Source organism: Pongo pygmaeus, chromosome 11 (genome assembly GCF_028885625.2).
Source record: "Pongo pygmaeus isolate AG05252 chromosome 11, NHGRI_mPonPyg2-v2.0_pri, whole genome shotgun sequence".
NCBI lineage: Eukaryota > Metazoa > Chordata > Mammalia > Primates > Hominidae > Pongo > Pongo pygmaeus.
The window spans coordinates 92734590-92806678 of record NC_072384.2 but is presented as its reverse complement, the minus strand read 5'-3'; the positions used below and the strand labels follow the sequence as shown (position 1 = coordinate 92806678).

Here is a 72089-nt window from a genome sequence, read left to right as displayed (position 1 = left end):
CTTTGATGAAAGTTGTTATGGTAGGAGAGTAGATGCTGAGGTAAGGATGTTTTATGTTAGAAAAAAAGCACATCTTTCTTTCTACATCTTGGGTGTAAAGGTTTGTACTAACCTCATCAGAAATCGGGCTACGACTGAAGCCTGCTGTTGTTGCAGCTATCTTTATTGTAACTAGAGATTTCAAATTCTAGTGAAACTTTGTTTATTTCTCCCCAGTTGGATTTTGGCCTTACCATTTTCCTATTCCCTAGAAAAAACCCAACTCTTAACTTGTCTCAGAGCTATATTCTACTGCTCAATTTGAGATCTGGTAGCATGGTTAAGGATAGTTCTCTGGTGCCATGTTTGAACCTCAGTCGTAAGCAGGCACAGTTCATTTGGATCTCAGGCGCATGGTCTTCAAAAGTGTTTATTCGCTTCTTTGAGTGGTGATGCTAGGCCTAGTATATTAGCACATATTCCTGCCCCTTTTCTATGTGTAGAGTCCACCCCTGAGCCCCCACTCTCCTGCAATGGTTTCTAATGGCATTCTCAATATACACCTTTGCTACCCTTGCCCCTGAAAATTAAGTCATTTTTCCCATGGGAGAGAGGAAAGGAATCATGGCTAGCACCATGGGGAGATTTTTCAGGGAGTTTTTTTCTCCCTAGGTAGCTGGTGGGGTTCTACAGGAAATTCTGCAAGAAACTGGAAATATCTCAATGTCTGTAGCCACATCAGCTTCAAAATCTCTTTCTAATCCACATGTGGCCTCCGGCAGATTGTTAAAAATGTATGGTTTAGTCTTCCTGGCTTATATAGCATTCAGCAATATTTGTTCCATGAGAGCCAATGCTTGAGTCTTGCTTATTTCTGCATGGTTTTGTTTTTCTCTAGATTTCAGGTTAGTTGTTTGCCCTAAATTTCATTTCTCTGATTAGTTCAAAATAAAGTCATTAACATGAAATCTATCTTTTTTTATAGGTATATGTGATTATAGTCTCATCTCTGTACATGTCTAAGCCAAGATATGAGTGCTACAACACTAAAATTTTGTTTTCTTCTAGTTACATCCTCTCTATCATTTTTACTCTGTGTCCATTAACTCCTTTTTATGTTGGTTATGGAACTATGTTTATGCTTCTTGCCATGCTTACTGATTTTTATTGTTACTTTGTTGAATGTTTGAAATTTGTTGTTTTTTAATAATTGGCTTATGTTTGTCTGTCGTGCAATTAAATTATTATTAGTTTGATCACTGCGAGGCCTATTTGAAAGCTTTGCTTTTCTGGATCTAAAGAAGTTTTCAATCTAGTTCACTAAGGTGTGCCTTTCCTCTCCACTCTCTATTAAATGTCCTGGAAGAATAGAGTTTTTTTTTTTTTTTTTTTTTTCTGTCTGCAAAGTAATCCCAAAATTTCCTCAGGAAGCAAAGGTGATGTGATTATAAAACTCACTTCATTTGTCTACCTTCTCCAAGGGATCAGTTATACACTGACTGAATCCAAACTCTGAAAGCATTTTGTATGTTTTATTCAGCTTTGTAGTTGTTTATGGTAGGAGGTCAGGTGTGGTCTTTGTCACTCTGTCATGGCTAAATACAGAAGTGCAAAGGACTTTTAAAAGTGAAGTTTAATATTTTATCTCTCCCTGCTTCACCCTATATTGCTATTTGTGATCTAGAATCTAGTAAAACATTAAATGTAAGTATTATTAAATTTTATATTTAGTCATTTTTATCAATTAACATTTTACATTATCTTGCAAAGAACATAATGAATTCTAGGTCTCCTGTGGCCTGAGTAAGCATAGAAATCTTTGCCTACAGCCTAATGAAATGAATGTTAGACTTGATAATTTTAGGAATATTCTGGGGGGAAAGAAAGTAAATTTGAAATACAAGCATAATGTCTATGCAACTTTATAAAAACTTACTATTCTGAGTGTTTATAAACTTTCTAAAAATATATTAATTTCTTACTAGTTTATTGGCTCTATTGTAAATGTTTTAAAAATCTTGAAAACTCATACACTTACCTTCCATAGTAATAATAAATATTAAAATATCGATAATTTTTAAACTGTTCATGTGTTGATATTTGTTAATCTTATATTTCAAGTGTCACTCAGTGAAATGTATCTTTTGTAGATAAAGTAATTAATATCAGTTTTTCTAGGTTTTAATAAAATAATTCAAAAATTTAAAAATAAACTCTGTAACAGTTTTTGCAGTAATGATGTCTTACATTTATAAAGTAACTATATTTAAAATGAAAAAATAATATTTATTTTAAATCCATCTCAGTCTTTTAAAAATGTACTGAATAAGCACAGGAGGATATGCAGGCCATGTATTTGTGAAAAATAGCATCATTTTGTGCTGAATCTTCTTGTCTAAGAAAATTACTAACAAACCACAGGTGTGCTTTGCATGTGTTGATGAAAAGCGTGTGGGTTCTGATAATAACTTGACTTTTAAATGCTGGGTGGTTTCTCTTAAGCTTGCCAATATCTAATTGCTGTATGTTTAGGCACACTATTATTATGCTTGATTGTACAGTCCTCTGATCAGAACTGGTGCATGATTTAGACATATTTTATAATTCTCAGGTTTATAGTGTTTGAAGAATGTTGAGCAAAAGGGCCAGGAAAACAACAACCACCACCACCACCACAACAATAACAACAACAACAAAAAAAAACATAAACACCGCTAACAGGAATAGTAGATAAGCTGCAAGAGAGTTTTCTCCTAATGGAGTTTTGGTGGTGGCCTTATTCGGGTTGTAAGATTTCAGTTTAGTTAAAAGTATTAGCAATAATATTATTGATACAGCACCCTTCAGTCTATAGATATCACAAACACTCACACAACCATTACCTTCTGTTTAATAAAATACTAAAAACTGGTAAGAGCCTTAAAAGCCAATGCTAAATCAGTTGCCATATTAGCTATAAAACTTAGTGTTGAGAAATAATTATATCTTGACCAACTGAGTCACAAACAGGTAGACAATTCATATCAAGATTATAACTTAAACTGGAAAATAAAGTAAGCCTCATATTTGAGGCTTACTTATATATATATATATATATAACTTTGTAAATAAGAATGTAAACAGTGTGTGGTTTTTCTTAGGAGTAAACAAATATCTGATATTCTTATATTTCTGGGATAGCCTGTGCTCCAATGTTATTAGCTATATGGTAAGGCTATAAATATTTTCTGAAAACAAGATATACTTAGAAATATTATTTCTTATAATATCATATGGCAATAAAAACCAGTTAAATTTTTCTAAGTGATTATTAGTAAAACAGAAATTGATTTTATATCTGAAACTTAGACCAAAACTTTAATTTTTCCAAAGTCACTGTGACTAGTATATCAGTTTATCTTTCTAGGCTGTAGAATGAAGAAACTGATACATACTTAAATTGTTTTGTGAGTAAAGTTCAATATGAACATGCTCTTTAAAATATCTAGGACAGAACCTGGCAGATAAGATATACTTAATAAATGTTTATTAATTAATAATTCATATTAATTAACATGAAATATTACTAATTATAATTTGACATAATAATGTATAAATAAATTATGGCCTTTGACCTCCAGGAGCTCATTAACTTACAGTTATTTGTGAAGAAAACTATATCTAATGCAATGTTTAATGCATTCTACCTATTTTTTCTATGAAGTGATATGAAACCATTTCATCATTCTGTCTGAAAGTGGCGGCTCTATTAGAAATGGTCCAAATACATTACTACATTTGTAGAAAGTAGTCACTTTACCTGCAAATAAAAGGTGTTACTGAACTAGTTATTGTAATCTACTAAGAAAAATAAAGCTTGTATATAGCAGGTTTTCATTACAATACTCATAATTTCCCTCTCTATGATGGTACGATATTTATACATCTGTTGCCTGGAATCTACATTTTCATTAAAACCGTCTCTGTTGTTCTACAGACCACAAAATTCTCCTATGAAAATGCAATTCTGCATTTTCTGTGCAATAAAGATTGATTATATATCTAGAATAATTGATTTTGTCTCTAATGTAGATAAACTAGGAATAACCCTAAATTCTGAAAACTACTGGTGAAGTAGTTTTACAATAGGCCAAGTATTTATGGTGTCTTCCCCTATATTATAGGATTATAGGTAGACAAATGAAGATCAAATTGACAATAAATGTGCTTTGCACTTCATAAAATAGGCATGATAAGTCAAAGAATAAGACTCATTATGTAATTCAAAAGTCTTGAAATAATATATATGTATATATAAAATATATATTTATACAGACATAAGATAAATGTTGACATGCAAACATACACATATCTTATTAGAAAAGTAAATAAGATGGGAAGTCATAATGCTACTTAATAGAGACTTTTATCTGGGACTGCCTTGTCAAATACAAAAGACACGCACATGGCCTAATGAGAAAAGTATACCATATCCCCAAACAAATACATATAATATTCCTTTATAGTAGAAATTCAAATGAAATTATGAGAATATGAATTTATTCCAGAAATATTTATTATCTTACAGTAGCTGATTTCCATCTAAACTAGAGTGCAATATATTTGTACATTTGCATGAAATATGGGTTAATTTTAATGCTTATAGATAAAGCAGTAAATAAAAGTATTTAAAATTAATGTATTTATAATCTACCCTGTTGTGGTGGGCTATAAACCAGAGATTCTCCAGAATGCTTACTTAGTATATGAGTTTTACAACCTAATATATTTGAGTTCAAATCTGGGACCCATTTTTTATTCACTACATAATTTTGGACAAGTTCCAAAACTTCTCTGAATGTACTTCAATATCTGGAATAAACGTTAATACCTCATACAAACATAGTTTTGATAATTAAGTGGTAGTTTGAGTGGTGTTTGAACAACCATCCCAAAGAACAACCAGAAATGCCCAAGAATACACAGACACATGCACACACGGGTACATTTCAAGGAATTAGAGAAATATTAAAGCAGTGAAGAACTGTGGGACCAAGATCTGGGAGAGGGCAGTATCTCAGAGAGAGAAGTAAGACTCAGAGGTTGCTTATGCCTAAAGATATTTGCCTCTTTCAATATCAGAGATGAGAGTTTAGAACATTCTTTCACAATAAACTCACAAGTTCCAAAGGATACATTTTGGAGCTCAAGGCTGGAAGAGGATTCAGGACCAATAATCCACCAGGTTTTGAATTGGAACCTGAAAAATTTACACTGTAGTAGTGAGAATAAGCTGGAAATAATATAAGCTAATAAGGGGCTAAAGCCCATTTCTAGAATCATTCCAATTTATTTAAAGGTGATTTTAGATTGCAGATGGTTCTAGCCTGGCAAATTTGCAGGGATTAAAATAAATGATCTCTCATCAAAAAATTATAAAATAAATTTTATTTACCACAGCAGTTTTTCATATAAAATATATGGAATAAAATTTTAAAACATAGTTAGTCATGCAAAAATAAGACAACACAACCTAAAACAACTTCACGAAAATAGGTTAATAGAAGCAGAATCAGGAACACAAGAGACTTAAAAGGAGTTATCATAATTGAACTTTAAGATAGCTATGTTTTTTACACTATCAAATAATAAACATCGTAAAAAATGATTGGCAATATGTATTTTCAGGAAACAAAAATATATTTTAAAATCTGGTGATTTTAGAGCTGAATGGATACATTTAAAAGCAGCACAAAAGGGAGTTAATGAATTGAAAAAATGAAATGACTCTCCACATCTGCAGGTGAGAATTATATATGTCAAAAGTTGAAAATAATATCCACAAAGACAGTAAAATTCAAAAGTAAATTTATCAAGCTAGCTGAATAAATTCAATATATTCAAAATCAAGTGCAGTTCTATATCCTACAGGAAATATATAGTGAAAAAGTATATACCATTCAAGTGTCAACCAAAAACATAAAATACTAAAGAAGACACAACGACTTACAGAAAACTAACATTATTAAGAAAAGTTTTTGGGGCAGCCAAGATGGCCGAATAGGAAAAGCTCGGGTCTACAGCTCCCAGCGTGAGCGACACAGAAGATGGGTGATTTCTGCATTTCCATCTGAGGTACTGGGTTCATCTCACTAGGGAGTGCCAGACAGTGGGCACAGGACAGTGGGTGCAGCGCACCATGCGCGAACCAAAGCAGGGCGAGGCATTGCCTCACTCGGGAAGCACAAGGGGTCAGGGAGTTCCCTTTCTTAGTTAAAGAAAGGGGTGACAGATGGCACCTGGAAAATCAGGTCACTCCCACCCTAATACTGCGTGTTTCCAACGGGCTTAAAAAACAGCGCACCAGGAGATTATTTCCCGCACCTGGCTCGGAGGGTCCTACGCCCACGGAGTCTCACTGATTGCTAGCACAGCAGTCTGAGATCAAACTGCAAGGCAGCAGCGAGTCTGGGGGAGGGGAGCCTGCCATTGCCCAGGCTTGCTTAGGTAAACAAAGCAGCCAGGAAGCTCGAACTGGGTGGAGCCCCACCACAGCTCAAGGAGGCCTGCCTGCCTCTGTAGGCTCCACCTCTGGGGGCAGGGCACAGACAAACAAAAAGACAGCAGTAACCTCTGCAGACTTAAATGTCCCTGTCTGACAGCTTCGAAGAGAGCAGTGGTTCTCCCAGCACACAGCTGGAGATCTGAGAAGGGGCAGACTGCCTCCTCAAGTGGGTCCCTGCCCCCTGACCCCCGAGCAGCCTAACTGGGAGGCACCCCCCAGTAGGGGCAGACTGACACCTCACACAGCCAGGTACTCCTCTGAGACAAAAGTTCCAGAGGAACGATCAGACAGCAGCATTCGTAGTTCACGAAAATCCGCTGTTCTGCAGCCACCGCTGCTGATACCCAGGCAAACAGGGTCTGGAGTGGATCTCTAGCAAACTCCAACAGACCTGCAGCTGACAGTCCTGTCTGTTAGAAGGAAAACTAACAAACAGAAAGGACAACCACACCCAAAACCCATCTGTACATCACTATCATCAAAGACCAAAAGTAGATAAAAGCACAAAGATGGGGAAAAAACAGAGCAGAAAAACTGGAAACTCTAAAAAGCAGAACGCCTCTCCTCCTCCAAAGGAATGCAGTTCCTCACCAGCAACAGAACAAAGCTGGACAGAGAATGACTTTGACAAGTTGACAGAAGAAGGCTTCAGACGATCAAAGTACTCCAAGCTACAGGAGGAAATTCAAACCAAAGGCAAAGGAGTTGAAAACTTTGAAAAAACTTTAGACGAATGTATAACTAGAATAACCAATACAGAGAAGTGCTTAAAGGAGCTGATGGAGCTGAAAGCCAAGGCTCGAGAACTATGTGAAGAATGCAGAAGCCTCAGGAGCCGATGCGATCAACTGGAAGAAAGGGTATCAGTGATGGAAGATGAAATTAATGAAATGAAGCAAGAAGGGAAGTTTAGAGAAAAAAGAACAAAAAGAAATGAACAAAGCCTCCAAGAAATACGGGACTATGTGAAAAAACCAAATCTACGTCTGATTGGTGTACCTGAAAGTGATGGGGAGAATGGAACCAAGTTGGAAAACACTCTGCAGGATATTATCCAGGAGAACTTCCCCCAATCTAGCAAGGCAGGCCAACATTCAGATTCAGGAAATACAGAGAACGCCACAAAGATACTCCTCGAGAAGAGCAACTCCAAGACACATAATTTCAGATTCACCAAAGTTGAAATGAAGGAAAAAATGTTAAGGGCAGCCAGAGAGAAAGGTCGGGTTACCCACAAAGGGAAGCCCATCAGACTAACAGCGGATCTCTCGGCAGAAACTCTACAAGCCAGAAGAGAGTGGGGGCCAATATTCAACATTCTTAAAGAAAAGAATTTTCAACCCAGAATTTCATATCCAGCCAAACTAAGCTTCATAAGTGAAAGAGAAATAAAATACTTTACAGACAAGCAAATGCTGAGAGATTTTGTCACCACCAGGCCTGCCCTAAAAGAGCTCCTGAAGGAAGCGCTAAACATGGAAAGGAACAACTGATACCAGCCGCTGCAAAATCATGCCAAATTATAAAGACCATCGAGGCTAGGAAGAAACTGCATCAACTAACAAGCAAAATAACCGGCTAACATGATAATGACAGGATCAAATTCACACATAACAATATTAACTTTAAATGTAAATGGACTAAATGCTCCAATTAAAAGACACAGACTGGCAAATTGGATAAAGAGTCAAGACCCATCAGTGTGCTGTATTCTGGAAACCCATCTCATGTGCAGAGACACACATAGGCTCAAAATAAAAGGATGGAGGAAGATCTACCAAGCAAATGGAAAACAAAAAAAGGCAGGGGTTGCAATCCTAGTCTCTGATAAAACAGACTTTAAACCAACAAAGATCAAAAGAGACAAAGAAGGCCATTACATAATGGTAAAGGGATCAATTCAACAAGAAGAGCTAACTATCCTAAATATGTATGCACCCAATACACGAGCACCCAGATTCATAAAGCAAGTCCTGAGTGACCTACAAAGAGACTTAGACTCCCACACAATAATAATGGGAGACTTTAACACCCCACTGTCAACATTAGACAGATCAACAAGACAGAAAGTTAACAAGGATACCCAGGAATTGAACTCATCTCTGCACCAAGCGGACCTAATAGACATCTACAGAACTCTCCACCCCAAATCAACAGAATACACATTTTTTTCAGCACCACACCACACCTATTCCAAAATTGACCACATAGTTGGAAGTAAAGCCCTCCTCAGCAAATGTAAAAGAACAGAAATTATAACAAACTGTCTCTCAGACTACAGTGCAATCAAACTAGAACTCAGGATTAAGAAACTCCCTCAAAACCGCTCAACTACATGGAAACTGAACAACCTGCTCCTGAATGACTACTGGGTACATAACGAAATGAAGGCAGAAATAAAGATGTTCTTTGAAACCAATGAGAACAAAGACACAACATACCAGAATCTCTGGGATGCATTCAAAGCAGTGTGTAGAAGGAAATTTATAGCACTAAATGCCCACAAGAGAAAGCAGGAAAGATCCAAAATTGACACCCTAACATCACAATTAAAAGAACTAGAAAAGCAAGAGCAAACACATTCAAAAGCTAGCAGAAGGCAAGAAATAACTAAAATCAGAGCAGAACTGAAGGAAATAGAGACACAAAAAATCCTTCAAAAAATTAATGAATCCAGGAGCTGGTTTTTTGAAAGGATCAACAAAATTGACAGACCGCTAGCAAGACTAACAAAGAAAAAAAGAGAGAAGAATCAAATAGACACAATAAAAAATGATAAAGGGGATATCACCACTGATCCCACAGAAATACAAAATACCATCACAGAATACTACAAACACCTCTGTGCAAATAAACTAGAAAATCTAGAAGAAATGGATAAATTCCTCGACACATACACCCTCCCAAGACTAAACCAGGAAGAAGTTGAATCTCTGAACAGACCAATAACAGGCTCTGAAATTGTGGCAATAATCAATAGCTTACCAACCAAAAAGAGTCCAGGACCAGATGGATTCACAGCTGAATTCTACCAGAGGTACAAGGAGGAACTGGTACCATTCCTTCTGAAACTATTCCAATCAATAGAAAAAGAGGGCATCCTCCCTAACTCATTTTATGAGGTCAGCATCATCCTCATACCAAAGCCGAGACACAACCAAAAAAGAGAATTTTAGACCAATATCCTTGATGAACATTGATGCAAAAATCCTCAATAAAATACTGGCAAACAGAATCCAGCAGCACATCAAAAAGCTTATCCACCATGATCAAGTGGGCTTCATCCCTGGGATGCAAGGCTGGTTCAATATACGCAAATCAATAAATGTAATCCAGCATATAAACAGAACCAAAGACAAAAACCACATGATTATCTCAATAGATGCAGAAAAGGCCTTTGACAAAATTCAACAACGCTTCATGCTAAAAACTCTCAATAAATTAGGTATTGATGGTATGTGTCTCAAAATAATAAGAGCTATCTATGACAAACCCACAGCCAATATCATACTGAATGGGCAAAAACTGGAAGCATTCCCTTTGAAAACTGGCACAAGACAGGGATGCCCTCTCTCACCACTCCTATTCAACATAGTGTTGGAAGTTCTGGCCAGGGCAATTAGGCAGGAGAAGGAAATAAAGGGTATTCAATTAGGAAAAGAGGAAGTCAAATTGTCCCTGTGTGCAGATGACATGATTGTATATCTAGAAAACCCCACTGTCTCAACCCAAAATCTCCTTAAGCAGATAAGCAATTTCAGCAAAGTCTCAGGATACAAAATCAATGTACAAAAATCTCACCAATAACAGACAAACAGAGAGCCAAACCATGAGTGAACTCCCATTCACAATTGCTTCAAAGAGAATAAAATACCTAGGAATCCAACTTACAAGAGACATGAAGGACCTCTTCAAGGAGAACTACAAACCACTGCTCAATGAAATAAAAGAGGATACAAACAAATGGAAGAACATTCCATGCTCATGGGTAGGAAGAATCGATATCGTGAAAATGGCCATACTGCCCAAGGTAATTTATAGATTCAATGCCATCCCCATCAAGCTACCAATGACCTTCTTCACAGAATTGGAAAAAACTACTTTAAAGTTCATATGGAACCCAAAAGGAGCCCGCATTGCCAAGTCAATCCTAAGCCAAAAGAACAAAGCTGGAGGCATCACGCTACCTGACTTCAAACTATACTACAAGCCTACAGTAACCAAAAGAGCATGGTACTGGAACCAAAACAGAGATATAGATCAATGGAACAGAACAGAGCCCTCAGAAATAACGCCACATATCTACAACTATCTGATCTTTGACAAACCTGAGAAAAACAAGCAATGGGGAAAGGATTCCCTATTTAATAAATGGTGCTGGGAAAACTGGCTAGCCATATGTGGAAAGCTGAAACTGGATCCCTTCCTTACACCTTATACAAAAATTAATTCAAGATGGATTAAAGACTTAAACATTAGACCGAAAACCATAAAAACCCTAGAAGAAAACCTAGGCATTACCATTCAGGACATAGGCATGGGCAAGGACTTCATGGCTAAAACACCAAAAGCAATGGCAACAAAAGCCAAAATTGACAAATGGGATCTAATTAAACTAAAGAGCTTCTGCATAGCAAAAGAAACTACCATCAGAGTTAAAAGGCAACCTACAAAATGGGAGAAAATTTTCGCAATCTACTCATCTGACAAAGGGCTAATATCCAGAATCTACAATGAACTCCAACAAATTTACAAGAAAAAAACAAACAACCCCATCAAAAAGTGGGCAAAGGACATGAACAGACACTTCTCAAAAGAAGACATTTATGCAGCCAAAAAACACATGAAAAAATGCTCACCATCACTGGCCATCAGAGAAATGCAAATCAAAACCACAATGAGATACCATCTCACACCAGTTAGAATGGCAATCATTAAAAAGTCAGGAAACAATAGGTGCTGGAGAGGATGTGGAGAAATAGAAACACTTTTACACTGTTGGTGGGACTGTAAACTAGTTCAACCATTGTGGAAGTCAGTGTGGCGATTCCTCAGGGATCTAGAACTAGAAATACCATTTGACCCAGCCATCCCATTACTGGGTGTATACCCAAAGGACTATAAATCATGCTGCTATAAAGACACATGCACACGTATGTTTATTGCAGCACTATTCACAATAGCAAAGACTTGGAACCAACCCAAATGTCCAGCAATGATAGAATGGATTAAGAAAATGTGGCAAATATACACCATGGAATACTATGCAGCCATAAAAAATGATGAGTTCATGTCCTTTGTAGGGACATGGATGATATTGGAAATCATCATTCTCAGTGAATTATCATAAGGACAAAAAACCAAACAGCGCATGTTCTCACTCATAGATGGGAATTAAACAATGAGAACACATGGACACAGGAAGGGAAACATCACACTCTGGGGACTGTTGTGGGGTGGGGGGAGGGGGGAGGGTAGCATTAGGAGATATACCTAATGCTAAATGAGGAGTTAATGGGTGCAGCACACCAGCATAGCACATGTATACATATGTAACTAACCTGCACGTTGTGCACATGTACCCTAAAACTTAAAGTATAATAATAAGAAAATAAAAAAATAAAAATAATTAAAAATAATAAAAAATGAAAAAACAAAAAGTTTTTGTAAAAAGCTAAGTAAATAGACTAAATTTGTAGAAGAAAGTCTGGAAAAACTAAGAAAAAACATTGTTTTGAAATTGTTCTCTAGTTTGGATGCAATCTGAATTAAAATTTCAAGAAACTATTTTTCTGGCAATTAAAAAAGCCAAGTCTAAAATTTATGCATGAAAGCAAAATACAAGAATAACAAAAATTGTTGAAGAAATAATATAAGGCAAATAAAGAGAATGAAAAAATGAGGGAGGACTTGCTACTTTGGGTAACAAATATATTGCTATGTTAAAGTAATGGAGACAGTGTAGTCTTGCCATAGAAAAGACATAGATATCAATGGAACTCCATAAATAATCCAAAAGGGGCCTATGTAATATCAACATTTGATTTATGACAAATATTGACTTTCATAGCGGTGTCTAAATAAAGCCAAACAGAGGTATTTTCATTAAAATATTGAGTCAATTGCAATATCACTATAAAAAATTTTTAAGCAAACTATACCACTATTTTACATCATGTATAGAATTACTTCTGGGTGAATTTTATATTTTATTGTTGAATTGAAGATAAAACTTGGGCCTATGATAAGAAATTTTTTATTTAAATAGAAAGAGAAAAAATTCTACCTCAAAATGAAAATATTGGTACATTTTAATGTTAAAATTTAGCACTACTAGAAAGAAAAAAATATATATGTCAAAATTAGAGAATAATAGATTCATATTATTATCTGAAAATAAAGGAAATTTTTATACGTCAAAGAAAAGACAGGTAATCTGATTCAAAATGGTTAAGAGATTTGAACAGGCATTTCATAAAGGGATTATTCAGAGGCCTATAAAAATATGAAAAGTTGTTCAACTGTTATGCACAAGGGAAACGCAAAGTAAAGCTAGTTAGATAAAGGTACTATTGTAGGCTGTTTGTAAAGTTAGTTGTAACTATTTTCATTTTTATATTCGTGCTACTTTACAATGATATTTTTTAAAGCCCCCCATCAAAAACTAGAGTTCATTTCCCCAGACTTGAATTTGGTCTGTGACTGTCGCAGCTGAGGGGATCCCAGATCAACCAGCTCAAACTGACAGCTAGCTGCAAAAGCATTAGTGAGCCTAGCTGAGACCAGAATCAATAAGACTGACCTGATGAGACTCATAGTTTGTAGTCAAATAATTCGTTGTAGTTTAAGGCCAATAAATGTTGGGGTAGCTTTCTATGTATTAAGAGCTAACTAATATTAAATACTCATCAAGCTAGTTTTTTAAATAGTCCAATTTTAAGATATAAAAAACAGTACCTCTCATTCACTGTTGCTAGCAATATAAATTGGTAGAAGCACTTTGGAATATGTTTGGACATTTTCTACTAAAAATGTAGATATTCATATACTCTAAATTTGTATATGCACATGCACACTTGTATAACCAAACAATATCACTCTTAAAATTAGACCCCTGAAATGTACATATGTTCATCAAATAACATGCATCCAAATGTTCAGATCAACAAGCAAAATATTCATAATAAATGGTATATTACTGTATTGTAGTACTGTACAGCAAGAAAAATGAATGAACTACTGCCACTTAAAACACAATATATGCCACTTACACACTATTTCAAGTGAGAGGGTCAGACACTATATAATTTGTTCCGTATTTATACAAAGTTCAAAAATAATCAAAACTCACCTAGTGACTGAGAAGTCAGGATAATGTTTATCAGAAAAAAATAGTGGTATAGAGGGATCATGATAAGGTTTCTAACATTCTCCTAAAGTTCTCTTTCTTGATGTGGTGGGATGTTTACATGGAGTTGTTCTCTTTGGGAAGCTGATTAAAATGTACTCCTATAATTTATGCACTATTCTATATTTACTGTATACTTTTAAATTTAGCCGAATCTAAGGAGACTTCTAATAGTTTACTAGAAAGATGAAGGTCATTCTATTATAACATCTTAATTCTCCTACAAATGTGTGATTACATAAAGTGTTATTTGTAAACTATCTTCTAGAAATCCGGACCATACAAGCACTTATTCGCTATTTTATACTTCAATAGGCTTTGCTATTATTTTACCCTACCCTCTCATTTGGAAATTTTTATAACATGTAAAAAGTATATAAAAAAAGAGACATCCTCTCTAGACATGTTTTGGCTTCTTGCTTTAGATTCTGCCATAATTTTTTCTCCAGTAACATTTCTCTCTAAATGTGCTCTACATGTCTCTTAAGTCAGTCAAGGTTTATTGAGTGCCTATGACATGCCAGGTTATACAAAGGGAAACAAAACAGAGGAAAGAGTTGCCTTCATTGTGCTCACATTCTAGTCAAAGGAAATTAGACAGCCAATAAGTATGGCAAGACAACCAATCAATCAAGATGTGACTTTCTGTGTGGCTTCCTGATATAATTATGATTAATAGAAGCATATTATCTTTTATTTCTAAGACACTATAATGCCGATCCTTGTGGCATATTGGATTATTTTTCCCAACTCTTTACTCTGTCTTCATTAAAAAATAATACATCCATGACTATATTCATGGGAATTGTCTGTGCGTTCTTTGGAAAAATTACTTTCTCCCACTTCCTTAAACTTTGATTTGGTCAAGTGACATGCTTTGGCCAATGGTATGTTAGCAAGATTAAAGTTTGCTACCTCCCAGTAGAAGAATTAAATGAAATTGCATATTAGACTCTCCCTCTTTTTTTCCTTTCCTTCACCGTGAAAATATGTTTCCCAGATAGTGGCTATTATTCCTGTGTTTCCCAGATAGTGGCTGTGTTTGTAAACAATGAGTTTTAGCGTACAATTAAGTCCAACCCAACAGAACCCAGTTGAGCATTGCTGAGTTCAGTTGACCTGCCCAACAGGTGGCCTACAGCCTTCATGTGATGTGAGCAACAAATGCATGTCTTTTTTCTTCGCCGAATAGAAAAAGAGGTTGTTTACTTTTGCAGGAATAGGTGACTACCCCATGTTACATAAATAACAAACTTAAAAACTAATTTGGAGAAATAACTGCCAGTGTACCAACTCTACCCTCTCATAGTGCTCAAATCTGTTTTTTCTATAGTAACTATTCTTTTATTTCCCCCAAGCTATCCAAAATAAACATTTTAACATTACACAATTTCTTGATTGCCTTAAATTTATGATATTCTTTTGGAAATTGTGTTGAATATATACATTTAGCTAAGATCTCAAAAAGTTTCCATAAAGTTGTGGGAGAGAAAAAAAAATTCTTAGATGTAATTTGCTCTGTGAACTCATCCACTTTAAAGGATATTGTTAAAATGCCATTTCTGGCTTAGATGTAATTTACTATAGAAAATTTGTATATATGTATATAATTTCCATTACAAAAGATCAGAAGCTAGCATTACTGACTAGTGGAAACACAAAGAAGTTTATACAATGTGGGTAAAATGGTATTTTTTTAAGAAGCTAGTAGATTAGAAAATTTTTTAAAAATCAGAATGTTTTTGTTCAATTTTGTCATCAAGGAATATTCATGTTGTTTACTCTTTATACTGGTGAACTAATACAAAAAACATAAATAATAAGTCATTTTTTCTATAACTCTATTCTTACATTCAGTCATAATATTTGCCTAAATTGAATACAGACTTATCTAATTTTATTGTTGCTCTTTCTCCCTTGAATCTTCTGTTTTTAAATCCAGACTGTTTTGCAACTGTTCTTTCACCTTTTAGAACCAGTCAACAAGGCTTCCCTATGACTCTGATTGCTTGTATTAAGCTTTGTCATGTGATCATGTACCCTGTATATAGCATAATTCCTTTCAACAGGCTCAGCTAATTAAGTTCTGTAATCAAGGACATTGCAGCCAAGAGCTAATTTAAAAATTAAATGCTGAAAACAGAACAACATAATTTACTCTACAATTAAACGATTAGAGATGAAAGAACTATGGCATATTTTGTCTGTTTGTTACATTTATAAAATCTTCACAGTGAATTTGAACATTTTTCTTTATAATATCAGACCTTTTAGTTTAACCCCGTAAACTCTTTCGTCTAATCTAGCTAGTTTTAGGTGTTTTCTAGCAGGTAGCTTTAAGCTTTCTATGTACCTAAGTTAAAACTGAAGGGCCCTCTGGCAATATTGCTTTGCAGACATTGCTTCCCTATGTCTGCTGTTTACAAGTGACACATTTCCATACAGATGTGAATTTGGTAGTCCTGTAATAGTGACCCCAGAGCATGATGCTTGGCTGTGTGATCTCTTTGCAACCCTATTTTTTCTCCCTCTGTCATACTTTATTTTACTCTCTCCTACCCAAGCATCAAAAGATGCTCACATGTATCTCTGAAATATATTCTGCTGCCTGTTAAAACTGGGAAAAAGAAGATACTCTCCAGTTTACTAGATTTATTAATATTTCTGTTAGCTGGTTCTGTGAAATGACTATTTATGGCCTGGGAGTTATAATGGAAAAAAAAAGTATTGCAAATTTTGGTTTTACTTATTTGAGACAGCTTTCAATGATGTAGTGATATCTGTAGTTTTAATATTGGTATAGTATCATTCTATATCAAATGGTAAGTTAAAGCTTTTCCATTGACTTGGTCATATGTTGCCTAAAACTATTCTCTTCTACTTGGAAATGACAGCACAGTGAAAACGTGAATGTTTATTTTACACATTGATGAACAATAAGGAATGGGATATAAACTATTCATATTTAAATATCAAAATTATTAGAAACAAAACCTTTCCCAAAACAACTTATAGTGCCTGTTAAGCTTAAAATAATTTTGAATATAAGAGAAGATTCTGCATTATTTATGATAGTACAGATTTGATTATTTAATACTGTCTGAGGACCAGCTTATAATTTGAAGACTAATGTGTAATAATAATAATGTTTGGTTCTAGGAAATGTGTCATTAAAATAATCTTAACCTTAAACTTTAGTAATCTGGGTAAAGTTAACAAATCAATTGTTAAAGATAACATATAAGCAACACAGTCTCTATAAATTTCTAATATTAAATTATTAGTACTTTAGGAGTATGTATCATACTTTTATAATCAATCACTTATATTTCTTATTGGTTTTAACTTTACTGAGATCTTTACTTTCCTCTCTCATGTGACTTCTACATAAAATACTTTTATGTTTACTTAAAATGTTTTGGGCTCACAAACTTAATAACTTGATAACTATTTCATATATAAGATGTTATTGTTTTACTTATTAAAGATATTTGACTGGGATGTTTTCTATTTTGAACTTATTCATTTTACAGTATGATTTTCCTAATTGATATTAGCAAAGCTATGACTCTAGTGGAGATTTCATCAATTGAGGCAATTTATTAATCTTAGTGGCCTAACAAAATAGATGTGTATTTCCCATTCATACCAAGTCCAAGAGGATGTTAAGAATGCCTTCAGGTACCAAATCATCAACACATGAATTCCAAGGTCATCAAGCAAGAGGAAGAGATACTAGAGAAAGGACATCCATTTCTAAATCTGTTTTCTTTGTTTTCAAAGTGAAATAAATCAGTAAATTAATTTCTTACTGGTAGTGTACCAAGTTACCACAAACTCTGTGGTTTAAAATAACACAGATTTATTATCTTAAACTTCTGCAAGTCAGAAGTCCAAAATGTGTCTCACTAGGGTAAAATTAGTGTCAGCAGGGCTGTATTCTTTTCTGGAGATTCTAGAGTAAAATTAGTTTTCTCACTATTTCCAGCTTATACGGGCTGCCTGCATACCTTGGCTCCTGGCCCTAGCCCATTTCAAAGACAGCAGTGGTCAGCCAAGTCTTTCTCAAGATGTCTTCTTTCTGGTTCTGACTCTTCTGCCTTCTTTATCCCTGTTTAAGAACTCTTGTAGTTAAATTGGCCCCACCAACTTATTCCAGAGTAATCTCTTTAATTTAAGGCCATCTGGTAATTTACCCATCTGTAATGTTAATTTCATCTTTGCAATGTAACCTAAGAGATCCATCAGTTATGGAGATTAAGATGTGAATATTTTAAGGAGCCATGACTCTGCCAACCAACTCAGTATCACTCATGTTAGGCTGCTGAAATACCATCACTTATCCACTGATGGAGGCCATGAAATGGCCACTTCCCAACAACAAACATAACTGGTAATTCAGAAAAAGAACTTAGTACACGCAAGAATTCAGGGAATATACAAATATGTTTCATAGGTTAATGGTAAATGATTTGAGACAAATAATTTTCTAATAATTATTTTTAAAGTAATTGGTTTTTATTTTGAATGGATGTTGAATTTTATCAAAGGCTTTGTGTCTATTAAGGAGATCATTATCTTTTTCTTTTTGATTCTGTTGAATCACATTTATTGATTGTGTATGTTGAACCAAACTTGCATCCCAGTAATAAAGCCTACTCCAGTGTGGTGAATTAACTTTTTGATGTGCTGCTAGGTATTAAAGGAACATACCTCAAAACTATCTTTCTTCACTGAAAACATGATTCTACCCTAGAAAATTCTAATGACTGCCAAAAAGTTCCTAGAACTGGTGAACTATTTCAGTAAAGTTTTAGGATACCAAATCTATGTACAAAAATCAGTAGCATTTCTATATACCAGTAACATTTTAGTTAAGAGCCAAAACAAGAACACAATACCACAAAAAATATAAAATACCTAGGATTACATCTAACCAATGAGGTGAAAGATATCTACAAGGAGAACTACCAAACACTGCTGAAAGAAATAAATGGAAAAATATTACACCCTCATGGATTGGAAGAATGTTGTTAAAATGACCATACCGCCCAAAGCCATTTACAGATTCTATGCTATTCTGATTAAAATAGCAATGTCATTTTCCACAGAAATTTTAAATAAAGTTTCTGCCCCTCTTGCAGAGGTGGAGCTTGCTTTCCATTCCTCCCAATACCTTACTTAGTCTCAGCAGATATCTTCCACTTTTCCTATTCTGTTCTCAGAAATAAAAGAAATTAAGATTCTCTCTCCTCCTTAGTTGAGAAAGGGAGGCTAGGGTTAGGTGAAGTTCCCATCTCCTAGCCGCAGTATTTTACCTGTACCTTTCTGTGATGTCCTTTCCCTGCAAAGTAAAGCTTTTGTTCCAGGAGAGGAGTTGTGGTGGATTTCATGGTGGTTGCTATTCTCTTCCCTGTCCTGAACCTTGGAGAAGTTTTCTCTGGATTCTTTCTATCTGCCTGTAAGAACCTGGAGGGATTCCTGGAGGAAAAGTATGAAAGTGTGAGGACTGTCAGTGAGCGTGGCCCCCAGGAGGCCTTCTCACTCACACCAGCCCACACTCAACCTCCAGCAACTTGTCAAATGTGCTCCTTTAATGTACTACTTGTTTATAGGGCTTTGGGTGCCTTCTGCCCCAGGTAAGCAAATGCTCAGGTCTTGTGTTTTAAGGTAGGTGCCTGTCTTTTCAAATTTTGCCATAGTGGCTTGTGATTTCAGTTCTCTCGAAGCAAAGTCATTGATTTTCAGCTTGCGTTGTTCTTTCTTGTTGTAAGGGCAAGCTTGATTTCTTTTCAGCTCTTTACATGTTCACACTGGTCCAGGCGCTCTGTATGTTTTTTCGTGATAATGATGGTTTTTTTCCTACATTAATATGAAGTTATTTAAAATGTCTTTTTAGTAAGAATGTAAACTACTTCTTCTATAATAATTAGGAAATGATTTGTTCCCAAACCATTTGCTATTAACCTATGAAACATATTCATATATATATTAAATTTTCACATGTACCAATTGATAGTACTCTTTCAGAACTATCAATTATCTGTTACTAATTTCCTCTTTTTTCATTAGTAGAATTTGTGTTTGTTTATTGTAATTTTTATAAATAATTTTAATAATCAATGTGCAAAGTTTTCGCCTCATTATACTTCTTTCTAAAAAAAATCTTATCAGTTTTTAACAAGTAAAATTTACAACCAAATTAAAAATTAACCTCTCAGGAAGCCTTTAAGACAATTTACAGCAAATCATGTTATATCATTTTATACACTACTAAAAATATTTTTATATACCTGGATAATTTTTCAAATAATCAGTATTTCTACACATGTATTTTGTATCATTCTTTATGGTTATTTATGCTACCTTAATATATTTTTTCTATTATGTGCTCCATATGGTTATTTATATTATATGTAAACATGAATTTTACATATTTAATTTACTTCTACATTCTTTACTAACTCACACATCCAATTCCAGTTTACCTTTTTATATTGAAAGATGCCCATCATCAAAATTGAAACTAAATATATCAACAAGGAAGTGTACAGCAAATGAAAATTAGACAGTGAATATAACTAAAAACATACTCTCTTTGAGAAAACAAAGCAGAACAAAAATAGAAATGTTCTGTGAGTTTTACTTAAAAAGCCTTATTTCACCTTCATTAAGACAAGAAATATTTTTCACTAAGAAAAAAACTCAATTATACATATACAAGGGTTTAATATATGACTTTAAAAAATTTAATAGAAATACACAAAAGTATAATGCTGCCAAACTGCAGATTCATATAAATTTTAAAAGCTAACCTTAATGTTTTCAAAAGTCTTGTTCTATCTTATTGAATTCAAATGTAAATTATTTAATATGAAAAATTGTACAACACAGGGAAATGTAATTGCTGTTTGATAATTTTTGTCTTATAATATTTAATTACTTTAAAATTGCTAAACATATCTCATAAAGTGTTCCATGGACCATCACTCTCTTTATTTTAGTTGTCTTTTTGGACCAACACTATCATTTTCCCTTTCTGCTTCTTGCCAAATAATTCAAGTAATCTAAACTCATGATATCATAACATTAAACAGCTTATCCTCTAGCTCTTCTGTACAGCTCCTACACCACGGGCCCAGCAGGCAATACTGCATATAATGATGCTGCAGAATTGATCTGATTTGCTTGACTTATAGAACTTTCACAATTCATTTTGAATAAAATAGTCTTCAACATAAGTTTTTGAAAACTAACATTTATTAGTGTCTATGCCAGTTCATACTGTGAACTGCTTTGTAAATATCTTTTGGGAAATCATAGCTTAAGGTCAATTAGTTTGCTATAGATTCGATTGCCTTTGATGGACTGAGTAAAATTTCATATTATTTGGTTCATGACATTTGAAACTATTTATGATTTTCTAAAAAACATTGCTCTTTTTCCTTCAAAACTTTTAAACAAATATGGCCATATTTATTTAACATATTTTTTATTCAAACTGTTACCAGGAATTCTGCATTGGGCAGATTCTTCAACCAAGGAGATCAACAGAGTCGGAGCTCTGGAGCAGCAATCTCGGTTCTTGTGATAGTGAGCAAAGAATTGCAAACTAACATCAAAGTGCAAGCTCAAAGCAAAGTTTATTGAAGCACAGTAATAAACTCTCAGGAGGAGTGCAGACTGATTCCTGTGAAGGGAAATCAGCCCCGCTTTACCAAACTCAGGGGGCTTTTATGGGGTTCTGGGGAAAGGAGTTGAGGTTTGGGCTGTGTCTGAATGACAAGATGATATCATTTGATCGGCTGTTTATGGTTATATAACTAAAACTGAGCATGTTCTTATCCATAATTCTTTAAGAAAAAACCTGCAGGATGATGGGGTGTGGGGAGAAAAACCACATGTAAATTCTATTATAATGATGGTATTATGAACTTGGGGTGACCTGGGGGCATGATTTTGTGTTACTGCGCACGCGCCATTTTAGGAGCTTTCTACCTGTGTCCTAGATTCTCCACCTTCGGGATGTGCTGGCTACAGACTTTACCACAGACGTCCTTAGGGTGGAGTTAGGGCAGTTCTAATGCTGAACTTAGGTGTGCCAGGGACTATGTTAGTGATAGCCTTTCTTCTCTCTTTTCTTACCTCTCCCAGTTGCTAACCTCTATTTACCTAACACAACCTATACCCCAAAGTTTTAAAATATATATGGATAAAAATATGAAATTATTACATATTTTAAAACTTTAAATTTTGCTTAGCTTACCTCCCATTTGTGTCTTAAAATATAATACAAAATTAATATAAATATGTTCACATTGGAAGTAGAAATTATTTTCTGGGGTAGCAATTTGAAGGGAAATTCATAAATGAAACCCAATAACACACACAGAATTCTCAATTTGTCCTACATAATATAACAAGAATAATTTGAAATGTAGACTGCGATTTTGAATTTTAATAAAATGAAGGCTAATTCATATAGTTCAAGTTACTCTAAGTTGTAACCGAATAATTGGGTCTATCTAATATATTTACAATCTTCTTGATTTTATTCTCTGTTGCTACATCGTAGTACCAAAATGATAGGAGCTTTCCAGGGTAAAAACCTTAGGCTTATTAATTTTCCTTATTGTGTGACTTCATTTATAGTGCTTTTCCTTCTTTTCTATTATGATATAGCACACAGACACTGTCAACACTTGACTAAACTTAATAAAATTATTGGTTAATTCAGTCTAATAAAATTATTATTACATATGATTTTACATTTTTTTGCCATTTAGCCAAGATAAAATATATTGGTATAGTACTAAGTGTTGTGTTCTAGGTGTAATTTTTCTTATTTTAATCTTAATTTGGGTGATTATATAGTATGTTGCCCAAAAACCCATTGGAAATTGAAAAAGTCTAGGCCCAGCACAGTGGCTCAGCCCTGTAATCCCAGCATTTTGGGAAGCTGAGGTGGGCAGATCACCTGAGTTTAGGAGTTCGAGACCAGCCTGGCCAAAATGGTGAAACCCCATTTCTACTAAAAATCCAAAAATTTTCTGGGTGTGGTGGCGTGCACCTGTAATCCCAGCTACTCAGGGTGCTGAGGCAGGAGAATCACTTGAACCAGAGAGGTGGAGCTCGCAGTGAGCTGAGGTCACACCATTGCACTCCAGTCTGGGTGACAGAGTGGGACTCTATCTAAATAAAAGAAAGAAAAAAAGAAGAAAGAAAGAAAATAAGAAAAAGAAAGAAAGAGAGAGAGAGAGGGAGGGAGGAAGGGAGGAAGGAAGGAAGGAGAGAGGAAGTCATTTATTTGTTCCAAAAGCTGGGATAGTAGGTATAAACCAGGGCTGTACTGGGAAAAACCATGGTAAAAATTAATCCAACTTTTATTATGTTAACTACCTTCCCCTGGGTCAGGGGTCAGTAAACTTTTTCCATAAATGACAAGATAACAAATGGTTTATGCTTGGTGGGCCATAAAATCTCTGTTGCAACTATTTAACTTTGCAATTCTAGGGTGAAATCAGCCATAGACAATATGGAAACAAATTAACATGGTTGCGTTCCAGTAGAACTTTATTTACAAAAACAGGTAGCGGATTTTGCTTTCAACCTATGGTTTGCCAACACCTGTCCTAGACCTTGTACATTCCTGTCTACTCTAGTTTATTTTTAGCTTTTCCTTTACTTTCTTCTGCTTTTATTTATTCAAGTATATGCTGAAATCTGTCAACGGTCTTTAGCCCCAATGTCTCTCCTGTAACCAGGCTTGTATTTCTAACTGCATTTTTTTCTCTTTTCTTTTGAGACAAAGTCTGACTCTATTGTCCAGGTTGGAGTGCAGTCACGTGATTTCAGCTCACTGCAACCTCCACTTCTCAGGCTCAAGCAATCCTTCCACCTTAGCCTCCCGAGTAGCTGGGACTACAGGCACATACCACCATGCCCTGCTAATTTTTGTACTTTTTGTAGAGATGAGGTTTCTCCATGTTGCCTAGGCTGGCCTTAAATTTGTGAGCTCCAGTGATCCTCTTGCCTTGGCCTCCCTAAGTGCTGGGATTGCAGGCATGAGCCACCATGCCCAGCCACTAACAGTACTTTCAACATCTCTATTTTGGTATCTCATGGGAATCCAAAACCAACAACTTGATCATCCTTACCCGAATCTGCTCCTTCTAAACTGGGAATACATGGAAACAGTATTTTTCCAGCTGTGCAGGTTAAAAATACTAGAGCTATCTTTTTGCCCTCCTTTTTCTCCATTCCACATACAATTGACCAGCAAACTCTGGCAGCTCTACTTTTACAGTATATCCCAAATCTAATAGTTTCTTTGCACCTCCTTGCTACCACTTGTTTGAAACACCATCTACTTCGTGATTTGTTAGGATACCTTCCAATTACTCTCCCTGTTTCCAAACTCAGTATCCTAAAATGTATTCTCCACAGAGCTCCTAGGGTCAGCCTCTTAAAGGGAAAGTCAAAACCTGCCACTTCACTGCCCTCAAATGAGAGAACTGTTTTTCATTCAGACTCCAAAAACCTTACAATTACCTTTAGGGCTGTATAAGATTGTGGTTCTCCACCAGTCTTCTACACTCATTCTCTATCTCCAGCTCCAGCCACAACAGACCCCTGCAGTTTTCCATGAAGATCCCAAATGACTCTTCATTCAGGACATTGCAATTTGCTGTTCCCCACAGAACAATGTTTTCAATGTTTTGTCAAAGCTCATTCTCTCACATCCTTCAATATTCTGTTCAAATGTCACCTATCAGAAAGACTCTTCCTGATCATTCTGTATTTAGTGCAAATTGTTTATTTTTATTTTTCTCCATAGCACTTTATTTTCCTCCACAGCATTATGTCATGGCGCATAATACATATTCATTTGTTGGTTAATTTTCAGTTTTACTCTAATTGGAATGTATTAATAACTTCCATGCATGGCAGACTTTTATTTTAAGTCATTCTCAACACTTAGAATATTGTTTGGCACTCAATAAATACACAAGAAAAATGGATTGAATTAATGAATATGTGAATTTACAATTTTCCTTTTTAGTAGGGTATGTTGCTTTTCAGATTACTTACCTCTGTGTCAATTTTAGTATTTCTGCCCACCAACCTGAATTTACTATTGTCATCTTAGTTCATACATCTAACATCTGCTCTGTTAAACCTCTTCTTTTTTATTCCAATGCATTATTTTCTTTACATGACCTCATATGAATTCCAAACTATTCACCTTCCCATCAATGTTTTAATTCATTCAACATAAATCTATTACTCACCTAATATGTATGTCCCAGACACTGAGCTATGATTTTGGATAATGTAAAAGGCATTTTCCCTTTTTCTAATGTAGACCTCACATTCTAGTGTGCAATAAAATTATAGCATACATATTTACCACAATGTAAGTTTTATAAAACATGTAACATATACTAGGGCAGAACTAATTTTCACTGGGAAAAATCTGGAAATACTGTCCAGAAGAGTAATAATGATTGTTTGGAACTAATTAAAAAGTTTATGCAAGAAATGGTAAGTCTAGAACGAATGCAGTAGCAGCAGAAAGTGAAAGGAGGTATTGATTTTACAGCAGGAAATGTAAAGAAAGTAGTGAAATGCAGGTTTCTGACTTGAAGATGATGGGTTGCAAAATGAATAAAAAGTTCATCTTTTATGAATTGTAATTTGGACAGAACTAATAATGAGTTCAGAATCAGATATTTTACTTTGAGAAATGGCCAAAAATCAAATGAGAAATATCCAGCAAGAAGTTGGATTTCTATTAATATATTTGATAATATCTGTTACATATCCTATTGTCATTAACACTGGATATAGTGGGATGGGTGGCCTTTTAATTGGTCCTTTTTCTTTACACTTTTCAACATTGTTCTCAAAATTGTCCATGTAGACTAATTCATGTCATAATCATAAAAGGCCTTTTATTTAGTCCTTTTTCTTTACACTTTTCAACATTGTTCTCAAAATTGTCCATGTAGACTAATTCATGTCATAGAAAAACACAAGCATAGGTTTTTTCTAATAGAAGGAAAACAACAGAAGTCAAGACAGTAAATGAGGAACTAATCTTTGAGAAAGTTCAGTTAATCAAAGGAGAAGAAATAAAGCTGTACATGCAAATTGGAGGTGAGTGACTCTTTAGCTTATTCTTATTTGTTTAATATTGTAACATCTTTTACAATTTTTATTTAATGTATTGACAGTACATGGAATTTCAACATGTTTCAATGAATTATGCTATTTGTAAAGCTACATATTTATATATAATCTTGATAACTTTGACCATTTTTAAATTAGCTGCACACACCATTTAGAACTATGCATTTTCATATCTTCTAAAATAAAAATTAATAACTTTATAAAGTACCATATGTAGTTTTAAATGTCACAATATCCTTTTTAAATGAATTACTGCTTTTGTGCTATATACGTATATGCACGATATGGAGTAGTTTCTTCTTCTAAGGTATCATTTCTGTTTTCCTAGATAACATCATTAAATTCATTGTCCACCTCAATTCCCTGGGTTAATTTCCTAGAAAATATTTAAACACAGGATACTTAACTCACCTGATAATTTTAAGACTCATTATAGTTTGTGTATAATAATAGTATGCTAAAATAAACATAAGTCAAGTTTAGACATATATAGTGAAATCAAGACACATCTAGAAGGAGGGAAAATGACTATTAAATTTTTTTGAACAGAACAACTGTAGCTACACACAGGAAAAGTTTTGCTGTAGTAAAAATATTAATGATATATGTTTCACTTGTATTATTTCCATAAACTAATGATTGATTATCTTACCAAAATGATCAAGGCACAGTAATATTGCCAATAACAGATCAAATAATGGCATTACATTTTGAGGAAAAGTATTGTTTGTTTAAAAATAATAGAGAATGAGTCATAAGAGTGACTTCATCTTACAAAAATTAATCTTATAAGAATTAGGGTAGGAATAAATGAATGGATTTTAATACATTTCTTCTCATTGATGAAGCTTAAGGACACCGGATAAAAAAATAAAAATCATACATAGATAAAAAAGAAAAACAAAGACCAGAATACCCAAATCTAATAAACAGTGATTTTTTAAAAAAAAAATAAATCTTCAAGTAAAAATTCAAGATGGTCAGGGATGACATTTAAAATAAGTAAAATTTCCATAAAAATCAACCAATTGGCTCTCTAGACATTCACTTAAGCCTTGTGCTTCAATCACATCTCCACTGATTATATATGTGACAAGTAAGTCACCCAGTGATGTTTTGGATTGAGTGGCTATTTATTATGATTATTACTGTATAGCCATATTCTTCAGAGTGTGAATTCTGACCATTTCTCTGACAGTTCTGCTCGGTTTCATTCTGTGATTATTTATTTATTTATTGCCATCACGTTACTGCAGGTTACCATCACATAATATATTGTCATAAGTAGCTTTTTTTTGACAGGTTACAGTACTCCTTTTGATTATAAATGAAGCCCCAAAGTAGAATGTTTACAAAGAAAGGAATCTTATATTGACAAACTCTTTGGCAGCACAATTCTAGTCACCATGCCATATGACTTTTGAAGTAGACAAGGAAGGAAAGAGAGACTAATAAATAACAGGGATGCCTGGAAAATGTTCCAATTATTTTACATTTCAGTTGATGTAATACAAGCTTTTAGTTGAAGCTTTCATCGCTTACACCAATTTACTTTAAATTCTTAACTCTACGTATTCTGAGCCACCCTTGCCAGCCATGTGACTTGAAAGGCATGCTTGTGACTTGAAAGGCATGGTACATTTTTAGGAATGTGCTACTTCCTCTTCCATCTACTCAAATTTCTGGAAGAAGCTCTCTATTAACCAGTACAATAAACTGATAGCAAAACCTCAACCAAAAAGTGTGTGGTCATTGTGAATCAAAAAGAAGTTTAGTCTGAAGTTAACACCAGAGATGTGACAGATAGTGACTTTGCATAAATTGCAGGAACATAAAGTCACAGAATGGCAAGTTAAGTCTTAGAAACTGGGATTCAAACACATGAGTGGAAATCCAGTTGCAGAGAATGAGAAACTGTAATTTTAGCACTTTGAAACTTGTTTGAATCTCAATTTCCTTACCAGAGGTGAAGCCAGCTGAGCTTCTGGGTTGGGTGGGGACTTGAAGAACTTTTGTGTCTAGCTAAAGGATTATAAAGGCACCAATCGGCACTCTGTGTCTAGCTAAAGGATTGTAAATGCACCAATCAGCACTGTAAAAACGCACCAATCAGCACTCTGTAAAATGGACCAATCAGCATTCTGTAAAATGGACCAGTCAGCAGGATGTGGGTGGGGCCAAATAAGTGAATAAAAGTTGGCCACCACAACAGCCGCAACCGACTCTGGTCCCTTTCCATACTGGGGAAGCTTTGTTCTTTTGCTCTTCATAGTAAATGTTGCTGCTGCTCACTGTTTGGGTCCGCACTACCTTTATGAGCTGTAACACCCACTGCGAGCGTCTGCAGCTTCATTCCTGACATCAGCGAGACCACGAACCCACCAGGAGGAACAAACAACTCTGGACGCGCTGCCTTTAAGAGCTGTCGCACTCACTGTGAAGGTCTGCGGCTTCATTTTTGAAGTGAGCGAGACCACGAACTCACCTTAAGGAAGAAACTCCGGACACGTCTGAACATCTGAAGGAACAAACTCTGAACACACCATGTTTAAGAACTGTGACACTCATCGCGAGGGTCTGCGGTTTCATTCTTGGATTCAGCGAGACCAAGAATCCATCAGAAGAAATAAATTCCGGGCACACTTATATGAAAGATACAGATAACAATACTTCATAGTTAAAAATAAAACCTGTAAAATGCTGGGTTTATTGTAGGAATAAATATTTGTTTTCTCTGCCAGAATTCTCTCACAGAATTCTAGTGTGCCCCAAGGTCATTCTTATGCCACATATCTAGATATGATAGCTTTTGGTAGCAGAGGTGTCTGTGAGATTGAGGCAATATAATATATGAAGGATAATTTTTGACTCTACTGTTTATCAACTCCATTTGGTTTCCTCACATGTCCAATAGAGATACTAGTACCAGTTTACCAGTTCATGGATTAAAAGCATGTAACACACGTTGTACAGCACCTGGCTTATTAAGTGCTAATACATGTTTCTTTTTATTACTGTTATTTGTTGGAAACTTTGTTCATGCAGTTTAACAAAATTATGAAAGGCAGTGATTCTCACCTCATGGATCATTACATTACCTCTTGAAAATCTGTGAGTAAGAAGAATGGCAAGGTGTAAGTTTTTAAATCTTAATGACTCTGCTATAATATACACCAGGCTCTTTAATCTTACCATAGAATGAAGATTGTTATAGCTCTATTCTTCTGATTTAAACTGCAATGCATAACCGCCTTCCTTGGGAGTGTGCTTTTCTAACTATCAGGTTTATGTAGGGTTGTAGAGTTTCTGAAAAGGCTACTTGTGCACAGGTATTAGAAGAGGTTTAATTCTACTACTCTTGCCCTGTTCTTTGTTAATAATCCTCCCTACTAATTTTCATACTCAAATCTAACAGGTAACATACAAAGTAAAAACTAAGGTATAATTTTATGCAAACCATCATCAAACACAGTCCTTTGTGGTCTATACAGCCAAGCAAAATATCTGTCACTTAGCTGCAATTCTCCAAATACCATAAAAAGGAAGATAGCCATTTGTGGCATTTTATGTATTCTGCAAAAAGGATATATGAAAAGGATTAATTCTTATTGTTTATTGTCTGCTCCGTGATTACAAGAGCCTGTAACACATAAACAGTGCCTAACTTTTTTTCTTCCCTAGCTAGTATTTTAATTGTGTTAGCCTTGTGTTAAAAAAGAAAAACTGATATTGGGCTGGGCGTGGTGGCTCACACCTGTAATCCCAGCACTTTGAGAGGCCAAGGCGGGTGGATCACCTGAGGTCAGGAGTTCGAGACCAGCCTGGCCAACATGGTGAAAATACAAAAAATTAGCCAGATGTGGTGGCGGGCACCTGTAATCCTGGCTATTCGGGAGGCTGAAGCAGGAGAATCACTTGAACCCAGGAAGTGGAGGTTGCAGTGAGCCGAGATCGTGCCATTGCACTCCAGCCTGGGTGACAAGAGCAAAACTCTGTCTCAAAAAAAAAATAAAAATGAAAAGCTTAAATTATACCCTCATTTTAGAGATGAAAAAAGTATGAGGAGAATGAGATGGGTTCACTGACTTACACGTGACCACATGGCTATTAAGGGTAGATTAGGGACTAGAAGTCTTGCCCTCTACTAATCTAGTGATCTTTCAATCAAAAGCACTCTTTCACCCAGCATCCTGTTTTATGAAATGAACTTTTCATTTCTATGTATGTGAACAAGTCACATATTCTAGTTCAAAATCTTTAATATTTGTTATAATTGCCATAATTAGCATCATATAAATTGAATAGAAAAATATAAATGCTTTAGATATAAAATAGTAATTCTGGACATGGGACTAAGTACAAAAGATTTCAAGAGGCCAAGCTTAAGACTCCTTATGTACATAAAAATGATCACATACAATTAATGCTGAATTGTTCCCACAATTTTTTTATCGAGTAATTATGAATTAAAACTCTCAGTTTTCTAAAAACAATCACAAAGACAATTCTGTTAAGGTGAATTCATTATAATGAAAAACAATCTATAATTGTATGTGTAGATATATTTGTTGAATTTATGACCTTCATAGTCTAAAATTTAGGAAAGTAATGTTTTTGAATTGATCAGCACAGCTAATTAACTAAATTCACATACTTAAAATTTGAAATTCTAGCAAAGATGTATATAAAAAACAATTAGACAATGTCCAACTGAATTTTAGAATTATCCAAAGTATTGCTAAGAATTTGTAGATGGGCCCTCATTTTAAATAATACTTGGAAATATTCCATAATTGTTTATGCCCAAAAGCAAGCAGGAATCCTTTAGTCCAGTTACACAGAAAATATGAAATCATAGGTAGGGCTTTTGATTTTTTGCTTTTGTGGGGTTTGTTCATCTGTAAGTTAAAGGTTGTTTCCATTAAGTGTAAATTTAATCAATACAACCAATATTTGCTACAAGGGCATTTCAGAATGCAAAGAGCACCTTTCTTGATTAACTGATCTTGAAGAATGCTTTATCCTTAGTCCTCCATGTGCCTACCCTTAGGAAAGCATGCTCTCTGCAAAGGTTGTATCTTTAAATTATATTTGCACACAACATAAATGAATGACCTGATCCCATTTATGTGAATTCCCCTCAGAAATCTCAGGGCTTGTCAAAAAGAAACATAATATTGGCAAAGCCACCTTTGTTTTCTCCAGATTTTTTTTTTTTTTTTGAGCAGATTGTTATGCTTGGCCAAAATAAAACCAAACATACGGTATTGAGAAATATATGAAAAGAGTGCAGTCTGAAGTGCCTCATGATCTCTTTTCCCTCTGCTTGCCTGTTGCCACTTTTTGCTGCCCTAGGAGTAGGCCTGTGTCTTGTAAATATGAAATGCTTTTACGGAGACAGAGAATTTCATATCGAAGACTGATAGATTTTGCACTTTCCAGTCCTTTTCCAAAGGGTCCGCTGTCCCTGGAGACTCCCAACCTGATGATGTCATAGTCCTCTTCCAGGAGCTGTTTTTAGTTCCACTTTAGCTGATTTCATGAAGTGTCAAATTCACCAAGCCTGCTGGGGTGAGAAATATTTTAGTCTCAACAGATTTGTGCGGCATTGGCATTTCCTCCTCATTATTGTTATACCATTAGGTTTTTATTAATGAGGCCTGCAGTGGCCCCAGGCTTATTATGCAGGATTAGAAATATAAAACTTGTTTTCTGGAGATATTTGGTGTCCTAACATTCAGATTTTCCAGCCCTCAAGAATGTTATAATAAAATTACTCAAGTCCTAGAAAAATGAGGCCAAATAATCACATTTATTCTGTCTTATTGTTAGCGTATTCCAACCGACATTTTTCTAACAGGTCTATTTTGGTTTGACTCAAAGCGTTGGAACCCACTGTGAAAACTGGCAGGCCATAGGAGACCAAATGTCTGTTCAGTGTTCTGGGATCTGCCAGCCTTGGCCATTGATGCTCTGGAATAAAGAGAGAAGTAAATGTTCTGCTGGGTTTTCTTACTGAGTGCCACTCAGCAAGCCCTGAACCATCCACCCTTAAACTATTTTAACTGAACTGGCTCTGTGTTTATTACAAGAGATGTGGTGGAAAAATAGTCTCTCTGGGACAAATATTTTGTTCATGATTTATGGAACTGGTTGATTATGTTTATGTTTAGGAGTACTTACTTCACATGCGAATCCTCAGTGAAGATCTATGAACAGTTGTTTCTACTTTGCTCTTTAGACAAAACATGTAAGGAAAACCCTCAATTTTATTTAATTCTTCAATCCAGTGGTCCATTTTAAGATGGGAATTGTCTGTAGGGTATCAGTGAATTGTTATCTATCAGCCAGATTTCATCACATTTCAAGTGATAATATAAAGCTAAAATTTGAAACAATGGCTATGATTTTCTAGTATTTTCTTAAGGACTTTGATAAGTCAAAACAAGGAGTTCCTTCAATGCTTTAGTTTTTATCTGTAAAGACAGATCCTTAATATGCAGTATATAAAGATTCACACACACTGCATGTAGAGAGATGAATAACAGATGTGAATATTGTTTTGACTATCCTCCCATTGGGCACTGAGACAGACAGCAAGGGGTATTAGGAGCTACTCTGTAAACTAAGAGACTTGGCTGCTTCTCCTCCATTCTGTTTTTGTTGTTGTTGTTCCAGGTTTACTGAAAATATTACAGCATAGCAGAAAGATTCAACTGGCTCCAACTGGTGTTTTGAAATTCATCCCAACTGTAGGCTGAGTGACCTGCAGTTTGGACAGACTGCTGAAGTCCAAAGACTTCAACATTTTTTTTTTTTTGCATGAAAATCTACTTCAATGATCTCTCCTTCTGCACATTGATGGAGATAGCTGTCACTAGGTCTCTCTGAACCTGCTTCATCCAATGCAAGACGTAGCACGCTATCTTTTTGTGGAGCTTCCTGCTAGGATCTCCTTCCACGCTTTCTTGTTCCTGTTGAAGTCGTTCCCTTGGTGCTTGTACTACTTCTCAGTGATGACTTGGGCCACCTTCATGGTTTTGGTGTAAATGCAGCCCCTGTTAGTGGGTCCTAAGTAGAGAGGAGTTTATTGTAAATCTTGACTCAGTGCCAAGGCATTTAACTTCTCTGTCTTTAGTTTCCTCAGCTGTGCTATTTAAACAGTACTGTAAAAGAGCTTGAACTTTCCTCTGGAGGCTACAATGTTATTTGAATTTGTTTCTTTAAAAACTGGGAGGAAATGTTCAGACCCTGGTAGGAGCAGATCCTGAGAGTCTGTTGCTTGCCTAAAGCAGGCTGTAAGCTAAAAAATGTATATGTGTAAAGGATAGAAATATCATTTAATATATCTAAATATTTTCCTTGGAATAATCAAGTCACTAGATGTTAGTGTACTGTATAACACCATCTCAATTCATAATTACTAATTTTCAGATTCTGTAACATAATCTTTTATTATATGCTAAGTAGTATACATAAATATAGAAGATAGGATCAAAGCAGTCAGTGGAGAATCTGCAATATTTATAAACCTGGTCGTCCAAGGGCAGAAATAAGATTTGAACTGTTGCAGAGGTATCCCAAAAGAAAACAAAACAATGTTGAATCCTTGAAGTTGAATGTTGATTTGTTCAACCTTATGGCAATCTAATACCTTATGAATATTCTTCTAATCTTTAAGGCGATAAATAGCAAGCTTCATAAATTCTGCCTGGACAAAGGAGAAACAGAAACTCTAGCCACACTACAAGCATATGATTTGGAAGCGAATGAATGAGGAAGCAGATTCTGTATTAGGTATCTATTTCACAGCAGAGACATCTGACTTTTGAGTTCAGCAACGGTCACAAGGTCCACTTCCTAGTACACAGAGAGCACTGGTGCTGATGTCAGTGGCAGTGTAAGTCAAGTTCAAGGCTCTAAACACAAGCATCTAGTGGTGGGTGACAGCAAGCAAATTTGTGCTGTTCTCCTTGCTGCAACTTTGGCAGTGGTTTTGGACTTTGGTCTGTACTTACCCTGGTGCCCTGTTTCCTCTGTATTCTTACCTGTTATGAAAACTGTGTGATATCCTTTGAATAAATTTCTTTTCTGTTGAATCAGCCAGAATCATCTACAACTAACCTATATTTATACAACTGAGTACAGGCAATTTGATTATTTTTCCCCAACATAAGCTTCATGGAAACAAAAGCTTCTCTGGATCAGAGTGCCTCAATTCAAATCCTGGTACTGATAATCAATGGAGGTATGATTTTGGAGTGTCTTAATCTGTGCTTCAATTTTTTCATATGAAAAGTGAAATAATAAATATTAATATGATTATATCAGGTAATACTGGTACAGTGTTTAGCATAGTGCTTAGGATACACAAAGCACTCAATATCAGTTGGCTGATACAATAAAATAGTAACAATAACAGTATATTATGTCAGTCACTAATGAAAATCCATATCTACATGTTTCAATATTCTGGTTTTCACAAAAGTAGCTATTATTAAGAATATATATTTAAATCAAACTGCATAGGACTATTTTGTCTTTATTTCTTCACAATTTTTAAAGTTATTTATAAGACTCTCATTTCTTCTGACAACTCTACCACATATGAAATGTCTTTCTCTTGGGATTTATCTAATTTCTGTATTAAAATAGAACACTAAAAACTTGTGACAAGCCGGGCTTGGTGGTTCACACCTGTAATCCCAGCACTTTGGGAGGCCAAGACGGGTGAATCATGAGGTCAAGAAATTGAGACCATCCTGACCACCATGGTGAAACCTCGTCTCTACTAAAAATACAAAAATTAGCTGGGCATGGTGGTGCACACCTATAGTCCCAGCTACTCGGGTGGCTGAGGCAGGAGAATCTCTTGAACCCGGGAGGCGGGGGTTACAGTAAGCCAAGATCACGCCACCGCACTTCAGTCTGGCAGCAGAGCGAGACTCCGTCTCAAAAACAAAAAACAAAACAAACAAACAAAAAATTGTGACAAAGCCTGGCAATATTTGTGGCCCAGCAAGATTTTTTTAAAAATCAGAAAACCCTTGAATAAAACACACTTATAAATTTGCAGTCAAATTATTTACACGTTGAAGTGAAATATCAAATGTTATCACATCAATGAATCTGAAAGCTTTGATATTTGTCTATTGATTTTGAAGAAAAAAAATAAACAGCAACCAAAACACACGTGTACATTTACATGCATACACAGTACTCAATTTCATTTGCCTCATTATGTAAACTTAAAAATATTTACACAGCTTTTATATTACATTTAATTTTAACTATATTAGAATTAAGAATCAAATGTAAAGCATTGTTTATTTATTATGAAATCTAAGTATTTAGTTCTCCACTTAAATATAGGCTCTCAGTGGAGATATTAAGTAGACTTTTAAAATATGTGGCTTTATTCAATAATAATTTTTTATTCTTGAAATCTACTTATTAAATCTGAAAAATGAAATGGCATTTAACCTTTATTCTAAATACATTCATATAACTTGTCACCACCAATATGTTTTGATGCTTGATATAAACAGATACGGCTCTTAAAATCACCGTATTTAAAGTAACTCAGTTAAGAAATGTTAAAAAACCTCTTTTCTCTTTTTAGAATTGTGTGTGGAGCACAAGACATTTAAATATGTAAATGTCAGTGAGTAATTAATATATTCCCTAAACTATTGTAACTAGAGCATTTTATGCTATAATTAAAAGACTTGCTTAACTACTATGACTCAAGTAATGAAATTCTAAGGCAATGGGAATTATAACTTAGAAAATCAGCCTTGTTTTGATAGAAAGAACAAAAAATAGAGTCTCCAGCTTATTGCTCACGGCAAAAACATAAGAGTGTGAGCATTCAAGGGCACCTAGAAACTGACAGAATATTTCCCTTAAGTATTATTACCTTCTAGGTCACCTGCCTTTTGCTTTCTCTGCACTTTACCTTTTAGGTCATTTAGGTTTGTGATTGAATAATACTTTATAATTCTTTTTTTTTTTTTTTTTTTTTTTTTTTTATTTTATTTTATTATTATTATTATTATTATTATACTTTAGGTTTTATGGTACATGTGCACAATGTGCAGGTAAGTTACATATGTATACATGTGCCATGCTGGTGCGCTGCACCCACCAACTCGTCATCTAGCATTAGGTATATCTCCCAATGCTATCCCTCCCCCCTCCCCCCACCCCACAACAGTCCCCAGAGTGTGATGTTCCCCTTCCTGTGTCCATGTGTTCTCATTGTTCAATTCCCACCTATGAGTGAGAATATGCGGTGTTTGGTTTTTTGTTCTTGCGATAGTTTACTGAGAATGATGATTTCCAATTTCATCCATGTCCCTACAAAGGACGTGAACTCATCATTTTTTATGGCTGCATAGTATTCCATGGTGTATATGTGCCACATTTTCTTAATCCAGTCTATCATTGTTGGACATTTGGGTTGGTTCCAAGTCTTTGCTATTGTGAATAATGCCGCAATAAACATACGTGTGCATGTGTCTTTATAGCAGCATGATTTATAGTCCTTTGGGTATATACCCAGTAATGGGATGGCTGGGTCGAATGGAATTTCTAGTTCTAGATCCCTGAGGAATCGCCACACTGACTTCCACAAGGGTTGAACTAGTTTACAGTCCCACCAACAGTGTAAAAGTGTTCCTATTTCTCCACATCCTCTCCAGCACCTGTTGTTTCCTGACTTTTTAATGATTGCCATTCTAACTGGTGTGAGATGGTATCTCATTGTGGTTTTGATTTGCATTTCTCTGATAGCCAGTGATGGTGAAAAAATGCTCACCATTACTTTATAATTCTTAAGGAGTTCTCCTCATGTTAAGTTTCCTTTGTGCGAATATATTATATCCACTCTAATAAATGTGAATTATTTTGAAATAAAAGTAGGAAAATATTGACAAATGGTATAGCCTGCTCCTTTTCTAAATAGACAAATTCTTGACTTTATGGACTAATAAAATCCATTTAACCATTTAAGTTTTATATTACAGTTTCTTACTCTATTTTTAAAAATTTTCTGACTATACATTCATTCTCTATTTTGCCTTATACCTATTTATAACTGAATCAATTTCTACAGATATGTATAATTCTATACTTAATGCAGTTACTGCCACATGGAAGGCACAAAATAAAACTGGCAGAAGTGAATAAAGGAATGATTAGATGTTCATATACCTGTATTAAATAACCCAAAAGTTTATTTGTGGGCAAAAATCTCAACATGATCTACTAAACTAGAAAATTCATATTGTGTTTTGATGCTTTCATAAACATGAAATAATTCATATTCCAATTCTGTATTCTTTATATTTTATCTAGGAAATCTTTCATCTCTATTTAAAACAATATGAAAATTATGTGTTTTGATCTTTGTAATGTGAAAATGGGACCTTTTTACTATTGAAGAAAAAGTTTTAATGATATATGAGTTGGATTATGTTTTAAAATTAATCCTGTGTAGCAATATTTGCAGAAGATCCATACACTCCATCAAATTGCCATTTTATGGGTATAGTTAAGCAATTTTTTTCTGAGAAAAAATATCACTTTAATCAATATTTATAGTCCATAAAGGTCTTTCAGAATTGGAAAAATATAAATACATTAAGTAAGCCTTTTTGTACTTATATACACACACAAGCACATATAAAATTCTGTATTAAACTGAATAAAACACCCACTTTTGTCAATATATGCATGGGTAGTGAAAGCAAACTTATAAAGAGATTAATCCATTCCTAAGCAATAAAATCCGTAGTGCCAGTTATACTTTTTCATCAAACCAGCTTGGAAAATTCCAAGACTATCATTGCTTGTTTCTTTGCATGTGAAGCTGTTTTGTCTGAAGGAAGTACAGCAATTCACTGTTGTTATGTTAAAAGTAAAAGATTCTTACTGGAAAATGTAAAAGGCTCAGACCGATAGTAACCATCAAATATGAGGTTCTTCATATTATCTGTAATCACCAAATGTTTTTTTTTCTAATTTCTCCTCCTATTTCTTTTTTCATTCTATACATCTTCTTTATGAATCATGATTGTAAGAAAAGTCAACTATAGCTAGATGAGGCAGCAAAGGGTTTTTATGAGAATAATGTTAAGAATTTGAGAATTAATGACAAACTATAGGATCAGACTTTGAAAAGAGGTAAAAAATTAAAAGTAGGTCAGGAAATAAGTATTAAACAGTCTGGTTAGCACTCTGACCCTACCACAGTAGAAATCTCACACTACGGTCCTGGTGCTGCTCTCACTGAACACAACAAATTTGTTATAAATGAGCCCTAACCCTTCTTCTTCGTGCCTCTAACTCCAGATTAAAGTTTTGTTTGAGAGCAACTGATTAGCTGAGCCCAAGTCACATTCCCAAAACTTTGATCATCAGTGGGCAGAGAACTAAAAGTTAGTCCAACTTATACTACCATGGTGAGAAGCAGAACACTGCATCTCATATTAATACACAAAATTGGACAGTCCTCCAAAATGAGAGAAAGCTGACCCCAGAACAGCCCAAATACGCAAAGTGAAATGTTCATGCCATTCTTTCATATTGTGTCGTCACTGCTTAAGGTTTTGTGATTTTGTGATATATTAAGAAGTATATATATTTGGTCTTTGTCTCCATTATCTGACACAAAATACCTAAAATCCTTGGACTTTCCAAAATAATAAGCGTTTTACTGTATGCTAATGAGATGACTAGTAGCTGAGGGTTCCAGGATAGCCTCAGGATGGTGACTGGTTGCCAGGAGAACCAATCTTGTGATTAAAGGGTTGGAAATTTTAGCCCCAACCCCTGACCTTCTGGGAGGGAAGAGGGACTATGGGAGCCTATTCACCAAAGGTCAATGGTTTTAGTCAATATTGCCTAAGAATTAAGGCTCTGTAAAAAACCCAAAAGCACAGGGTTCAGAGAATTTAGAGAGCTTCCGGGTTGGCAAACCTGTGGAGGTGCTGGGAGAAGGCATGGAAGCTCCACACCTCTCCTGGACACCTTGCCGTATGATTTTCTTCCATCTGACTACTCCTGAGTTGTATTCTTTTGTAATAAACTGATAAGCTAGCAAGTAAGCTTTTATCCTGATTTCTGTGAGTTGTTTTATGAAATTATTCAACCCAAGGAGGAGGTCATGGGAATGCTTGATTTACAGATAGTTGGTCAGAAGCACAGACGACACCCTGAAATTTCAGTTGGCATCTGAATTGTGTATGGGGGAGTTGGCAGTCTTGGGGGTCTGAGCCCCTAACCTATGGGATCTGTGTTAACTCTAAGCAGCCAATGTCATAATTGCTTGGTTGGAAAACCCACATATTTGGTGTCAAAATGTTGACAGTACATAGAAGAGTTTTTGTTTGCTTTTCATTTTAGATTTGACTTACCACTGAATGATTGCTCAATCTGTATCTTCATCTACAAACCCATTCCTGGGCTTCATACACTTATATACAAATACTGATGAATATTTAAACTTATATATTTCACACATGCCTCAAAAACTAAATACAATGCGTACATATTGTTATTCACCCGTTCCTCTCTGAAAAAACATCAGTCCCTCAATTCTTTTCTCAAAAAAAAGTACAATCATTCTCCTAATTGCCCAAATCAGGGAGCCGTTGAAATTACTGTACCTTTTCTTATCTTCCCACTACCTACAACAAATCATTTACCAAAATTGGTCGTTTCTATGTCTCACCACCTCTCAATCAACAGCCTACCACCTTCTTCCTTCAGGATTCAATATTTGCCAGATTATGGCAAACATCTCTTTTCTCTGTCTATACTATTGCTCCTCTCCCATACTTTTCTTCCATGCAGTCAATGTGATTTCTCTAAAACTAAAATCAAACTATGTGAAATAACTTATTCAAGGAAATCAAAAACTTTGTGTGATCACCAGTATGGTTTAAAAGTTCCTTATCATGGTTACAACCTGTAATGAGTTTGACACATGTTTTGTTCTTTGGTCTCATCTCTCAATATTTTTCTTAGCATCTTATAAACCAAGTTTATTAAATTACATTATATTCATATTTTAATAGAAAATATAAAATATTTAGGAATAATTAATGACTATATTAAATATACTCATTAATTGTAAGAAATGCTATTTTTCAGAAATAAAGTGTAAGAAAAGTATGTGTCTTATGGCTGACAGCTAGAATTCTATGAATACTTATATTTCCTGTCATTTCCATGCCTTGGGAGAAGCTACTCTGTCATCCTAGAAGGTACACTTCACCTCTGCTGTGCCCTTCACTAACAAACATTTAGTTATCTTTCAACACTCTACTTAAAAGCTGTGTTTTGGCAAAGTTTACTGACCTACTATTCAGCACCTTCCTCAATACCTTAGGATGCTCTTAGCAGCAGTATTCTGACTTCGTACCTGCTCTTGTCTCTACCCACATAGTTAAGTAGTGTGGTAGGCTGAATAATGGCCCCCAAGGTTAATGTTCTAATCCTCAGAATCTATAAATTTTGCCTTTCATGGCAAAGGGGACATTGCAGCTGTGCTTAAATTAAGGATCTTGGGTTTCGGAGATCATCCTGGTTATCTAGGTAGGCCAATGTAGTCACAAGAGTCCATATGAGCAGAAGGCAAGAGGGTCAGGGTAAGTAATGAGACGTGAAGTGAAAGAAAGACTGGAGGAATAAGAGGAAGAGGCTATTGACCAATGAATGAAGACAGCTACCGAATATTGGAAAAGACAAGAAAACAGATTCTCTCAAGGCCTCTAGAAAGAACCAGCTCCATAAAATTGTTAACTTTAGCCGGGTGAGAATGAATTTGGACTTCCATCCCTCCAGAATTGCAAGCAATAAATTTGTGTTGTCTTAAGCCACTATTCTTGTGGTAATTTGTTACGGCAGCCAAACAAAAACAAAAACAAAAACAAAAATGGATAAAACACTAAAACTAATTCTAATACATGGGCTTTCAAAATTATGTATTATATCTATCTCTGTCATCATTAGGTGCCTTAATGACAGAGATCATGTATTTATCTCTGTATCCCTGCACTTAACAAGACAGCCAGCATAGAGCTGGGAATAAAATTTGTTTGAAAGAATGAGTGAGTGAGTGAATGAATAATGTTCAGATATTTAAATGAATGCATTAATAAACAGAAATCCATAGATACATTTTCTGGTTTCTAAGAGACTTTGGACTTTCTAAATAATTCCAACAAGGTCCAATGATTGTACATAAACTTTGCATATTTGATTTATAGTGAAATTATGCTGAACCACTTGAGTTTCCTGAAGTTGCTAATGCTTGAAATTCAAGATATGAATTAGGACTATAATCATAGACTCTAGAATGTTCCTACTTTGATATGTCACCAATTGTGCTCTCTGGAAATAGAAGCAAAGTATGGGGTATAGGATGTTTATTAGGACTCACTACATATGAAGAGAGATGTCAGAAATCAGTATCAGGCTAAGGAAGAAGTCAAACCAAAATGCAGATTTGACAAAACATCAGAAAAGCTAGCAACGAGTTATGGAGTATTGCCTTCGGAAGTGACACTCTTAAGGTAAAAATGGCAAAGGCCTTTGTACTCTGTCTCATTCATTCACCAGAAGGAGCTGCCCTGACACATCTGTGACCTCTAATAGGTTGTCTGTGGTTTAGGCAGACCCTGCAGGAGTTTCAAGCTGGTTTGTAAGTCCTTCCTTGAAGGACTGAGCAGCCCATCTTTGTATCTACAATTAAACCCATGTACTGAAAGTTTCCTTCGTCCCACGTCGTTAAGAATAGCTAGAATTCCAGATACATCATCATCTTTCTTTTTCACCACGAATAAATGCTTTGTTTAAACTGAAATATATAAATGCTTTATTTGTTTGGAAATATATTTAACTCATTATTTTATTTAAAAATAGAAAATTGGGTGAAATTTCGAGAACTGGTAGATAGGTTGGAATACTTACCAGAATTACTGGAAATTATGACATTTGATTGACTAAGCCTGTAGAATTAAAGAAAGATCTGTCTCTGATAGAATGAAAGGAAGATATGTCTTTAGACACATGGTAATATAACATGTTATAAAGCAAGCAAAGACTTGTCATTTCCCATACTTCCTACTTCAAAAGTAAACAAATGCTACAGACTTCATGTAATTTTTCATAATACAAATCAACATGGGTACATGTAATGATATAATCATCAAACTATGCTCAGTAAATAAAAGCCTAGAATTTTCAATTAATTTAGTAAAGAAAAAAATGAAATAAACATTATTAAGTGAAAAGGATAATAAAGTCATTTTGATATTTGATTATGATAAAATATAAACAAATTTATATTAAGTAACTCATGGTAAACAAATAAAGGAGATGATGATTTTCCAAATAGTTGTTAAAATTTAAAAGTTTCAAATTACAAGAACATAAAGACCTGGTTGCAAGTCTACTGAGGTAATAGTTGTTTAGACTGAGGGACTGAATACAGAAGTTTTAAAAAGTCAAAATAGAAAAAAAAAAAGGCCAAGAAAGTATAGTTTAGATAGATTTTGGAAGCATCTTACTGCTGTCAATTAAGCTATTACTTTAAAAGTGGCTATAATTATGTGTATTCAAAGCCTGTTAATTTTCGGTATAGTATATAAGATTTAACAATAAAATATTTTCAAAGGGGCTATGAAAAACAGGAAAGATCTCATTGTTAAGCAGCAGTCATTTTCAGCTCAGTGTTTCACATAGTTTCTGTTACCTAGTAGCCATTAGTTGTTAGTTATTTGGTGAGTTTATTCTACCACCATCCCCAACACACTCTTCAGCTTAAATTATAATAATTTGGACACTGAAGAATCTTTGTAGTAGTGCCTGTGTATAACAGATTGAGTTTTTGGCTCCAAATGTTCACTCATACCCCTATGTAGTTTATTTGAAATGCTATCTTGACCCAGTATTGTGGTTTTGACTAGAGGCTGGTCAGTTCCCCCTTTCAAAGAGCTAAGTATTTGCCTTACTGTATTTTCACACTTGGGACCAGTAAGCACCTGCCTAAATCACTCTAGGGCCAGCTATCAGACAATTAGTGACAGCCTTTATGTCCCTGAGCCAATGAAATTATGCAAATTGGCCAATCTTACTCATTCTTGTGCTAGTCTCCATTAGAGAGGAACACGCTGGCCACATACTGGTATCTTCTGGAAATAGAGGCTTTTATAGACCTTAAGTCTGTGGCACTTCATATCAAGCTGCCAATTATGTTTTGAGTTGCAGAAGCAGAACCAGACAAGCTGGGCACAGCTACAAAGGACTTCTTGATGTAAAATGGAGTAAATCTCAGCCCTCTGGCATATTCCACTTGCAAGAGGGGATGGCCTCCAATGTCCTCAGTCACTTGCCAGATGCCATGGTGTTGGAGAAGTTTACCCCTCTTCCAAGCCTTTGGATATCTGGGAGCCACTTATGATTAACTGAGTGAAGAGCAGTGGGAGTTTGTAGAGTGTACAATGGCATTGTCACTGTCATACATGATGGAGCACAGGGAAATATTGCTGCTTTCCATTTTTTACCCAGAATGTTCCAGATAAAGAATTAAACCCAAGGGTCAGGTTGCTTGGCCAAACTAGGTAGTCATCTTAACACTAGATATCATGGTCAGCAAATGGCTCCATCTCCACATTTTTGCAAACTTTTGAACCATTGCCTGAGAGTTGTCCACTTCAGAGTAAAGAACTTTGAGAATCTCTTGCTTCAGAAGTATCCAAAATATAAATCAAGGTTACACATGTTGCTATTTATACTAAGACCACAATACAGAGTCTTCCTGGGATAATACTTATTCCCTTTGAAGTGTCAGACATTACTGATAGTGACTAAGCCACACATTTCACATTCCAGAATACACAATAGTGGGCTCTTACAAAAGGCATTCAATGGAACTTTTCTCTCTGAGATAGGTCCCAGACAGCTAATTTAATTGGGAGACCTAAATGGGCCTATCAAAGAACTATATAAGTTACAAAATGACAAATGAATTCCTAAATGCATCTGTATCTTGCCCCATAATTTAATTTTTTAATTCAAGGCCCAACATATGTAACACTAATTTTAAATATTGTTCCCAATTCCCTTGGCTATTTTGAAAGTTAGGTACATATGACCTCTGTGTGTACTCATGGCGCTCTGTAAAAACATACACTCCTAAATTCCTATGCCTTAAGGAAGAACTTGTAGCAGTTACTACCATCTGTGCCTTTCTAAACATTAAAGAAGATTATTACTTTCCCCAAAAAGGAAACTACCTCATATCAGTCCACCCATTGACTCCCTTGGGGAGTGAACTTCCCATTTCCCAGTGCCTTCTCCTGCTCTTCCCACTTCAACTCGCCAGCATGACCTCCCACTCTGCATTTGTGAACATGACCACAACCACCTCTTCCCTTGGTTTCAAACAAATATCACTAACCTTTACATATGCTTTACTAAGTGTATACCCTCTACAATGTAACTACTGGAACTACCACCTTGACCCAAGGATACATCAAGATGTTATTATCATAAAACCACATAATTGATACTTTTAAAACATTTTACAGCTCCACTAAGATATTGTTAGGGACCCCAGAAATTCCAGCTCTGTTTTCTTAGTAATGCCATAAAATGGAGATCTTGGTGATGGACTGACCTACAAGGACTCTTTATTCTTCTACGTGTTTTTCTCCTATTTACTCCCATAATAAAATGTCTTCTATGCTCTTTTGGACAATTTATACTCTACTCTGTGAAAGTCTTTGCTACTATTTGGCCATTGAAATAAGCCAAATAAGCTCAAAACTGATGTCAAGACTTTAAGCGGTAGATTGTAACAGTTTTTGCTGTTGTTTAATCACTGTCTGGACCCAGTTTTGAGGCCCAGGCTAGAGGGTACTCAGTTTCCCTTCTTGGAAGCTGATTAAGTCCACTCCCCAAGCCAGTCACTCCCCTTATTGAGCTTTCAAACTCTTGGGCACTATGTAGGCTCCTCAATTGCCCCAGGGCCAGGTATCAGGCAACTAGACACACTCCCTAAGCCATGGAGCCTGAGAAATTGTTCAAGTTAGCCAATGCACAGGGATCCTGGGAAGCTAGTTGAGTCCACTATACTTGTTATATAAATTGCTCCGCCATAGCTTCAGCTTGCTGTTACCCTTTCTCTGGATGCAACTCCCTAGGTGGCCCTGCCTGGAAAATTTGGAGTTGTAAGTAAAAGAATTCTGTCTTTCATCTACTAGAGTGTTTTTATGATTTGTTGTTTTTATCAAAAGGATCTTTAAACTTTAAGAAACACCATATGCACACACTTTAACTTTCTCCCACTAAAGTTGGAGTACATGTTCCTGTCCCTTTACTTCACTGCTGTTTGATTTGATTTCTTTTTAAACAAAAAATATTGCTGGAAGTGAAAGTGAACCAGTTTTTAGTCTAAGCCTTCAAAGACATCTCATCCTTCCCTCTTGCTCTGTTATCGTTGTGAGAAAAGATACTCTGGGGTAGCTGCTATCCCTTCAGGAATAATAAACTTACGTGAAGCCAAGCCTCCCTAACCAAGCTCAGGTGGACTCAGACCTGAAAGCAGAGCCATCCAGTGGAATTGTGGAACCTTTCCAAGAGTGGGATTTGAATGAGCTGTCCCAGTTGACCATGGATGGATAAAAAGCAAATGTTTATTTTGTATGCCAATGAAATTTTGTGCCTCTGAAATTTTGGGTTTTTGGCAATAGTCGACAGCTACAATATGCATACATGTTTGGCTAAGTGCTCTAATTATGCTTGAAAAAAAAAAGGATGGCCTGCAACTTTTGAAATCTGCTTTAGCATTGGGCAGCTATAAAAGAACAACACACTAAAGAGATCTATCTTCTCTTTATTCTTTTCTGTAGACTGAAAATATTATGCAGAAGCAAGATGGGATGTCTGGAATGACAATAGATCATTTTCTTTCAACAGTGAATCTACATGCACAAATCCCTGAAATAGTACTTCTAATTTGACAAAGACTCCTCCTTAGTAGTGGTGACTGGTAGCCATGCCTGTTAGTTTATTGAACATAAGCATGCAAGCTCTCCATTTCATGTAAGTGAGGACACCACTTCTCACACTAATGAGTGAAGAGAAATTGGTCATTATCCATTAGGATTCAATTATTCTAAAGTGGAACATCAGAACCAACTAGAATGGACAGGGTTAGATCCTGGATATCACATAGGGATAATGACGTATCTATTATCATTGAGTTCCAGTTAAAGCCATGCCATTGACAGGCAGAGCCCCTCAGCAGGTGCCAGGGTATGGTCATTTCCAGGTTTTGTTAGGACCACCTTTTCAGAAGAAATCTGTTACTAGAGGTTGATACATTATCTTGTTTCAAAGTGGCATATTTAATTTCTGAATTAAAAAGTAAGGCCAGGCTGAGTGCAGTGGCTCATGCCTGTAATCCCAGCACCTGGAGGCTGAGGCAGGAGGTTCACTTCAGCTACGGGGTTTGAGATCAGCCTGATCAAAATAGTGAGAACTTGTCTCTTACTAAAAATCAAACAAATAAAAAAAATCAGCAGGGAGTGGTGGTGTGTGTCTGTGGTCCCATGTGCCAGCTACTCTGAGGCCAAGGCAGGAGGATCACTTGAACCCAGGAATTTGAGGCTGCAGTGAGCTATGATTGTGCCACTGCACTCCATCCTGGGTGACAGCAAGACCCAGAGACCCTGTATCAAAAGTAAATAAGTAAACATAAAAAATAAACGAGGTCAGAGATTTAAAGCTGGAGGCAATTCATGTGATCAATGAGTAAAATAGTACATTGCATTTCTCTTATTTGCTCAGTTTGGTCATAAGATAAGTTTAGGGAAATAAACCTTTGTTTATACTGTAAGGATAATTTTAAGATGCATAAAATATATTCTTTACACAACATTTATAAGGAAAACAATATTTAAGATTGAGACATCTCATTAATATCCTGAAAAAATATTTAGAAGTCAAGATACTGAAATTATTTTGAGGAATGAAAATATGTCAAAGTGTCAGCAAATACAAAGAGTGAATGAAACTATAAAATACTTGTTAGTTTTAAATTTATTCGACCTCGTACTTATTGAAAGTACGCAAGTAGAAATTTTGTCTATAGTTAAATGGTAAGTATTATGGGGAAACAAGGCAATGGAAGACCACTCTTCTCATGAGGAATTTATATTATAATAATTAAACAAGTCAACAATATAAGAATAATCCTGAGGCAAAAAGATTCATTCAATATTTATTTATTATAATTGAAATATATCTTCATTGTATGGATAAAGTTCCTGTCATAGAGAAAGTTTCAATGCTTTAGAGGCTACACAGCTAAATGGAAGTAGAGTCATAAGTAGAACCCAGGTCTCTGGACATGAAGTTCAGGGATAATGTTTTATTCAAGGATCTGCACATGAAAGTAAATAGGGTAGTCATAATGTTTTATTAAGCATGGTAGAGGTTCAAAAATGAGAAAAAAATTTAGTGTCAGTATCCCCGAAGTTTTTCTGGAAATTATACTGTTGAAGATAGGTCTTGAAGGGTGGTTGAATATAGAGACAGAGGGCTTGGGGAGGTGAAATAGGCTAAGAAAAGCAACAATTTAAATTTTGGGTTTGAATACCAGTGATTAGAGAGTTAGCATGACTCAAGTATTAATATAAATAAATAAAGTGTGGAAACTAAGTTTCAAAGACTGTGTATTATAAAGAAAACAAACTTCACATAATAAATTACAAAGGGGGTTTTGGAAGAGAGAAGTGTATTAGTGTTCTACCCTGTAACTACAGTTTTGAAAAACACAGTTTAACAATGTTATGCAAAAATAATAAAAAGCAAATAGATAAAGAAGTGATTGCAGTTTTGATATGAGAACTGACATATTTATTGTTGGTTAGGGGCAATTAAAATATATATATGTGTATGTATAAAAGATATGATAGACTCACTGAATTTCATACTTAAGGACATTTATTTCAACTAACTAAACATTGCCCAAGTCTCTTCTACAATACAGAACTAGTATTTGGTTTTCTGGTCCATGTTTGAAAACCCCAAGGCCACTACATTAGTATTTTCTTCCAGTAGTCAACTCAGCTTTTGAATATTTCTGGCTCTTGAAAAATGTTTTCCTTATTCAGGTCTAAAATTGTAGTTCAGTGCTTAGAGTGCTTTCTAATTTTCTTTTTCAACCTGTACACTTATATTTTCTTCAACCATGCATTTTATAATAATAATATTGAGCCTCTAAATGAATAATACTATATTCCTGTGTTTTGAAAGTAGGGAGTCCATATCCAAACATAAGACTTCAGGTATAACATATGCAGTCTATAGTAGAACAGAATTATCTTCCTCGGTATTCTAAACACTCAGTTTCCATTTGCATAACATATATATTTTTTTCTTGGACAAAATATCACATAGTCTTAAACTGAATATGAGGTCTCAGGTTCAATTCTTTTTCACAATGCTATTGTTAAAAAATCCTTTATTTACATGTGAAATTGGTATTTTGTAACCAAGTACCAAACACTCTTATACTTGTTAAATGTGCATTTGCTATTTAAATCTCTGCAAACTGCTTGTTCATTTTTAAATTTGAATTTTGTTATAAAATGTAAAAATTACTGTGTTTTGTAGCATCTACAAAGTTAATAGGCATATTGTCTAAATTTTTGTCAAAATATTGAAAAATATTGAGTAGGAGAAGAGTAAAAGAATCACATTGAATTGAAAGTAATAAATGACCAATTGGATTAAAGTCTGGCTATTGCTAAGAAACAAGGAAATAATGAGCATGTAGCTTAATAAATGGAAGGGAAGAATACCAAAAGTTCCTAGACAATAAGGAGGAAAAAAAGCAAAATAATCACTTTTATTTAATTATTGTACTTAAAATCAGTGCTACCGTTCCTAGTCTTTGCCACATACATTCACAAGTAAGTATGTTCCATACATTACACTGTAGAGTTACATAGTTTTTCTCTCTCCACTTAGGAATTCCTCAGGAGTAGAGGCCATGAACCATATATTGTTGGTAACTCTATAGTTCCCAGCAAAAGACTGGGTATATAACATTATCATAGTGATCACATGTTGATTAACTTAACAAACCATCTCTTTAAGCTTTATGGTCAAAATGATGTTCATGTCAATTAACGCCTTTTTAGATTTTGGAAAAATATTTCTGCATTCATTTTAAAAAGTAGATGTATAAAGAATATAATGACATTAAACATTAAAACACATTTAAGCTGGTTTCAAACAGAATTTCATATAGAACATGAAGCACAATGAATCTATTAAATGAGCCAGAATATCAAGTCACAGCTTCCTAAGCTATTAGAGGCTGTGTGGATCCTCTCTCAGCTGGAAGTAACTAACGCTAGGTGTCATAGCATCCTGCTGACAGCTTAGCTCTTACATGACAGTGGTGATTAAACATTATCCATAAATTTTTTTCATTTCATCAAATTGAATCATAATTTTCAAGGCAAATAAAATATTCATTTTTCACAAATATTCATAGAGCTGTCCTCAAATGAAACTGTGAGATTAGACTTCTTCCAAACCCAACTTACAGAGAATGAATTTTAAAATCTCAATATAATGTGTCAAAAGTGAAAATTAACTCCATATTCATCTTCTACGTAATGATAGGGAAAATTGTCCAGGGCTGCCCTCTTGTCAGATTTTCTATTCCAGATATGCATACAATAAAATACAATAGTGTTTTAAAAAATGTGATGTCCTTTAAGAATGTAACTCTTTATATTTATGAGGTAAAGTAAAGGTAACAAAGGAGCCTCCTAGCTTCCCACATCACTTCAGAAGATATTGGCTTCTGGTTTTTTCTTTGTTTTGTTTTGTTTTGTTTTCCCAATGAAATAAGGTAATAGGAATCACGGAAACCTTACACTATAAATTGACAGGATTCGAAATAAAAGCTATGTGTGTAAAAAAAATGAGAATTTCTAGTCTTTTTTGGTTGATAAATTATTTGAATTTTCCTTTGAAACTTCCTGAGGAACAAGTTTAAGGAGGCAAAGTTATCTTGTTAGTTCTTGTCAATTCTACTTCTGAAAGATCAGAGTAGTATTGACAGAGGCCACCTCTGGGCCAGAGGCAAGAATTTTGATGCATTTATTTTGTATCACAACTTTTTCACTGAGCACCTGTTATATAACCTACAGGGCACTAGGTGTTACCTGGTGACAGGGAATGAGAAAAACACTGTCTATTTGCTAATTAATGCAACAAATATTTGTCAAAGCAGGCTCTTCTATAGGTGTTGGGGATAATGCTTTAAACAAAGCAGACAACCTCTTGTGTGTTTTATATTTTAGTGGAGGAAGGAAAGACTGAAAAAAATCCACATTATATTATAATGTATAATGTTGCATAGTGAATCATACTATGAACAAAATTGAATCAGGGAAAGGAGATAGAGAGAGTTCATTTATTCTTTCTGTTACCAAACAATTATTGAATGCATACAGCACTATATGCCAGGTCCTTTTAGGCAAGCAAGACCTATCAGTTAATAAAAAATTGAAAAAGTAGCCCTCATAGAGCTTACATTATATTTTAAAGGGAAAAGCAATAAATATTATAAATAAGCAAATGACATACAATCACAGAAGGCAAAATTTGCAACAGGAAGTTCCTCGTGTGCAACATCAAAGAAGGGAAGAAATTGATCTGATTAACAGAAGAGACAGCCCAAAATGTTGGTGCAAACTTGAAGTAGACCACTACCACATTTCAGCCCCACTCAGGGTTGGCCTTAGAGACAGCAACAAAGGTAACTTCTCCTCGTGAGCAGAGCTTTAAGCAGTCAACTCAGTCATTCATTTTGCATGAAATGAGAGATGACAAAATGTACAGATAATATGTTGATTCCTGGGTTGTAGCAGTGGCCAGTCTCAATGGTCAGAGTCCTCAAATGAAAAAGACTAATAAGTCGGGGCTAAAGAACTCTGGGAAGGAAGTATATGGAAGATCCTATAGGAGTGGGCACAATGCATGCAGATATGTGTAACTAATATTAGTTTCTACCAGACAGAACCCATCTCCAGGGAGCATCTCTTCAACAAGGTAGACAGGATGACTATTGCAATGCTTGCACAATGAGCACATGACCAGGATGGTCATAGCAGAAGGATTAAGGCTATGCATGAGGCTAATTACATGTATTCATCTTCACCAAGGCTGATACATTGCTACCATTGCTGCAAGTCCAGCCTGAGAGCAGTGCATATCCATTGCAGAGTCCTCTGTGTGACACTACTTTTCGGGAGTTTAAGCAGCCACTCGGTGACAGGTCTATGAAATAAAACCCCTTCCACCAGAAAGGGGATAAGGATTGTCCTTATCAGAACAAATGCACATTCTGGACGTGAGTTTGCCTTTTTTTGCACAGTTTTTCAATCAACTTCGTCATTTAAGGGCTTTAAAAATGCCTGATATCTCAACAGAGCATTTCATGTGGGATTGCTTTAGAACAAGGAGCCTACTTTATCACAAAAGAGGTATGATGATGAATAGATAATCACAAGATTCGTAGGGCTTACTACTTGTATTCTATTACACTGATAGAATGAAGACTCAGTTAAGAAGCCAGCTCAGAGAGAAAATCCCAGGGTGTTGTCTTCTAGTGTACATTATATGCACTGAAGCATAGGTCTGAGAGGTAAGGAGTAGAAGTGGGATCCCCTGCTTGCCATTATTCCCAGTTATTTTTAACATATTCCCATGCTCAAAATACAGTGCTTTCAATCCCACCTTAGACTTTACTAGTTTAGAGATGTTATTTTCCAAGTGGAGAAGAAATGTATGAACTACCTTGAGCTCCTAATCCTGGTACAGCTGGAATGTACTAGTGGGAGTCATCAATCTTGATAATCATGAGAAGCTATAGTTGCTACTACACAGTGAGGGCAAAAAGAAATATGTCTGGAACCCAGTAGATTCACTGGGATATGTCTTGGTGCTTTTGTATCCAGTGATAATAAAAAATGTTAACTGCATAGAACAAATGTCCAGAAGCTCAAAGTAACTTAGGAATAATAACCCCTAAATCCAAGGTCTGGATCACCCCATTCAGCAAGACCCAAAATTATAGCTGAAGGTGGCCAGCTGTAACTTCATTGGATAACATCATACAAAGTTGTCTGTGTGCTGTTTGTTTAAGGATGCAGCAGTTAACAATAATACTTAAAGACTGAATTTTTATGCTTCTTCTCGGGGAAGAATCGAAAGTGAGGATTGAATATCGTAGTACAGTGTGAGCAGATCTGACCTGCACTATGAATGGATTGTACCAAATTCAGATTATGCATTACCCATCTCTGCACACTTGCTTTGCTTTCTAAATTGGGTGGCACTCAATGGCTGGTAATATTCCCATCCTGTGCCCACTCTCATTTCAACAGACTGAAAACCTTGCTGGATATGCCCTATGGGTGCCTCACTTTCAACCTACATTGGAAGTCCTTCCTTTTCTTTCCCTGGGTTCCTGATTACTGCTGAAGTATAAGATGCTGCAGTAATTAATGCTCTATGGGGTGAACACTGAAGGCATGATACAAGCTATTTAGATATTTTTTTTCTCCCTGCTTCTCCCAAGGTAAACAGTCAGAGAAGCAACCCCTTTGAAGATGGTTCAGTAGACAGAGCAATCGTCTCAAAGTTCTGACCTGTTTAACAATGCCACTCCTTATATTTGTTTTCCCTTCTTCCCCTACTAACTTCTCATCCTCTTCCCAACCTCAAGAATTTCTTGGTTTGCACAATCAATAAAGTAGTTACTGTAAAAAATTTGCCTAGGGTTTGTGTTTTAGGGCAACAGTCCCCAACCTTTTTGGCACAAGGAACCGGTTTTGTGGAAAATGATTTTTCCATGGACAGGGCAGGTGGATGGTTTCAGGATGAAACTCTTCCACCTCAGATCATCAGGCATTAGATTCTCATAAGGAAAGTGTAACTTAGATCTCTCACATGCACAGTTCACAGTAGGGTTCACACTCATGAAAATCTGATGTCACCACTGATCTGACAGGAGGTGGAGCTCAGGTGGTAATTCTTGCTCACCTGCCGTTCACCTCCTGCTGTGTGACCTCGTTCCTAACAGGCCACAGACCAGAACCGCTCCGTGGCCTGGGATTTGGTGACCCCTGTTTTAGGGAACACTAAGACAACAGGTAAAAAAAAAAAAAACAGTTGTCCATCTTCAGCATCACCTATGAGGACCCTGTGATATTACTATGAGAAAATTAGAAGATACAAATGTACTGAAAAAAAAAAAGTGTCTGTTTCCAAAGTTTTAAGCAGACTGTGCCTGAAAGCCCTGATTTAACACATATATCTTCAGAAAATTCATTTATATATCTCTTTGTGCAACATGACTTTTCAAATAAAAATCATTGTTCTAAATTAAATGTATTCATTTTTGCTTCGAAGTTTTCTTGTTCATGTATGAAAATTGAAGATACTGCTGTTAATGTGTTGGTTCTCCTAGCAAAAAAAAAAATTTCTCAACCAGTTAAGTAATTTCAGTTTATTACTTACATGCTTTATTAATTGTGTGTATCAACAAATGTTAACAAATAAAGCTCATGGAAGTTTATTCTGTAAAAGGTGAAACATTTAATATGATTGTGAATGCTATTGAAAATTCAGTTTAAAAGTTTAACACAAAATTATTTCTTTTTATGTTAATAATTCAAATGAAATTTTTGGGGTAGCATTCACTGTGGTAATAAAACTATAAAAACTAAATTACTAGGTTAAGAAATGTTGGCCGGGCACAGTGGCTCACACCTGTAATTTCAGCACTTTGGGAGGCCGAGGCAGGCAGACATGAGGCCAGGAGTTCGAGACTAAGCCTGGCCACCATGGTGAAACCCCATCTCTACTAAAAATACAAAAAATTAGCTGGGCATGGTGGTGGGCGCCTGTAATCCCAGTTACTTGGGAGGCTGAGGCAGGAGAAACGTTTGAACCTGGGAGGTGGAGGTTGCAGTGAGCCAAGATCATGCCATTGGGCTCCAGCCTGGGAGACAGGGCAAGACTCCATCTCAAAAAAAAAAAAAAGAAAGAAATCTTAATTGGTTGTGCTATACATGTAACTCAAAATTGCAACCAAAATGTCCAATAACAATGATAGACTGGATTAAGAAAATGTGGCACATATACACCATGGAATACTATGCAGCCATAAAAAATGATGAGTTCATGTCCTTTGTAGGGACATGGATGAAGCTGGAAACCATCATTCTCAGCAAACTATTGCAAGGACAAAAAAACAAACACTACATGTTCTCACTCATAGGTGGGAATTGAACAATGAGAACACATGGACACAGGAAGGGGAACATCACACACCAGGGCCTGTTGTGGGATGGGGGGAGAGGGGAGGGATAGCATTAGGAGATACACCTAATGTAAATGATGAGTTAATGGGTGCAGCACACCAACGTGGCACATGTATACATATGTAACAAACCTGCACGTGGTGCACATGTACCCTAGAACTTAAAGTATAATAATAAAAATATATATATGTAATATCATCCTAAACAAGAAGTTGTGAAAATGTACAAATATTTTATTTTGTATATTATGCTGTATATTTTGCTCACAGTCAAAATGATAAAACCAAATAATTTTTATGACAAGGCTGATGTGACGTCTCTCAAAACAAAACAAAATGGCCAACTAGAATATGGTAACACAGTCTTTCTTTGTTCTCCATCATTAGCTAAAATTTTAAAGTATATGGTACTTAGAAGAACTAACTTTAAGCAGCCTAAATGTAGTCTACTGATACTGCATTTTTAGCAGTCTAAGTGTAGTGCACTTACTGCATTTTTAATAGTCTTATAATTTTTATTGCAGTTCTCAAAATTAATTGTATGTCTTTATTCAAAACATGTAATGAATATAGCCTCACAAAACTTACCTTTAAAAATTATAAATTAGTAAATTAAAACCGAAACTTGAAAACAGAAAAATATTAAAATTTTCTACAAACACAAAGAAAAATTGAACAAATAAAATAAGGGTACAAAGAAGTATAATGTTTAATTCTGAAATTTTGCAAAGTTGGCTTTGGAGTATCTCAGTCAGTGGGAAGAATCTTTTGAAGTGACTCCAGTTTTACTTGGATAAACTTATATTCTGCACCAGAATGAAATCAAACTGAAATTGTCTATGATTTGATAGTATAAAGGTTTACAAAAGTAGTCTATATAATTTTAAGTAACAAAATAGAAGACAAGTTTTGACTTCCAAAATATTTGTCAAAAATTATAATTGGAGGCAAAAGCATAGCACCTGCAAAAATATATGAGCTGAAATATTTATATATTTCATATTGAAGAAAATAGAGTTGATAATATCATTTATTTAGCAGAAATTTCTCCAAGCTTACAAGCTACTTCATTCTCTAGAGAAAAATTATTTTCTCAATTAAAAACTTTAGGATCCACAGAGACTGAGATGAGGGTTTCAGTATTTTCAAATTTATTAACCAAAAATTTTCATTTAAGATAATTTTTAGGCAAATTAAAAATAAATAGACAACATTAAAATATTTTGAACAAATACCACTGGCATTATATTAGAGTTGGATACTATAAAATTAATTAAATAATCAAAAATATATTAAATAAGTTACTACTTATACTATTTTAAATCTTCCAATGATAAATATAAGGAAGTTTTTTGGTGTTTCATGTACATATGCTGCTTTTAGTTTTAGAAAATACCTTTTGAATAGTACTATTTCATAGATTTAACACTATCATAACACCAATTGTTTTTTGTCAATAGTGCCTATGTCAAAATTATATAATTATTTTAGCTTTCCCTGTCACTCCCAAAAGTATTTTTTGGGGGGTATCAAATAGTATGGTCATCATAATGCTAGTATAGAAAACAAACAAACATGTAAATTACACAAATAAATGTTTGATATAAATATCAAGTGGTGAGGAAAAGGAAAAGAAACTTTTGATCGAGACTATTCTAGATCAGGTGGTCACTGAAGCTATTTTGGACAAGGAAACCTTTTAGCACGTATGTAGAAATGATGATGGAATTGTGAATATCTATTGGAAGAACAATCTAGGCAAAGGCAAAATATGAAAAAAAGAAATACCTCAGCCAAAACCCAGTCTAACTTATAGTAGTGAAAAGGCTAAAGAGATTGAAGGAGAGCCAGAAAGGCCTAGTGGCTGGAAATTACATGAAATTTTAGGGAGAGCCTGGACCAGATCATAGCAAGTCTTTGTAGGTTTTCAATATTCTTTTTCTTATTTTCTATGTGTGACAGAGAATAGTGGAAGTTTTGTGGGGTGGAGTGACATCATCTGGTTTATGTTTAAAAACATTCTTCTAGTTGCTGTGTTAAGAATAGATTGTAAGGATTGGAGCTAAAGAGGAAGGAATAATTATACAAACAGCAGTAGGAAAAATACTAATAATTAAGACAGAAAAGGAACTTAGCCAATTTGAACATCCTCTACATATGAAGAACTGTGCTGGACATTTACAAAAATTATCTACTATTGCTAATGGATATGTGTATATATTAGTTGATTTGCTTCAATAGTATACTGTAATTGAAAGTTTCAATTGCTTATAAGTTATTCAAGCATATATGAAGATAACATACAAATATATAGTTAAAAATAGTGCAATCTGAAACTTTCACAATTACTCTTAGGAGGATTAGTGTTCAGTACTGAAATTAATGAAATGATATTATCTCAATATGCCTATGCAAATATGAATAAGTAGTTAAGCTCAACAATAGCATAAGCAAAAGATTATGATAATAAGTTCCATTATCTGAATTAATGAATGGCTCACCTCACTTGATAAGGTCACATTGAGTCCCAGTGCGTCTCGTAATACAATTTTATCATTCAGCTCTATGAATCTGCTTAACTATTTCTGTATATTTTAACAAGAAATAAAAATCACAAAGAGATAAAGGTAAGTTGCCTGTGGGAGCCTGAAAAAAAAATCAACCAGAATAACAAATTCTTCTTGGTTTAGAATATTCCCAAATTGTATGCTTTTTATTTTTTTTCAATGATTCACCATGCAGGTATTTAAATGGTAAAGGAGGCATTTAAATGTTTCTTTGACATAAATCCCTATTTTAATCTCTAGTTAAGGTTCCTCAAATTTCTTGTCTCATACATCTAGTGATTAACAAAATTATATACATGGTGACATACACATAAGATCTATGAGGACCTCACTTACTGAATATTCAAATGTGATTATTGTATTACTCTCTACCTCTGTGAGTTCCCTAAAAGGGAAATTGTGTGCCCTGAAAATAAATTTGTGTGTGATTTTGTCAAGTTATCCTTGGAGATAGAACCTGGAAGCAAAACATATTACAATGCCAAATGTGTTTCTCAAAAGGCCAAATAAATCAAATCTTCTTCAGGGAAAACATATAAAGCCTGGATTACAACATCCATGCTCTGCATTCAGACTGAAAACACCAAAGTTATACAAAACTTAGTGGCCCTATCAAATCATTTCATTATTCCCTGCCAATTACACTAAAACCTCTATACTTTTCAAAGCATTTTTATTTTGTCTTCTAAATGTTAGTAGTTTAAAAATAACCATGATTTAAGCCATTATTACTATATTCTTAGCGATTATATACATAACAAAATCTCTTACTCACCCCAATTAGAGGAAGTTGCAGACACAGGTTATGGCATAGGGCAAAAAGGTTGCTGCCTAATTGAAAAAAGATGCTGTCCAGGGACCTATAAATAGCTCTTTAAAAACCTCCACCTTTGCTATCATTTTCATTCAATTTATGACTTTTAAAACTGCAGTTCCAAAACTAGGTGCCAAAGTGCCTTGGGACACTACCATGAATTAACAGGAGCACTGAGGGATATTTTAAAGTTTCTAGGAAAACAGAGTGACATCTATTGGGCACCAGGCAAGTTACAACTGTTAACATGGGAGCTTACTACTTAATACATGAAGCTGATAGCTTTGTGCTTTGTTTTTATTTAACTTAGGTGTTTTGTGAAAAAAAAAAAAAAAAAAAAAAACCTGAGACACTAAAGGTGTCATGAACTCAGAGATTTTGAGAACCACTGTTTTATACATAATTTCAGTACAATGTGCAGTGAAGCCTCAAGCTTCATAGTGAAGCATGCTAAGATCAATTTTTAAAGAAAGCATATATAATTTTAAAAATTTTTCGTAAATAACTGCAATTTATTACTAAAAAATGATAAAATGACTTAATGTACGTATGCCAAAAAAATATAAGAAATTATAGAGATGCATCTTTATGACATCTATGTAAAGGAAAATTTTATAAAGAGATTATTAAAGATGCTGATTATAAAATTTAAAAATGTTAACTTCAACACAATACAGTTTAAAACTTTTATCCATCACAAGACATAAAGTAGAAAATACACAATAAACTGATAAAGATATTTTCAGTAATATAATAATTAGTATCTAAACCATATAAAATTCTTATAAATTAATGAGAAAAGCAATCCAATAGGAAAAAATGGGGAGCAAAAATAATAAGCAAGCATTTCAGCAAAAGTAAATTATAAATGGTTAAAAAAGAAACAATTCTTAAACATAGAAAATGCAAATTAAAAGCACACTGAGATTTTATTTTATGCCATTTGATGGGCAAAAATTATTGTTCGATCATACCAAACTTTGGCAGGATAAGCAACTATGTGGGCCCCAATATACTCATACCGGTAGTATAAATAGGTACAATTACTTTGAAAAATTATTTGGCATTATCTTGTAAATTCGAGCATGTGACAATCTTATAACCCAGCAATTTTTTCTTATTTTTTTACCTTAGAATAACTCACATACATGCCTCAAAAAAGTATACAAAATGAAATTTAAAACAGCATTATTTTTGTAACAGCAAAAACAGAAATAGTAGAATATCTATAGACAAAGGAGTCAATAAACAAACTGAAATTTATACAGTCGAATGTCAAAGAGATTAAAAATAAACAAATTATACCTGCCCAACACATTACTGAATTTTAGAACCATAATGTTAAGTAAAAAAAGCAAAGCACAAATAATATAACTACAATATATTATTTAAAAAGCTTAAAACAAGGAAAGCTATATAATCTTATGCAGACATATGATAAAACAAAAATTTTAAAAGCAAAAGAAAAAAACACACAAGTCGGGAAGGATGTTGCAATGGGGGAGATTCAAGTGTTAATGTTTTAGTTTTTAAATTAGATGATGACTTTATGGGTGGTATTGTATTGTTATTGTTATGCTTTATATTTATATATTCATTAGAATAATTTTTTGCATTTTAAAATATTTATAATACATGGAAACATATGCATGTTTTCATTCAATCTTCACTAACATACTGAGAACTAATTAAATTCCATACTACTGAAAAAAAAACAAATGCTTAGAATCACTTACCCATGTCACTCATGCAATTAGAATCAAATTGAAATTAGTACCTTTCCAGTGCTCATATCACTTTGCAATGAACATCTTTTTTTCAGAAATGGCAGAATGCAAGAGGGATCTGATAACATGAGGTTTTCCCTAGACTACTTTGTGGAAATGGTTTAATGCCATAATGGACTCATACAAACATCATTTTAATTAATTTTGAACATGACTCAGAAATATAAGTCTTTTATTTATTTATTTATTTTTAGTGTGGCAAGTGGGAGGGGGAATGATGCTGAGTTGGTTCCATTTAGCTCCACATGTAGACAGGTTCATGAGCCATTCCTTTCTGCCATCACTGGTGGACTAAGCACATAGGCTCTCTCTTTATCTCAGATACTTGCCAACAACCTGAAACTTTAAAAGTATTAGTGGCAGTTTAGCAGAAATGAGGGGTGTCCTCATGGGATAACTTTATCATGAATACAGCAAAGTCTCAAGACGTGCCTAAGTATCACCCCTTTTGAATGGTCAATGCAAGTTATTCTCAATGTTCATGAAAGAAGAGATGCTAAAAGAAAAGCCAATTAACTCCGCTAATACTTTGGTAAAGGTACTGTGTGATGCTTATAAAAAGACTAAATGGTGTGTGTTTTCTAGCTTGACACTCATGCAATTCACAGACTAAGAGATGGGTGGTGCTTGCTAAAATTTTAGTTGGGCAGTCTCTCTGAATGTTAACTCACGTAAGGCAAGGTCCCACTGGGGTTAGCTCTCTCTTTTCACACCCTATCAGCTTCATTACTTTATTTTTCATCCTTCTTCCAAGCCCTAGGAATTCTTTCTATCATGGGTGAAGCTTTACTTTTACTCATAATGTAGTTTCCCTTTGCCCTCAAATTTCTTCTGTCATTTCTTTACTGGATAATAAGTACAGAATGTTCTTAGTTGAATCATTGCAGGAGAGCCAACTGATACAACAAAATACTAGACATCATTGTTTGGATTATTCCTTCACATTATGATCTAAAATTTACTCAGGTGTTTTATTTACACTTGTAACCTGCTAAATAACTGTTGTTAGCAGAACAACTGGTAAGGCACTTTTGTTGAATAACATGGGTCTTTAATGGGATTTTTCCAAATAATTTATGTTATTGTGGGTATAAACTGAGGATATTATAAAAAACATAATTTTATCCCCAGAATGATTATAATTAATTTTCAGTTCATTTCACCTAATACTGAGATGCTATCTAAATCTAAGGTTAAAAATTACTTTGTAAGTAATAACACAATCTGTGACATTAGACATTTATAAATAAATGTCTATGTATTGTTTGATTATTGTCTTATAAAATAGGGCTTGCAACATATGATTCCATTCTTTATCCAGAAGAAGTTTTAAATCTCCATAAAATAGTAAAACGGTAAAAGGTTCAATGAATAATGCAGGTTTCAACCATAAATAGCCTTCTATTTTAATATTTGCAGTAATGTTTAGATACTAGTAGTTATGTTCTGGTTCACAGTAATTACATTGTTTTATTCTTTTCTTGAAGTACTTCACACAGGTGATTGTTTCTGCAATTGTTTTAGTATAAATTATCTTACAACTCATTTTGAAATGTAAATTAATGTTATGAATTACAGTAGTATTCCATAATCATCTATGTGTGGTTTGAGCAAGAATTGCCCACACAAGCCCTAATCCATGAAAAAATGCAGAGGTCAGTAGCTCTCTTCAAACCTGTTACTGAGAGTCCTTTTGCTCACTCAGAGTCACTAGAATATAAGATTCATAAAAGCAGGAGCTCTATGTTTTGTGTGTGTGTGTGTGTGTGTGTGTGTGTGTTTTAACCATTGTTTCTCCGAATCCTAGAAAAGTGCCTTTCACACAGTCACAAAGTCCTAGGATTTAGGATTTGTAAGCACCACATAGTCGGTGCTCTGTATTCCTTGAATTGATGGATTTAGATTTGCTCTCAAGTTACTGACAATCCTATTGCTGCAAACTTATGCCTGCCTCTGCTTATGAGTAACCTTAAACCTCAAGACTCAGAATATACCAGTGTAAGGATATAAAATTGAAATAAAAGTCTAAATAGAATCGATGAATATTCAAAAGTGTGAAAGTCATTGATATAAGGGACCAATCTCCTGTTTACTCATATAAACTTACTTTGAATAGTAGATTAAAAGTCATTAAGTACAAAAATATTGATCTAATATTCAGACATGTACAATGATAGAAAGTACAAAATAAGTCATATTTTATAATTACTTTAATTCTACTTTAGAAATATGATTCTATGTGGATTTTTTTAACCAAGTTACAAATAAATTAACACAAATTTTTAAACATGTATTTTAAGTAGCACTATCTCTTTGGTGACGCTTTTATTAATTCTGAAGGAAAAACTAATCAACTGTGAATTGATATGTTCTTTTACATCTTTGAAAAATGCATGATTAATACTAATTTTAACTCTGATTTTTAAAAAATGACTCCAGAGATAGTAGACATTGATGTACACAATAGCTCTAAGGGGTGTTGACATTTCACTTGGTAAAATGTTAACATGAATTCACTTCTTCAAAAATAAAGTTATTAGTATTGAGCTATGCAATTCTAACTAGTGACTATTTAAAAAATTAAAGTTGTACTATAGTTTAAAGAAAACTTTTGAATTAGGAGTTAAATCCACATTAGTCAAGTGTCCCCAGTGATTAATTAGAAGAAGATCTAGAAGTGTTAATTGTGCCACTAGGGAATCTTTAAAGTTGGTTCTGCATTTGCTTTGAAGTTTTGTCAAAAGAAAGGACTTGGGAAATATTTGTATGTGTGATACCTAGATATATAAATGCCACCAGTTTTCTAAATTATAATAAATGTAGCACTTTTATGAGTCTATCCAAACATAATCACATTGCTCATAGAAATCTAATTTTTAAAAAGTTTAATTATTTTTCTTGTAAATTGAGCTTAAATAACTATTAATTTTTCATTAACTCTTTAAAATTCTGAGAAATGTGTAAATCAGCTTTAACGAAATAATGACTGAAGAGCTGCTTTGTGAACAATGTTTTTCTATCTAATTTAGCCTTTTTAGGTGGTTTGATTTCCAAAAAACATAAAACCTTAAGTTCTGAGATTCTGGATGTTAAAAATTATAGGTGCAGTTGCAAAAGCAATATTAAAAAACAGCAACAACAGTATGAATGTACAAAAGATTTTATCTGTTTTCTTGGCAACAAATGAGGACCAAACTCAGAATTTCACCTGTTTAAGCTTACTGTAACTACAATCCTTCAGTGTTGTCTTGCAAAGTCCTAGGATCTGTAAGCTCCATGATTCTTTCCTCAGTAGAGTTAAAGAAAATCTTAGATGAATCTTTTTATGTTTCTGGCTAATTTGGAGAAAACCAGTTATACAAAATATTACATCATTTTTTATAGCATATATTCACTCACTTTCTAAACCAAGTCCTTCAGTTTTCCTAACTACACAACAGAGTTTTTGAAGCTAATGGTAAATGTATAGGGAATCTAGTTGGTCTCCATTCAGGAAATTTGTATTTGTTTCCTACGACTGTTAAAATGAATTACCGCAATTTAATGATTTGAAACCAGTCATATTTATTGTTATAGGTTGAGAAGTCAGAAGTTTTAGGGATGTGTTTCTTCTGGAGACTTTAGCAGATATCTATTAATTTGTCCTTTCCTTTTTCCATTTCTATAGGCCACCTACACTTCTTGGCTCATGCGCCCATCCTCAATCTTCAAAGCTAGCAGGGTAGCATATTTTCTCTTTCCTGACCTATTACCTCCCTTTTAAAATGATCTTTGTGATTAGCTAATTTTATCATTTATTGGGGAAATCAAAGCTCATAGATTATTTGGATTGTATGTATCTAAATGAACATTTTGCTCCAATAAATATGTTTTGGTTGTCGTATGAAGTTTTTTTTCTTTATATGATTGTGTTAAGATATTTAGCCAAACTTTCGAAGAGCAGACAGCACTGATACACTATAAATTATTCCCAAACATTTCTAAAATAAAACAATCCTAATATCTTTTATACAATAAGGAAAATATTGTCTCTTAAATCTGATAAAGAAAATATAAATAAGTTTAGACCAATGTTATGAAAAAATATTCATGTAAAAATATTAAATATAATATCATAAAAGAGAGCATAAGATAACAAATAATATGAAATGACTAAGGACTAAGTGAAATTAAATCCAGTAATTCAAGGTTGGTTTGATATTAGAAAATGCACTAATATTATATAATGTATCAATAGTTCTGAGGAGAAAAACATATGCTTATTCCCATACATGCTACAAATAATTTCAATAAATTTTAACAACCATTTCTTAATTTTTAAGTCATCTAAAAACATAATTGAGAAATACTTTAGTGCTAAAGTCAGTATCTTAAATGCATAACAAACATTAGAGACATTTTTTAGTCAATCCAGGAAAGTCTGACTACTATTTCTGCCACAATTTAACATTTTACTAGAGGTTTTAGCAAATGCAATTAGACAGAAAAATAAAATAAACAACTTTTACACAATCCTGGTGAAAATGCAGTGGCAAAACATTTCCAGAGGACCTAACAAACCTCAAATGAACTTGCCTTTTAACCCAGAAATCTCATTAAATAGAAGTCTATCGTGAAGGCGCACCTCCAACAATAAACAATTTCATAAGCAGAAGGTTATTCCTTACAGTCTTGTTCACAATTACAAAATATTGGTAACAATGTCATTGCCCATATTTGGGAAAGTAATTAAAATATGATACATTCACACAATGTAGTGCTGGGTAATATAAAACTAGAAGAAGGAAATATATATAAACTGATATAGAGTGATTTCCAGGATACACCCTTAAATTTTTTTAAAAAGAGGAGAAATAGAGACTGCATAGCATGTTATATTCTTCCATAACAAGAAAAAGAATATAATTTTGGGGGGGTTATTTTTATGAAAAAAAGTATATCTATAAGAAACAAGAAAACAATGAAATTGATTACCTATAGAAGATGTTAGAAATGAATCGAGAAGACAGTAGAATTTGTAGGATGTAGCTAAAGCAATGTTTGTATAATTTTAATTTATGAAAGTTTTAAAATATTATAGAATTAAATGCTCATATTAGATAACAAGAAATATCTCAGATTTTAAGTTCTAAATTCCAATATTATATCTTAAGAAAACAGAAAGAACTAATGAGCCCTGCAGAATTTTCAGTACTGTATTTATGTAGGTAACATTAATTAATTTAAAAAGTAATAAAATATTTTTAACAGTTTTAGTCATAAAAGTTGTATTATTTTAAAATATCATCTTTTAAATTCATCTAAAACTTGTTTGCTTAATTAAAATGCAAGAGTTACCTTGAATATTTTCTTTCAAATTAGTTACATTGCATTTTTATCATTTTATAAATTTTCTGTTTTTCTCTATTATAATACTTAAGTACCAAAAAAAAGTAATTTTCTTAACAGTATTATCATTAATATACATATATATTTATGTTTAAAGATCATCTTTCAATTCAATTTATATAAATATGTATATTTGAAACATTAAAACATTTAAAATTTTTTTCTTGTGCAATATTTATCTTAAATTTTTTTATTTCCGATTTTCAAATATATTCATAGACATAAAATATTTTATCTTTTATTTTAAAATGAAAAGGAGTTTAAATAGTGAGCACATATCTGAGACTCTTGAGGCTTTACCAAATCATTTTATTTATTTATTTTCTCATAAAACCAATTTGTCTCCTATAAATGAAGCAAAATGAAGCTTATTCTTTGATGGCAAATATATGTTTGTTTCTCTATATTCTAAATTCAGGTTTGATTTGTGTGTGTGTGTATGTGTGTATAACAGAATTATTCATTTCGTTATACAAACTCAATTTAAAGTCTTTAGTCATATTTCAGTATCCATATAACCATTAATTTCTAAAATGTTTCAGAAGAACCTTATAATAGTCTCTCCCTGCATGATACTTTAGACATTTCAAGAATCACTTTTGTATATGTGACCAATTGAAATAGTAATGTCTGGGAACAAAAGCCTCTTCTAGGGGGAAGAAAAAAAAAAAAAAAAAAAAAAGCTAAACTCTATTTAGAGCTTACATTAGGTGTCCAGAGGAGGGAGCCAATAGGCACATATAGGAGGTCATCTTTTTCTCCCAAGCTGGAAAAAGTTTCAGAGTGTTTGTAGCACAGGTTGTAGAAACTTAAGCAAAACTCAGTGGCAGTGCCCCAGGGAGATAGCAGGGACTCATACAATGAGTGTAGAATGACTTATGGAGCTATAAACCAAAGACAAGTCTCTTTCAAGATTCTGACAACTTTGAGGGTGATTTAGAGACAGGAGGACAATTCAGCCTGAAGGGGCGATGGGGATTTCACCGATAACCAGCATGGACATCAATATGAATGAATGGTAGGGGCCATCTAGGGCCTTTCATGCAAGTTAAGCCATCAGAACTTTGCAGACCTCAAGCAGAAGCCCTAATAATAAATAAGGTAAAATTTCCTGAAACATGGTGGGATAGAAAGATAGATTTAAGTTTATTTAAATTTTTATACACGCCTTAATTTATGGAATGAGATTCATTTTCAAGTACCAAAACCATATATAGAGGAAGTACTTTTTAATTTTGTTTTCTTTTTAAAAATTATTTAGATTTAATTTACCCATTGGAAACTAAAACATGGTATGGAGTTAAATTACACTCTGTTAATGGTAGATATTTAATTAAATTCCAAATTAATATGTATAATAAAAACTCACTTTCACCATTGTTTTGAATGTAATAGTAAGCATTACCCCTTGTATTGATATTTTTGTTTTAAGACAAAACTTTTTTTCAATATTTTGCCTGATTGTTTTTAACGGAGAACAAACTTGTATTTTGTGTTTTTTTTCCATCTGTCATTGACGTTTTGTTGAAACTCCCATGATTACAAATCAATTTGATTACTCTCAATAACTAATTCTTGTTCATTACTTGCCCTTTCCACACTCCTTATTTATGTGGGGCATGCTGTCAGAAAATGCCAGAAGTCTACCCTTTTACAATTTTAATTCGCCTTGAAACTAGTATGTATGTTTACAATATTTAAGGGTATAAGTTTGTTATTTAGAAACTGGAACTGCCCATTTGTAGTTCCACTTCTACATATTCTGCTCCCTTCTTAAGAGCTCATTACCTTAACAGCTTCCTGAAAAAATGTTAAGAGTAATGTTTTTCACCCAGCTTCTGAGAATAAAACTTTTTTATATCAGTGTTCATGCTTCAGCCCTTTGACAGTATGTACAATGCCATTTGTTTCTTTAAAGGGATGTTATTATACAATTGCTTCCCTAATGAACTTTTTAAAATCAGCTTATAAAAACATCTGCACAGTATTTCCATTGAGATATTTTTGCAAAATAGACACATTGCTATGTTTAGGTAAACTAAATATAAGGTTTGCAAAATTGTCTCATACAGGTGAACAATAATATTCCCTTGGAAAATTTGCAGTTGTTGGAGGTGTTAGAAGTGATCAGACTCCCCTTTTTTGATATTTTATTTATTTTGCTGGTCAGTAGCTATTCAGAGGATGACAATATTCAGTTACAGTCCCAGTAGCATACTCTCTTTTGCTATGGTGCACTTTGTGAATACATAATCTAAAACCTATATAATTTTGGAAAATGGTATTTAATCCTGTGTAATTCAGTATCCTTATATAAAAATAGAAAACTGGGATAATAATAGTATATGTTCATTGTCTTATATGTAGATTACATTTTTTCCAATCATTAAATAAATGATTTTAGATGCTATGCACTCATGAGTTACATAATTTTACTGCGTTTAGTCTGTAAAACTCTACCTTCAGAACATGACATGCTGAGCTTTCTCACTGTACTATGCCTTCAGCTTAAATATTAGCTCCCCAGAGAAATCTTTTTACCCTATCTAAAGTAGCCACCCTTAACCACGTTTGTGTTTGTTTTGTGTGTGTGAACATATGTTATCATTTCTCTGGAATATATACTTAGGAGTGGAATTGCTGGGTCATATGGCAACTCTAAGTTTCACAATTTTACAGAGTGCCAAACTGTTAGTGTGAAGTAGTATTTCATTGTGGCTTTATTTGCATTTCCCTGTGAATAATTATTTTGAGCATATTTTCCTGTAATCGTAGGTCATTTGTGTAAGCACTTCAGAGAAATGTCTATTCAAATTCTTCGTCCACTTTTTAATTGGGTTATTTCTCTATTTACCATTGAGCTCTAAGAGTGTTTTTGTGTGTCTGGACAGCTTTATCTAACATATGATTTGCAAATATTTATTCCCATTCTGTTGGTTGTCCTTTTATTTGCTTGATGATATCACTTAAAGCACAAAAGTTTTTAATTTTGACATAGTTCAATTCATTTTTTTTTCTTTTGTCACTTGTGCTTTTGGTATCATATCTAAGAAACTATTGCCTAACCTAAGGTCACAAAGAGTTGCTCTTGTATTTTCTTCTGAGTGTTCCATAGCTTTAGCTCTTAAATTTAGGCTTATAATCCATTTTGAGCAAATGTATATAGACGGTGTAAGGGAAGGTTCCAATTTCATGCTTTGGCACGTGGCTATTCAGTTATCTGAGCATCATTTGATATAAAAAGTTTTTTCCCCATTGAATTGTGGCAGCAATCTTGTTTAAAAAAATTCACCATAACTGGCTGGGCGCGGTGGCTCAACGCCTGTAATCCCAGCACTTTGGGAGGCTGAGGCAGGCAGATCACCTGAAGTCAGGAGTTCGAGACCAGCCTGGCCAACATAGTGAAAACCCATCTCTACTAAAAATACAAAAAAAAATTAGCTGGGCATGGTGGCAGGTGCCTGTAATCCCAGCTACTCAGGAGGCTGAGGCAGGAGAATCACTTGAGCCCAGGAGGTGGAGGTTGCAGTGAGCCAAGATCGCACCATTGCACTCCCACCTGGGCAATAAGAATGAAACTCTATCTAAAAAGAAAAAAAAATTCACCATAACTAGATGAGTATATTTCTGAAACTTCAAATGTATTCTATTGATCTATAAGCCTATCCTAATACCACCACCACACCATCACTGTAGCTGTAAGTAGTAAGTTTTAAAATTGGATAGGTTTAAGTACTCCAAACATTTTTTTCAAGACTTCTTTAGAAATTCCAAGACTCTTTCATGTCAATATAAAATTTAGTATCTGCTTGTCATTTTCATAGCTTCTTTTATCTATTTTATTTATGTTTGAAATATAATACTTGTATGCTTACTCCACTAAGGAAATATAATTTAATTTTTTGTTTGCAAATATTAACTATATTTAAAATGAAAATATGAGAGTAATTTATGATAATGCAAAATGGTAAAATATTGAAGGACTTACTTTTTAAAAAACAACATTCGATTTGAGAAACATTCTAGATGAAGGGTCACTAATAGTTGAAAGAATTGGGGAAATCAAAAATTATTGAAAAATGGAACTATTATATGTTCAGGGAGAAAAGTCCTGATTTTTATATGCAGCTTTGGGAAGTGTGTGGAATGGAGAAGCCGTTTCCAGATAAGTTACAATGCTGAAAAAATATGAAGCATGGAACAAAATGGCAGAATAGGAAGTTTAAGGTCTTACTCGACTACAGAAAGACACAACAATAAAAATGTCACAGGCTGTCTGAGCCAACATTGTCAGAGCTCTGGAAAACAATCAAAGGTTCATAGCAACCACGAGAATACCTCAAGAAAAACAAAAATCTTTAAAATGGTAGAAAAGTGTTGTGGTATTTTACTTGCCTTCATTCTAGTTACATGTTGGTCTTGGTCTTGAATGACAGTAGCCGAGGATCCCCGGTTCTCTCCCTCAAACTGGAGGGAACAGAGCTGACTTTGCAAATTATTGTGTGTATCTGCTATAACTCTCCTGAGAGTCACCTGAAGGACTGACTTGCTCATCTTTGGCTCACATAACTCAAAATGCAGGAGGAAAATCAGGAAGAAACTGCTTGTTAAAGATATAAGGGGATTAAAAACTTAAGACCCTTGGGCAAGAGATTCCACGTGGAGACAAAAATAGACTATCCAAAGCATGGAAAAAAAGCTTGGGTGAGACTCTGGAAAAGGTGGAAACAAACCAAATGTCCATCAACAGATGAATCAGTAAACAAAATGTGCTCTATACATAAAATATAATATTACCAGCCCTAGAAAGAAAGGACATTCTAACACATACTACAACATGGATGAACTTAGAGAAAATTATATTAATTGAAGTTAGCAAAACAAAAAAGGACAAATATTGTGTGATTCCACTTATGAGATATATAAAATAGACTAATAGGGACATAAGTGAAATGGTGGTGGATAAGGGCTAAGGTGAAGGGAAAATAGTTATAATTTAATGGGTATGGAGTTTCTGTTTGGGATGATAAAAAAGTTCTAGAAATGGATAGTCATAATGGTTGTACAACATTGTGAATACACTTAATAATGTGGTATGCCATAAGAAATTATTCAGCAACCATATATTTACAGAAATACAGTAAAAAAGAATGGCATGCTTGTTATCCACATCTTTGGTAAGCATTTCTGTTTTATAGTTTGAGAATATCTCAAGTTATAAACATATATTCAGCTATCTCTGAATTTATAGATATTTAGCCATATTTTCTAGGAAAAATAAATATAATTAATCAATAAATATAAGGGAGGGAAGAAAAGGTTAAATGGAGGAAGGGAGAGAGGGAGGGATATAGACAGTCAATTTTACAAAATTGACACCAAGAAACAGCTACATATATTCCAACACTGTAATCTAAATATATAAACTGCTATAAAATATGATGAAAGAAACAAAAGTGAAGAAAAGGCTACTGTTCTCTCACAACTTCAGCTCCCATAACATTCATGCATCGTCTTAAACATGAGCAAAGGTATTGTTGTTTGTCCTACATATTTGCCTAAATTCTCCCCCTAGGTAAATACGAATTCACGAAATGTGGTAAGGAGCCTATTTATTACTCTGTGTCTCCTCCCTTTACAACATAGAGTACCATTAAATATAAGCCAAAGACGAGCTACAAATTGAAATCTTTTTAACACTATTGAATATGAAATTCTTACATACTTACCAATACTACAGCAGTAAACCAGCACTAGAATAACACAGTTTACTGCCATACAATATTAATGCTGTATTTTAAAGAAAAACGGAACACCAAGAAAAGATTTTGAAAGTCTGTTTTATTCTCTTCCCATGAGGTTTATTATTTTCATAATTTTACTAAACTAGTAAAAACAATTTACCAATTAGCAAGGCTTGATCATAATATCCACAATAAAATAGTGGTTTTATGCAATCAAATCTAAAGAAAGGAGTTAAGTAGAAAGCCGCAGTATGCATGACAGTTCACAAAAAAGAAAAATACTCACCTTGAAGAAGAAAAGATCTCCATGTCAGAATAATTTAGTGCAGAAACACAAATAAACATTACTCCTTATCTTTCTTCAGCATATAGAAAAATAAGAGGTTTTGTTTTTCTTTCACTTCAGGAAAAAAAGATAGAATTAAGATACAAAGAAAATCGTGTCTCAAATTTTCTGTTTAAAATATCTCATTTCTAAGAGTAATTTGTGGAAATAAATTAGACAAAAAAACAGAGAAAGTTCAAAGGAAATGTGACTTTACCGTCTCAATTTTGCAAATGTTAATGATCTGTATAGACCATATATATTTACCTCTTAGAGAAAACCTGTGGTTAATATTCTCCAGACACATTTTAAAGCTGATAAAAAGAACCGTTGTTTCCATAATGGCTTATGTATAATAGACAATATGAAAATAAAGTGTGTTTATAAATATAGGCCTAAATCCTTCTAGTCATATAAAAGTACATGGTTTGACTATAGGTCATTTAGTAGTTGTTTGAGCTGTTAGTCCTGAGCACTTGCAACCTTGTAAAGGCCCCCTTCAGGATTTTCAATAAAACAGTGAAAGAATGCAGAAATGAAGCTCAGGAAAACACTCATGCTGTGTTATAAAATGTGAATTAATAGGACATGAAAACAGAGTTTAAGAAAAGATTCAATTGAACAAGAATTGAAAGAGCATCTTCTGTGCACCAGGAATTATGGTTACCTCTGAAAATATAGAGATACATAACATTTTCTCCTAATTTCAAGTTCACAGCTGTTAGGAGTGACAAACATGTCACTGAAATGCATTACAATATGTTATGACACTGTGATACATGCAAAAATAGAAGTATGTATCCAAGATACAAAGATAGCATGGAGGGGAGTCTTCCAGGATGAAGGCTGTCCCATGGGGAGATAGTCTTTCCTGGTGAATAATAAAGTTTCTAGAAATGTGACTATGTGTGGGAA

At 34.3% G+C, this 72089-nt stretch overlaps 1 long non-coding RNA gene across 1 annotated transcript; it reads right to left on the bottom strand.

The window, feature by feature from the left end:
• Nucleotides 1–30364: 30364 nt before the first annotated feature.
• LOC129031779 (uncharacterized) lies at nucleotides 30365–58075 on the bottom strand. Its single transcript, XR_008501119.1, has 3 exons — nucleotides 57892–58075; nucleotides 57051–57134; nucleotides 30365–31689 (listed from the first exon to the last, which is right to left on the bottom strand). It is a non-coding gene; the product is annotated as an uncharacterized LOC129031779 (long non-coding RNA).
• Nucleotides 58076–72089: the final 14014 nt, after the last annotated feature.